The 72,089-nt window shown below is 45.3% G+C and overlaps 1 protein-coding gene across 1 annotated transcript; it reads right to left on the bottom strand.

The window, feature by feature from the left end:
• Positions 1-23,116: 23,116 nt before the first annotated feature.
• On the bottom strand, positions 23,117-54,838 carry PRSS23 (serine protease 23). The gene is made up of 2 exons (XM_032220096.1): positions 54,296-54,838; positions 23,117-27,138 (listed from the first exon to the last, which is right to left on the bottom strand). Exon 2 carries the CDS (start codon positions 27,123-27,125, stop codon positions 26,007-26,009), a length of 1,119 nt encoding a protein of 372 aa, XP_032075987.1. The 5' UTR covers positions 27,126-27,138; positions 54,296-54,838; the 3' UTR covers positions 23,117-26,006.
• Between the last annotated feature and the right edge of the window lie 17,251 nt (positions 54,839-72,089).

The raw sequence follows: 72,089 nt of genomic DNA, 5'->3' as shown, positions 1-72,089 counted from the left end.
ACGCTCCAAAGTATAAGACGCACCTAGATTTTGGGGAGGGGAAAAAAGGGAAAAATATCTGCCTCTGCCTCCCAGCAATTTGCCTCCTTGCAACAAACAGTACAGCAGTGGTGGGTTTCAAAAATTGTTCGAACCTACTCTGTGGGTGTGGCCTCCTTTGTGGGAGTGGCTTGCCACCCATGTGACAGGATATGAAGTTGTGGACGACACTTGTCAGAACCACCTTAAATTACCTCACACACAGCACTGGCATGCATAAGAATATGATGTAAACTTGTTTTTTAAAAGGCATCTTTGGTTTGCGTTAAAACAACTTCAACACACGGAATGTTTTGATTGTACCACAAACGCAGTAGTCATCCTTACCTTTCACAGAGGCACTGAGTTTTATAAATATGAGCATGATAGTGTAGAATAATCCTATCCAAGGACCAGTGGTGGGTTTCAAAAATTTTTGGAACCTCTTCTGTAGGTGTGGCCTGCTTTCCGGGTCCACTGGTGGAACCTCTTCTAACCGGTTCGGTAGATTTGATGGTTCTACCGAATAGGTGCGAAGTGGTAGGAACCCACCTCTGCAGTACAGACAATATACACTGTTTGTAGTGTTACATTTCAGACTATACTTGTACAAATGCTGTTAAAATTGATGTGCTTTCTGGAACTTCTCTGCTATTTAAAAGAATAGCACTGTTTTAAACGATAGCACTGGGCCTCTTCAGATCCAGCGTTTATTTAAAAAACCTTCTTCATTTTCTTAAGTTGTCTAGAATAATAATAAAGTAGCCTTTATTATTAAAATAAGTCTAATATAATTTAAACATTCTATAGGCATTTATAGTTGTTGACTTACCTCCTTGCAGCAAACAGCCTGATTAGCACAAGAGAAAAAATCTGCCTCCCAGCAATTTGTCACGTGGAGCAAGTTTCACTTTCAGTTTCTACCGATCATCAGCTGTTACAGGCTGCAGGGATTGCTATAGCTTATTGAAGCCTCCACAAACCCCCGTTTGCTGCAAAGAGGTAAATTGCTGGGAGGCAGAGGCCAAACGGTTGGGGCCGGTGAGAGGGTGGGGCTACATTCAGTCTATAAGACGTACCCAAATTTTCACCCTCTTTTGGGGGGGGAAGGTGCGTCTTATATGCTGAAAAATACTGCAATAACACATAAAGCATATATACAATACCCATGCTGGTTCTTCCAATGTGGTAGAGTGAAGAGATTGTAAGTAGGTACAAACACAGGCAGAGGAGAGAACAGTTTTAATTCAGAGCAGCATGCTACTTTAGAGCTCAGCACAGACTCAGAGCTACAGAGTTAAGCCACGCCCAGGCTCCAAACTGTTTCAGCTCCCATTGGCTGATCTTGTTACTAAGCCCTATTCCAGTTCATGAATATATCTACACTGACAAAATTGTGTTTTTCTTGTCCTTAGGGGAGAACACCGAATTACCAACTTTCTCAGCCACCGGAGGATTTCACTCAGTCCTGGAAGGGACGGTCTCGCCAGCCTTTAGTGCCACGGTGATCATTATCGTCACCGTGATAATTTCCGGAAGCGCCTACTTATGTTTTTTGAAGTACATCTGCACCGGATGTTGTAAATCCTTCCAGGTGGTGCCGTTAAGGAGGCCAGAAAGGAGCAAGTCTGAAGAACAAGTATGACTTGGTGGGCCATCAACATATGAGGATCCGGTCAAGAAGAATGGATACCTAGACAGTTGAAGAAAAAGAATGTCCTGAAGTTTGTTCCTGAAGGTGGGACTTGGAAACTTCTTGACTGAAACGTGGTTTTGCTCTTCAGTGGGAATTGGGAGAGTCTCCAAATGTGCAATATTTAGAAATGGTGGGGAGGCTTTCTCGGTCACCCTTGGAAGGTCAAAAGGGTGTGCATTTGGCTCTTTCAGTCTGCCAAGGACACATTGCTTTAATGACCAAGGAGAAGGAGAGGTAGGATTCAAAGTAGGGTTGAGGAATCCAAGCTCAAGGATGCTGGTGGAAGAAGAAAACCATTTCTGAAAACAGTCCAGTGGATTTAGAATGCTCTAGTCTCTAAATCCGAGTCTTTCACTCTCATGTCTTGTTTAGGTGGACTGTTGTCTTTGGTGGTATCTTGTCAACCTTAACATCAGTAAATAAACGTGCTTTCTGAGACCACAACTATGCTTTGCGCATGCAGTTGAGTGTAAATTGTTTTGCCCATGCGCAGAACATGAAAAAAATGATTAAAAACCAAGTCAGCAATGGCAGCGGCGACCGGGGAAACGGGGAAACGGTTCTGGGGCGTGGCCAGCCTGCTGTCCCTACCGGTTCAGTGACCCAGTCTTAATTTCCACTACTGGTTCTCCCAAACCGGTGCGAACCAGTAGCAACCCACCAGTGGTGGGTTTCAAAAATTGTTCGAACCTACCCTATGGGTGTGGCCTCCTTTGTGGGAGTGGCTTGCCACCCATGTGACCAGTGGGAGTGGCTTGCCACCCATGTGACCAGATATGAAGATGCCGACGACACTTGTCAGAACCACCTTAAATTACCTCACACGCAGCACTGGCATGCATAAGAATAGGATGTGAACTTGTTTTTCAAAAGGCATCTTTGGTTTGCGTTAAAACAACTTCAACACACGGAATGTTCTGATTGCACCACAAACGCAGTAGTCATCCTTACCTTTCACAGAGGCACTGAGTTTTAGAAATATGAGCATGATAGTGTAGAATAATCATATCCAAGGACCAGTGGTGAGTTTCAAAAAAATTTGGACCCTCTTCTGTAGATGTGGCCTGCTTTCCGGGTCCACTGGTGGAACCTCTTCTAACCGGTTTGGTAGATTTGACGAACCGGTTCTACCGAATAGGTGCGAACCGGTAGCAACCCACCTCTGTTTTGAATGGTCTAGATCCGTGAAGGCAAATTTATGGCAGGCGTACCGCAGGCGACAGGCAGAGCCTTCTCTGCAGGCACACGAGCCGTCGCTCCAGCTCAGCCCCACCACGCGTGTGCACGCCTCCCACCAGCAAGATGGTTTCTGGGTCTCTGTTGTGCACGCGTGGGGGGTGGGGCACATGCGGGAGAGGCATTTGCATGGACAGGGGGATGGGGGTGGGTTGTATGCACATGTGCATGCAGGCGTGGGGGTGCATGCGCGGGTCATGCACGCATGTGTGAGAGTGAGGGGAGCGCAGGGGCCCCACACATGCATGGGTGGAGGGTTGGGGAAGCCTGGGGGATCACGCACGCATGCACAGGGGGCGGGGCAGACACAGGGGGGTCATGCACACATGCACGTGGTGCAGGGTGCTCAGGTGGTCACACGGACATTGCATTATGAGTGTGTGTGCGCGCTTTTGGCCTGCAATGACAAAAAGGTTAGCCAACACTGGTCTAGATGCTTTCTTGGTGGGTTCAGATGCTATTAATGATGGAGAATTTTGCATTGACCTGTAAGCTCATTTCTTATTTAGGTGGACCATTGTCTTTGGTGGCATCTCACTATGTTCTTGTCATCTTTAGCATCAGTAAATAAACTTGCTTTCTGAGTTCACAAGTACATTTTGAATGGCCTGAATTCTTCTCTGACAGGTTCAGATCTTTTGTTCTGTTTTTAATTTTATCTGCACATTTCTCTTTGGGTTCCGATGTTATTAAGGATGCAGAATCTTGCATTGAAAATCTGCAACAGAGATTACGCCCAAATTTATGTGTACACCCCAGTGGTGGGTTCCGAATCCCGGCGCAACTGGCGCGGTGCAACAGAGCTAGGCGTGTACTACATGATCGCACGCAGAGCGCTTGCATATGCACACCGCACATGCCTACATACTTACCACCCGCGATCCTCCAGCTGCTCAGCAAAGCGTCACGCAGGTGCCATTCGCTCTGTGTGTATGAGCGCAGAAGGCCCCGAAAACCTCCAATACCGTTAAGGAGCATGGGCGGGCAGGTGGGCCCTCCGGAGCACTGTACCAGAACGGTACCTGGTGCTCCTGGCAGGCACCGGTACGCCTGTACTGGGGCGTACCATTCGTAACCCACCACTGGTACACACATACCATACTTGAAGGCTGACTCCCCACCCCTGTGATACCACATCCTTTTGAACAGACCTTTAACTAGTTCTAGAAGAGCTTTCCTCTTTCTTGGCTTAATGATTTTTCATCCAGTGTTCCCTTCCAGAGGGGTCATTGGCCATTATCACAGGTACTGCCAAGCTAACCAAATGTATCTTATAGGTAGTCCTTCACTTGCAACCACATTTGAGCCCAACATTTCAATGGCCAAGCCAGGCAATTGTTAAGTGTTGGAATTCATTGTTGGAATGTATTTCTATTCAACAACTATATAGTATTCAGCCAGTAGATGGCAGTATTTACAGGTTTGTAATGATGTGTTCTCTATGCTCTTTTGTTCTGAGTAGAGTTTTCTGTTTCAGTAATATAGTTGAGCAGTAAAACACATGGTGACTGTATTCTTTGCTTGCTCTATGTGGTGTTTCAGTCTCTTGTGATTGACTCAAAATCCCCCAGCTGGCTTTCATGCCTAAGGCAGGAGACTAGAATTCACAGTCTCCTGGTGATTGACTCAGAGTCCATCAACTGACTTTCATGCCTAAGGCAGCACTAGAACTCACAGTCTCCTGGTGATTGACTCAAAATTCCCCAGCTGGCTTTCATGCCTAAAGCAAGACTAGAACTCACAGTCCCCCCGGTGATTGACTTAGAGTCCCTCAACTGACTTTTATGCATAAGGCAGCACTAGAACACAGAGTCTCCTGGTTTCTAGCTTGGTGCCTTAACCACTGCATCAATGTTTAAATTGGAGGGCCAATTTAGAAAGAATATTGGCTGCCAAATTCCCTCCAATTTAAACATTGCCAAATCAATGTTTAAATTGGAGGGAAAATTTAGAAAGAATATTGGCTGCCAAAATTTGAAACAAATTATGAGTAGTCCTGTTGGGGCGGAAAAAAAAAACATTGTTGAGCAACTCATATATAATTTGCCGCTATTTTTATGATTCAAAGCCTTTTTAATCAAGATCAAAACATGAATACAAAACCCGACTAGCATTAGCTGTTCCAGATTAATGGAACTGGAGAATAATAATAGTGATTCACTCCATATTCCAGGTGAGCTGGCAGCTCTTTTTAAGTGCTTCATAAAAATTCATGAGCTTTTTCACTCACAAATGAGTAATTTAAAAATGACAACTTTTTGGAACGAGGTAAAATTATTCCAGGGGTTTAGCCATTCAAAGAAAAAAAAGCTTCCAATGACAAATTTTTCACATTTCAGATTTGTTCTCCTTGTATTACAGAAGCCTCTCCTCTCTACCTATCAACTAATTTCTCGCTGGCTGTCCTTCCAATCTTTAAATATTTTCTTTATTACATTGGTTGCATCTATAGTCTCATGTAATTATGTTAAAGTTCTGTGCCATTCATCCTGGTGACATCTCTCTGATGTCCCATAAACTTTTTGAGAACAAAATTACTTTGGGAAACTGAACAAGGAGAGATTCAACCTGGAAATAAGGAGGGATTTTCTGACAGTGAGAGCCATCAACCCATGGAGCAGAAATTGCCTTCAGAAGTTGTGGGAGCTTCATCCCTGGAGGCTTTCAAGAAGAGACTGGACTGCCATCTGTCTGAAATGGTGTAGGGTCTCCTGCTTGGGTGGAGGGTTGGACTAGATGACCTACAAGGTCCCTTCCAACTCTGAATCTGTAATCTGGACATAAGGAACCAAATCCATCTTTATTATTGAGTAATAGGCTGGAAAACCACTTTTGAGGTGTTCACAAAATAGAAACTCATTCCGTTATTCCTGCCTAAATATAGTTAATATTTAAGAACAAGATACATAAAGTGTAGCATCCTTAGGTGCCCTTTAAACAAGTCTAAGCCCGCTTCTTTCCTGTAAGTGAAATTACAGTAACCACCAGAGGGCAAACTAGAGATATAATAAATTTGTTATGGATCTTTCGGTAAATTTCTTTTGTACATTTGTCCTCCCCCTTCCTCTATTGTAATACTCAGGCGTTACAGAATCAACTGTCTAGCCATCTATTGGTATTCAAAAATTTCAGTATTCAGTGCAATCATCTCTAGTCTTATTTGGGAGAAATCCAATGCAGTCTCAGTTGAGCTTTTCACTGTTCAACCAGGAAGCGTAGAATAGCAATAGCAATAGCAGTTAGACTTATAGACCGCTTCATAGGGCTTTCAGCCCTCTCGAAACGGTTTACAGAGTCAGCATATGGCCCCCAACAATCCGGGTCCTCATTTTACCCACCTCGGAAGGATGGAAGGCTGAGTCAACCCTGAGCTGGTGAGATTTGAACAGCCGAACTGCCGAACTAGCAGTCAGCTGAAGTAGCCTGCAGTACTGCACTCTAACCACTGCACTACCTCGGCTCAATACAGTGGTGGGATTCAGCCAGTTCGCACCTATTCAGGAGAACCGGTTGGTAACTTTCTAAGCAGTGGGGAGAACCGGTTTTTGGAAGAAATCTTTTCTTTTTTCCCCACTTTACAGGGCTAATCCTGTAAGGAAGGCAGGTAGGAAACATTCTGGTGTTGTTTCTAGCCTAATCTTTATTGCCCTGCTTACAGAAACTGCCTCTCTGGTTAACCCTTATTACCATTGTAACAGCTAAGGCAAAACGCCCATCGACCTGAGTGACATTGACTTGGCCACGGCCACATGATCACATGACCACCGAGCCCCGCCTACCCAGCTGGACATTAGGGCAGAGAACTGGTTGGTAAATTATCTGAATCCCACCACTGGTAGAATAATAGGGTTGGAAGGGACCTTGGAGGTCTTCCAGTCCAACCCCTTGCTCAAGCAGGTGAACCCCATACCATTCTGTTGGCGGTTCATTTTACATTGTCTTCTTTCATGGTTTTTGTGATTCCCATTTTTTGGAAACTTCTCCATATTTGGGATGACTGAAATATCTAGGGCAGTGATGGCAAAGCTATGGCATGCATGCCAGAGGTGGCACATGGAGCCCTCTCTGTGAATAGAATAGACGACATGAGCCATTGTCCCAGCTCAGCTCCAATGTGCATTGTGCATTGCGCATGGACGTGCCTCCCACCAGCCAGCTGATTTTTGGGGAGACCTGCATGCATGTGTGTGTGTGTGGGGGGGTCATACATGCATGTGGGGGGGAATGCATACCCCCTGGCCTGTTTTTTGTCCCAAGGGGCTTCAGGGTGGACTGATAGGCTCAAAACAGGCTGCCGGGGGGGGGAGGGTGAACTCCCTGTGGTTAATTTCTGGTCCTAGGAGGCTGCAGGGAGGCTTGCTAGGCCCAAAACGGGATGGGGTGGGAGCATGTGCGCATGCACGGGGGGGGGGGAGTCATGTGTGCATTGCATTATGGGTGTGGGCACCCGAGGACAAAACGTTCAGCCATCACTAATCGAGGGATTGTTCTAAAACTAGTTGACGGACTGCCAACTTTAAATGTCGTCATGATGTCCTTCGCTATGTTCTTCTTTATGAAGCACCAATGTTTACGGTCTCCAGCTATGGCTATTTGAAACAGCGCCGTTACACTGAAAAGATACCAGCTAAGTTGGCGGTGAATCAGGAGATCCGTGAAGAGAGGAAGATAACAGTCAGCCTTCCGTGTTTGTGTGTTTCTGCGACCCTTGGCAGAACAGCCAAGATCCCCCGCTGAAATCTTCCCTTTGGGGAAAGCAAAAGAAGTGTTCCCATTCATTAAATGAGCGTTATTCATTACTACAGGTAGCAAGATTACGGCAGAAACTCAGAAGGGAGGGAGGGAGGTTTGCAAGGCCTGCCTAACAAAGATAAAAGAAAAGGGAGTGTGGACAAGTGAGGCCCCTTTCAGTATAGAAAACAAGGGTTCCACCACAAAACCGCGGTAGACAATTGCGCGCTCGACAAAAGCGCGTATGTGACATCATCACAGCGCAATGAAAACATCACGCTGTGAGTGGTAAATTTAAAAATAAAGCGAAAACCTTACCCTAACCCCCCCAAACCTAACCCTAAACCTAACCCTAAACCTAACCCTTAACCTAACCCTAAACCTAACCCTAAACGTAACCCTTAACCTAACGCTAAACCTAACGGTAACCCTTACCCTAACGCTAAACCTAACCCTAACACTTAACCTAACCCTAACCCTAACCCTAACCCTTACCTTTATGTGAATTGGCTTGCTTTAATTTTATTTTAATTTTAATTTTATTTATTTTTTAATTTTTTTCGTCGCGCTGCTGATGACGTCATGTACGCGCTTTCGTCGAGCGCGGTTTTGTCGAGCGCGGTTTTGACGGGTCATGGAAAACAAGACTGTCTGGCACAGCAATGCTTTGGTAAGGCCACACTTGGAATACGGCATCCAGTTTTGGTCGCCACGATGTAAAAACGTTGTGGAGACTCTGGAAAGAGTGCAGAGAAGAGCAACAAAGACGATTAGGGGACTGGAGACTAAAACATATGAAGAACGGTTGCAGGAACTGGGTATGTCTAGTTTGATGAAAAGAAGGACTAGGGGAGACATGAGAGCAGTCTTCCAATATCTCAGGGGTTGCCACAAAGAAGAGGGAGCCAAACTATTCTCCAAAGCACCTGAGGGCAGGACAAGAACCAATGGGTGGGAACTAATCAAGGAGAGAAGCAACCTAGAGCTAAGGAGAAATTTCCTGACAGTGAGAACAATTTATCAGTGGAACAACTTGCCTCCAGAAGTTGTAAATGCTCCAACACTGGAAGTTTTAAAGAAGAGATTAGACAACCATTTGTCTGAAATGGTATAAGGCAGTGATGGCTAACCTTTTTGCCATTACATGTTGAAAGTGCAAGTGTGCGTCAGCGCGTGCACATGGTCACACCCATAATGCAATGCACGCACACACACACACCCCGCTGCTCTGTTTGCGCATCGCCCCCCTCACCCATTTTTGACTTCCAGGTTGATTCAGGAGGCTTTCCAGGGCTAAAACGGGGCACGGGATGGCACTGCACTGCCCAAAATGCAATGTGATCACCCAGCACATGCGCCCCGCCTCCCGTGCATGCACGCATGCATCCCCCACATTCCCCCGTGCATGTGCGGCAGAGACCCAAAGACCAGTTGGCTGGCAGGAGGCAGACATGCATGTGCGGTGGAGCTGGGCTAGGGCTGGCTTGCCCGCAGAGAGGCCTCTGCATGCCACCTGTGGCACGTAAGCCATAGGTTCGCCATTACAGGTATAAGATTTCCTGCCTAAGCAGGGGGTTACAGTAGAAGACCTTCAAGGTCTCTTCCAATTCTATTCTATTCCATTCCACTCCATTCCATATTTTCTATTCCATTCCATTCCATAGTTTCTATTCTATTCCATTCCATTCCATATTTTCTATTCTATTCTATTCCATTCTATTCCATTCTATTCCATTCTATTCCATTCTATTCTATTCTATTCCATTCTATTCCATTCTATTCCATTCTATTCTATTCTATTCTATTCATAGTTTCATTTCTATTCTATTCCATTCCATTCCATTCCATTCCATAGTTTCTATTCTATTCTATTCCATTCCATATTTTCTATTCTATTCATAGTTTCTATTCTATTCCATTCCATTTCATAGTTTCTATTCTATTCTATTCCGTTCCATTCCATTCCATAATTTCTATTCCATTCCATATTTTCTATTCTATTCTATTCATAGTTTCTATTCTATTCTATTCCATTCCATTCCATAGTTTCTATTCTATTCTATTCTATTCCATAATTTCTATTCCATTCCATATTTTCTATTCTATTCTATTCATAGTTTCTATTCTATTCTATTCCATTCCATATTTTCTATTCTATTCTATTCATAGTTTCTATTCTATTCTATTCTATTCCATAGTTTCTATTCTATTCTATTCCATAGTTTCTATTCTATTCCATTCCATTCCATATTTTCTATTCTATTCTACTCTATTCTATTCTATTCTATTCTGCTAAAATAAGGAATGGGGCTAAGACAGAGCCAATAGCTAAAAGTCTTCTAGGATGCCTGTTAGTTAACTTTTAGAAATAGGGTTGGAGTAGAGCCAAGAGAACACTTGTTAGATCCTTTTTGAAGTTTTTACTAGTTAAGACTTAGAAATAGAGATGGCATGTAGCCAATAAATAATATCCAGAATTTGTTTATCTCACCTTGGAAACCTGCATAAAAGCTTGTGGAATCCTTTGTTCTGGGTCCCGGCATTTTGCTGCCTGGGCCCCCTTTTGCTGAAGCGTTTCAATAAGAGGGAACAGAACCTGCACCTCGCGTTTGGTGTTCTTCATCAGCTTTGGAAACAAGCTCTGACTCAAATTGGGGACAATACAAGCATCCATCCAGCAGCTGCTCAAAGCCACAACGGCACTTTAAAAAGTGACCCCTGATCGAACAGACCACCTTGGGCTTCCGTTTATAGCAGCACAGATCAGGGGTGGGTTTCAAAAAAGTTTATTACTAGTTCAGTGGGCGTGGCTAGGTGGAGAGCATGTGACTGAGTGGGTGTGGCCAACTTCAAAAAAGTTTACTACTAGTTTGGTGGGCATGGCTAGGTGAGGGGCATATGACTGAGTGGGTGTGGCCAACTTGACATCACTCACACACACTCAGTCACATGACACCCCCCCCCCACACCAAGTCATGCCCATCGAAACGATGGTGAAAAATTTTGACGTGGGGAGGGGGGGTCTCCGAAATGGCACTGGGGGTGAGCCGGGCAGCCTGCTCTTGAAGTGGTGGCTGTGGCTGATGGGCTTGGTCCTGGGCTCTTGCTCCATCTGCCCTGGATGCTCAGTTTGCTCTGTCTGCCCAGGAGACAGAGCCTGGGGAGAAAGGAAACTGCCATTTAGGTGGTCTTGGAGCTCCTGGAGTTCATGGTTGCGTCTCGCCCTAAAGAGCGACGGAGGCTGTTTTTCTTCTGCAGCTACAGCGGCTGGGCTGGGTTCAACAAACAACCCAAGAGAACGCAAGAGGAGCACTATGCCTGTCCGCTGACCTGCTCCAGAGCTCCTCTGGGTGAAGGGAAAGAAGAGGGAGAAGCGTAGGAGAGGGAGGAGACGACCAGAAAAGGGAGAGAGAGTGAGAGAGAAAGGCCAGGAGGAGGGAGGGAGGGCTGAAGGCAGAGGTGGGTTCCTACCAGTTTGCGCCTATTCGGTAGAACCGGTTCGTCAAATCTACCGAACTGGTTAGAAGAGGTTCCACCAGTGGAGTCAGAAAGCAGGCCACACCTACAGAAGAGGTTCCAAAATTTTTTGAAACCCACCACTGACACACACACACACACACACACACACACACACACACACAAACACTGACACAGAGAGAGAGAGAAAGAGAAAGAAAGGAAGAAATAAATAAAAAAAGAAAAAAGAAAGAAAAAGAGTGAGAGATGAAAGGAAAAAGAAAAAAGGGACAGAGAGACAAAAGAAAGGAGAGAGAGAGAGAAAAAAAAAAGAGAGAGAGAGAGAGAGAGAGAGAGAGGGAGAACACATGGCCGGCAAGCCACTCCCACCAGGTCACATGGCCGGCAAGCCACTCCCACAAAGGAGGCCACACCCACAGAGTAGGTTCGAAAAAATTTTGAAACCCACCACTGGTGTGGGGCTCATTTGTGAATATTAACACGGGTGCTCCAAGCAGAGACAGACAGCCCAGGGGAGCTGAAACAACTGCCCCTCTTCCCCCTGGTAAAATGACGTTGCAACAGCGGCGGCTTCAGGAGACACTGGCGGGTGGGGAGTGGGGGGCTAGGCTAGCACGAATGCTGCTTACCTGTGTGTGTAGGCACGAGGAGGCAGTTGTGTGAATGCACTTGGCGAAGACGAGGCAGGACGAGTGTCCAAGGGTACCGGTTCAGGGGCGTGGCCAGCCAGCCAGCCATCACTACCGGTTCGGCAACCCACGCCCAATTACCACTATCGATTCTCCCGAACCAGTCCAAACTGGGAGCAACCCACCTCTGGCACAGATTGATTGTTGGTCATGCTGCCTGAGGGTTGATGCTGTGCTATCGAGTTGTTTTCACTCCTACCAACTGCAAAGGTCGATTTTCTCCAGGACAATCTAACACTAAAATTAGTCTTTCTAATTCTAGCCACCTGATTTTATGACCTTTTCCTGTTGCGGTTCCTTAAGGGAATGCCGCAGTCAGAAAGCAAGTGCCATGGTCGTAATGCAAATGGCGTGGTCATTAAGCAAACCTTTTGTTTGCTGCATGATGTAAATTGAGACCTTCCTGTACTCAATTGCATTAAATGCCATTTCTCAGTTTGCAGAGTTCATCTCCGTGCAATCAGGACCATGAAATCAGGGATCAGTGGGGAGAGATCCATGCTTGAGCAGGGGGATGGATTAGAACAGCGGTCACCAAGTGGTGATCCGTGGACGACTTGGTGTTCTACAGAAAACTTATTTCCATTTTTTATATTGCACTAAATCAGGGGCCCTCAAACTACGGCCCCTGGGCTGGATACATGCAATGAACGCTTGTGTTTCTGCAGAGAGTCTCCCCCTTTGGGGTCTTTTTGTCTGGGTCGGAGCGGGACAGAAATTCCAATTCGGGATCTGGTTCAGCCTCCTGGTGCGGGGCTTTGGGTGAAGGCTGGAGGGAAGCACCACTGGTGGCGAAGAGCCAGAGGGCTTTGTTCCAGTGGGACTCCAGTGGCCTGGAACTAGCTGACTATTTCAGCCCACTGAACTTCCAGGCGCCGGTACCTGGCCCTGCACTCCCACAGCTCTTCCCTCTTCTTGGAAAGCCTATGCTCGTAGTCCTCATTGAAGTGCTTCTGCTGAGCCTCCCTCTCGGTCAGATCCAATTTGAACTGAGCCAGCTGTTTTGCCAACTCTTTCTCCTGGTGGCTGCTTAGCGCCAGCAACTGCTTCCTGTTGGGGCCCTAAGGAGCCCGGGCAGGGAGGCTGGGAGGGAAGGGGTGAGTGGAGGCCGGCGAGGCACCCCTGGACATGAGTGACATCAAGGTGCCGACCTAGTCACATGACCACCTAGCCACCCCCACCCAGCCAGTCATTAGGCAGATCATATTAGTGGTCCGCGGGATTTAAAATTATGAATTTAGTCATCCCTGAGATCCAAAAGGTTGGGGACCCCTGGACTAGAAGACCTCCAAGGTCCCTTCCCTTATTCTGTGTTCTGTGGAACATCTGCTTCAGATTTAGAAAGCTCTTGGCTGAACGCCTTGTGTTGTCCAACCGAGGTTGAGAAAACCCATGGGAAGGGGAGAAATGCTTGCTGGTCAACAGTTGGACCAGAGTCTGACTCTGATTACCACCAACTGGTTAAGTCCTTATTAAATAGTACCGTATTGATTCCAAGCAAGTTGGAAAGCAAAACAGCACAAATGCATATAATCCACAACAGTCCTTGGCATGCTGGCTTCCAGAACTGTTATTAACAGCTGAATGCAAAGGAAGATAAGTGTTTATGAAAACCAAAGATTTCAATAGATTTTAGATTACATCCTTTTCAACAAGAAATCCTATTGTGGAAAATGAGTTTATTGTGTTGACAGTATGTGGCAGGAAATGCAGGGAAATTAGTGTTTCCAACCAGCATTTCTCAACCACAGAGACTTTAAGAGGTGTGGACTTCAGGTCCCAGAAATTCCAAGAAATGAAATGCTGGCTGGGGAATGCTGGGAATGCTGCTGGAAGATGAAAGCCATTTCTCTTAAAGTTGCTGAGGTTGAGAGCCACTGCTTTAAATTATCAAAAATAAGGGAAGGAAGGATTGAAGGAAGGGAGAAAGAGAGAAAAGAGGGAGGGAAAAGGAGGGAGGGAAAGAAGGGTAGAGAGGGAGGGAGGAGGGAGGGTGGGAGGAAGGGAGGAGGGAGGGAAAGAAGGTGAGGGAAGGAAAGAAAGAGGGAGAAGGAAGGAAGGGAGAAGAGAGACTGGAAGACAGAAGGAAGGAAGGAAGGAAGGAAGGAAGAAGAGAGGGAGGGAAAGAAGGGGAGGAAAGGGAGGAAAAAGGGAGAGAGAAAGGAAGACAGAAGGAAGGAGAGAAAGGGAAAGAAGAGGGAGGGAAGGAAGGGAAGGAAAAAGGGAGAAAGAGAAACAGGAAAAGGGAAGGAAGGAGAGATGGAGGGAATGAAGGGGGAGGGAGGGAAGGAAGGAGGGGAAAGAAGAAAGGAAGAAGGGAGAAAGAGGGACAGGAAGACAGAAGGAAGGAAGGAAGGGAGGAGAGAGGGAGGAAAAGAAGGGGGAGGGAGGGAAGGAAGGAAGGGAAGGGAAAAAGAGAGAAAGGAAGATGGAATGAAGGGAGAGAGAGAGAGGGAAAGAAGGGAGAGGGAGGGAAGGAAGGAAGGGAAGGGAGAAAGAGAGAAAGGAAGATGGAATGAAGGGAGAGAGAGAGAGGGAAAGAAGGGAGAGGGAGGGAAGGAAGGGAAGGAAGGAAGGAAAAGGGGAGAAAGAGAGAAAAGAAAGGAGGAAGGAAGGGAAAAAAGGGAAGGAAGAAAAACATAAAAAAGAATGATCCTAATCATCAAAGGATGTTGAATGAGTGAAAACTAATGACCATTTAAAGTCATTGTGTTTAAATACATTACTATAAAATCCTTTCCTAACCAGACATCTTTATCAGGAGCTGATAAATGCTGAAGTGCCCCGAGAATAGAAGAGTTCAAAAGGATAGAGAAGCTTAAGATAAGATGAATACGGAAAGATTTCGGAGGTCAAGTGTTTTCCACCCACCCACCCACCCCTGCCTTTTATCTCGCCAACTGAAGAGCTTTGCTAAGAGGCCTTGGCACCAGATGGGGAATACCTTACAATCAAAAAGGAAAGGGAGTGTAGGACAATACAAAAAGAAATGTGAGCAAAAGTAAATTAAACAGTAAAACTCAACATTCACTCAGCATTCGGGAGGGGCGAAAGTAAACTTATCCCCAGGCCTGACGGGCTAGCCAGTTCTTGAGGGCTGTGCGGAAGGCCTGGACGGTGGTGAGGGTACGAATCTCCACGGGGAGATTGTTCCATAGTGTCGGAGCCGCAACAGAGAAGGCTCTCCTCCGAGTAGTCGCCAGTCGGCACTGACTGGCGGATGGAATACGGAGGAGGCCGACTCTATGCGATCTGATGGGACGCAGGGAGGTAATTGGCAGAAGGCGGTCTCTCAAGTAGCCAGATCCACTACCATGGAGCGCTTTATAGGTGGTGAGTAGGACCTTGAAGTGCACCCGGAGATCAACAGGTAGCCAGCGCAGCTCACGGAGGATCGGTGTTATGTGGGCGAACCGCGGTGCGCCCACGATCACTCGCGCGGCCGCATTCTGGACTAGCTGAAGTCTCCGGATGCTCTTCAAGGGCAGCCCCATGTAGAGCACATTACATTATTCCAGCCTAGAGATCACAAGGGCTCGAGTGACTGTTGTGAGGGCCTCCCGATTCAGGTAGGGCCGCAACTGGCGCACCAGGCGAACCTGGGCGAATGCCCCCCTGGTCACAGCTGAGAGATGGTGGTCAAAAGTCAACTGTGGATCCAGGAGGACTCCCAAGTTGCGGGCCCTTTCTGAGGGGTGTAAGTTTTGTCCCCCCAGCCTGAGTGATGGTATGTTGGTCAAATTTTTGGGAGGGAAACACAACAGCCACTCGGTCTTGTCTGGGTTGAGTATCAGCTTGTTTGCTCTCATCCAGTCTTTAACGGCTTCTAGACCCCGGTTCATCACGTCCACCGCTTCATTGAGTTGGCACGGGGCGGACAGATACAACTGTGTATCGTCCGCATATTGGTGGTATTTTATCCCGTGCCTTCGGATGATCTCGCCCAGCGGTTTCATGTAAATGTTAAATAGTAGGGGGGATAGGACCGACCCCTGAGGCACCCCATAAGTTAGGGGCCTCAGGGACGATCTCTGCCCCCCCACCAACACCGACTGCGACCTGTCCGAGAGATAGGAGGAGAACCACTGCAAAACAGTGCCGCCCACCCCTATCTCCCGCAGTCGTCGCAGAAGGATACCATGGTCGATGGTATCGAAAGCCGCTGAGAGGTCCAGGAGAACTAGGATGGAAGCATGGCCTCCATCCCTAGCTCTCCAGAGATCATCGGTCAATGCGACCAAAGCGGTTTCTGTGCTGTAACCGGGTCTGAAGCCAGACTGGAAGGGGTCAAGATAGTCAGGAGGGAGCGGGTTATCCTAAATAATGCAATGTGCGCACAACCTCCCCCCCCTGCATGCCTTGCCCCCCTGTGCATGTGTGTGTCACCCCCCCGCCCCCCGTGCTTGCACATGTGAACCCCTGCGCCCTGTTTTGGGCCTAGTAGGCCTCCCTGCAGCCTCCTGGGACCAAAAACAGGCCGCAGGCGCCATGTGACTTATGCATGCATGCGCATCTCCCACAGGCGCCCCGCACCTGCGCATGTGCGGCAGAAACTCCAGCATCACCCGCCAGTGGGAGGCTCTCTATCCCCATCTAGTGGCTGGTGGGACAAATATTCCTTAATATATGTGTCTTTATATACTGTTGTTGCTCCCTAGCCCCATCTGGTGGGTGGCGGGACAAATACCAAGTATATAACAAAATAAGATAATTGGAAGGGACCTTGGAGGTCTTCTAGTCCAACTCGCTGCCTAGGCAGGAAACCCTATACAGTTTCAGACAAATGGCTATCCAACATCTTCTTAAAGACTTCCAGTGATGGGGCATTCACAACTTCTGGAGGCAACGTTGTTCCACTGATTAATTGTTCTAACTGTGAAGAAATGTCTCCTTAGTTCTAAGTTGCTTCTCTCCTTGATTAGTTTCCACCCATTGCTTCTTTTTTTTTAATAATTTTTTTTTATTTTTTTGTTACATAAACAACACATGCCCACAACAGTAGGGGGGGAAAATCAAAACAAAAAAGAACAGAAAACATGACAGAGAAAAAAAAACAAAAAAGCCCACAAGTATATGTTATAAAAAAGTAATCAGCTGGTTACAACAAGTTTTTGTGCATCTCTTCCATTAATTCATATTAATTCAAATACCTTAACTCAAATGTTTACCATATTAACATCATCATACCTCCACTTTTAGTTGACTACAGTTGTTTAAACATCCTTCATCCTTAACTATGCCAAAGATTTAATCCATAACCACATGCTAGCATTTCATTTACTTGTTTATAAAATCCTCCATTAACATCAAATCCTCATATCCTGTTTTAGCTGAACATCCATAATATTTAATACCAAAAATTCCATCCTCCATGTATATAGTTTATTATCATTCTCCTTTCTTTATGTAATTATATCGTATATCATAGCATTTTCCCCATATTAGTTAAGATTTAACTGTATATAGTTTTATTTTATTTTTTTATAGTAATAATTATTGTGATTAATAACCTTTATATATAGTCCAAGAATATTTCTAACCTTCCCTTCTCATATCCAATTATTATTTATCATAGCAACTCAACATTATATACATTACTATCATTATCAATTATTATTCAACTATATCTATACAAATGAATTGCTTCTTGTTCCACCCTCAGGTGCTTTGGAGAATAGTTTGACTCCCTCTTCTTTGTGGCAGCCCCTGAGATATTGGAAGACTGCTATCCTGTCTCCCCTAGTCCTTCTTTTCATTAAACTAGACATACCCAGTTCCTGCAACCGTTCTTCATATGTTTTAGCCTCCAGTCCCCTAATCCTCTTTGTTGCTCTTCTCTGCACTCTTTCTAGAGTCTCTGCATCTTTTTTATATTGTGGCGACCAAAACTGGATGCCGTATTCCAAGTGTGGCCTTACCAAGGCATTATAAAATGGTATTAATACTTGACATGATCTTGATTCGCATGTTAGTTTGAAGCTGACCCCACCCCATTGCCCATCAGCCCTCACTCTCAAACCAAGCACATGCTGGGAAGCCGGACTCCATTTCTTCTAGCATTTGGAGAAGGCAGAAGCACAAAGAATAATCCATCTTAATCTTAACCTATCTTGTATTTGGTTTTCATCGCATGTATCCCTATTTCCCCCAGTTTCACCACATTTTGTTCTTTCAATGAAGCATTCACATCTATGCACGAGGTTTGTTTTATTGGAGGATACGTGGGTTTTGCTCCACGTTGAGCTGCATTCAGATGAACGTGTAGTGAGGACCAGTGGTGGGATTCTGCCGGTTCGCACCTATTTGGGAGAACCGGTTGTTAACTTTCTGAGCAGCTCAGAAAAACAGTTGTTGGAAGAAATCTCCTTTTGTTTTTTCCACTTTACAGGGCTAATCCTGTAAGGAAGGGAGGAAGGAAACATTCTGGTGTTGTTTCTAGCCTAATCTTTATTGCCCTGCTTACAGAAACTGCCTCTCCGGTTAACCCTTATTGCATTGTAACAGCTAAGGCGAAGTGCCCATCGAAGTGAGTGATGCTGAGTTGGCCACACCCACCCAGTCACATGACCACCGAGCCCCACCTACCCAGATGGTCATTAAGGCAGCGAACCGGTTGTTAAATTATTTGAATCCCACCACAAAAATGTGGGTTGTTGGCACTGAGTGCAAACTTCATTCCTGCTCAAACCATGAAAATGTAGTTCTCGTTTGAAAGTTGCACTTTTCCAAATTCCAGCGCAGTCTGCCATTTGATGATAGTCCTGTTTATGTAAAAGGGCATATGTTCTTGAAGATTATGCCTTGTATGCAAGGAAAGTGTTGGCAAAATTATAAAACACATTGGCATACATTTGGGGAAACGTGCGCCCAAATGCATATAATTAGAAAATTCAAGCTTGGCATTCCAGATTTCACAAATGTACAGTTATTGAGGAACTGAAGAACTGAACATGACAGGATCCCAACAATGAAAAAAAGGGCGAAATCAAAACTTGATACTTAAGTTGTAAATAAGATTGCAAATAAAAATGTGCATGTTTGGGAAATACAACCCAAAGCACATAGAAATCACCAGCATAACTTCCCAGCTCAACAAGTAGATTTGACAAAAGTGAGAAATAAACATAAAGGTCCCCCCCGCAATTGCATGCTAGTCGTTCCCGGCTCTAGGGGGCGGTGCTCATCTCCGTTTCAAAGCCAAAGAGCCAGCGCTGTCCAAAGACGTCTCAGTGGTCATGTGGCCGGCATGACTAAATGCCGAAGGAGCACAGAACGCTGTTACCTTCCCACCAAAGGTGGTTCCTATTTTTTTATTTGCAGTTTTTTATGTGCTTTCGAATTGCTAGGTTGGCAGAAGCTGGGACAAGTCATGGGAGCTCACGTCATTACACGACACTAGGGATTCGAACTGCCGACCTTCTGATCGACAAGCTCAGCATCTTAGCCACTGAGCCACTGTGTCCCTTAAAAAGTGAGAAATAACAAATCCCATATGGCGTTCCTCATCATCCCCATCAACAAAGGTTCCAAATGACTACATGTGAAATGGCCAGACCACACACACTCACACACACACTCTCTCACACACACTATGAACAACAACACCCAATTTGATCGGGATGGAAATTATAGCAACTTTACGATCTGTGGACTTCAACTCCCAGAATTCTTGAGGCAGCCATGTTCAGGAAGCCAGAGATTTGGGGAGTTGAAGTCCATAGGTCCATGATGGAGAACCCATGGGACGCATGCCACAGGTGGCACGCGGAGCCTTCTCTGCGGGCATGCCAGCCATCACCCCAGCTCAGCTACACCACGCATATGCACGCGCCTCCCGTCAGTCAGCTAATTTTCGGGTCTCTGCTATGCATGTGTGGGGGTCATGCGTGCATGCACAGAGGGGGGCATTTTTGCTCCCAAGAGGCTGAAGAGAGGCCTACTGAGTCCAAAACATGGCGCTGGGGTGAGGGGTGCAATGTTCCTCCCCCCCTGTGCACGGCCCGTTTTGCTCCCAGGAGGCTGCAGGGAGGCGTACTAGCGTCAAAAGTAGATGTGCATGCACATGTACAGGGGGGGGAGTCACATGCGCAGGGGGCAGGGGAGCCCAGGGAGTGCACGTGTGCATGCACAGGGTGGCGGGGTGCAGGGGTGTGTGTGTCGTACAAGAGCCGAGGTGGTGCAGTGGTTAGGATGCAGTACAGCAGGCCACTTCAGCTGACTGTTATCTGCAGTTCAGCGGTTCTAATCTCACCGGCTCAAGGTTGACTCAGCCTTCCATCCTCCCAAGGTGGGTGAAATGAGGACCCAGACTGTGGGGGCGATATGCTGACTCTGTAAACCGCTTAGAGAGGGCTGAAAGCCCTATGAAGCGGTGTATAAGTCTAACTGCTATTGCTATTATGCTTTCAGCACGCAATGACAAAAAGGTTAATCATCACTGTCATAGGTCATAAAGTTGTCGTGGTTCTCCGCTGCTGAGTTAGATGAAGACTGTATGTTGTTCCTAGTCATTCTTCTTTGTGACACAAAACCTCGGATTTTCCTTCAGGCTCTACGGAAATGTCAACCTCATCCTTGTGCCGATTGCCTTGCTGTCAGTCTTCCTTATGTTTCCCCACTCCTCAAATGCTTCCCTCCTCGAGGACAGCCTGAGCGGTTTTTAATGCCTCTCCATCAAGGGATGCCATACAAAAGGCAACGGCAGGGAAGGAATTTCGAGTAGGACGTGTTTGCCAGCCAGAGAAATGCAAGCTGGACAATTTCCAAGGACCTCTGGAGCAATAAATAGAGGCATTATGCATTCATGTTATTATAATAAGAGGATTGGAGGTGGGGAATTTCTGATCGTACAACTGATGGCCCATCCTTCTCTTGGCAGAACACGCTCTTTTTGGGAAGGACAATCTCAAAAGCCAACTAATAGAGGTGAAAAGTTCACGGAAAGGTGCAAAAGAAAAAAGAATTAGAGAGCTTAGGTTCTTTTTTAGGGAAAAACAGTGAATGGTGGGAAACGAATGGAGCCGTATAAAATTAGATGCAGCCTGGGGAAAGTGGGCAAGGAGAAAGTTTTCATTTCCCCAAACACTAGAACCAGTGAATCTGACTAAAATTTAATGTTGAGAAGATTAGACAACCTATGTCCCATCAGATCATCATTTCACAAGGATTTCCTTGCCTAAACAGAGAAGCAAAATGACCCAAAAGCAATAGGATTAGAAGCGATATCTGATTTCCTGCTGGCTTCCCCATTGACTTTCCTTGTGGGAATATAGTAGAAAGCATCAGGAAACTAACTTACTAACCTATCAATTTACTAACTTATTTACATACCTCCTCCCTCCCTCCCTTTTTCCCCTCTCCTTCCATTCTCTTCCCAAGTGGTTGCTGCTGGGTGGGGAAGGAGCAAGGGATTGTGAGATTGGCTGGGAAACTGTCACAGAACATTGAAAATGGAGATCATAAGCAGCCACAATAATCACCGAAGCAGCCATAATTCCCCAAGTCAGGGATCCCCAATTTTTTACACCTCCTATAGGTTAGACCACTTCAGGTACCTTGGTTCAAAACCTATTGCTTTTTGATGTACCATTTCGCCCAGTTAAAGGTCACCAACAAATTGGCAGCATATAAATAAAAGGAGGCATTTCTTCGCCCAATGCATCACTCACTCAACTGTGTCATGCCTTCCCACGAGATCTGGTGATGGCTACTAATTTGGTTGCCTTTGAAAGGATTTTGGACAAATGAAGGCAAAGTGATAGAGCAGGGATTCCCAACCCCTGGTGCACAGATCAGTACTGGTCCATAGCCTGTTGGGAACCAGTTATGCAAGTATTTCCTGCCAAGGCTTCCCAAGATCATGAAGCAGACTCCTTGTCCCGATAAAACCTCTTTTATTTAGATTAAAGTGGATTCCTCTCCAGCAAATTCCTTGCAAACAGTCTTTCATGAGATTTCACAACTACAGACCTTTATCAGGCTTGGAGAGCTGCCAAACGCCACTCTGTAGCAGCAATTACTTGGCAAGAAGTCAGGAACAGAGCTTCACCCTAATGAATTGAACGAATGGTCTCCTGCAAACTCCACTCCCCTTTCGCCCCTCTTTATTCCCTATGGGAGGGGCCATTCACCGTCCATCTGTGCCTTTCCTCCCAAGTTGGCCCTTGTTCCTTAGCGGTTCCCTTTTCCTGGCAGCTCTGCACATGTGCACATTGGGAAGAGACTCCAGCTGTCCGTCTGCCTCACTGATGTCTGACTCTGAAGGCAGCTGATAACTGTCAGATGGCCCTGGCCCCATCTCTGCCTCCTATGCAGAGCTCTCATCAGAGCCTTCCCCAGACTCCAGGACTGGCCCATGTTCCTTCCCGGTTCCACCACAAAATCGCATTCGACTAAAGTGCGCTCGACAAAACCGCGTAGCTGACATCATCACCCTTAACCTAACCCTAAACCTAACCCTAAACCTAACCCTTAACCTAACGCTAAACCTAATCCTAACCCTTAACCTAACCCTAAACCTAACCCTAACCCTTAACCTAACCCTAAACCTAACCCTAAACCTAACCCTTAACCTAACCCTAACCCTAACCCTAACCCTAACCCTTAACCTAACCCTAAACCTAATCCTAACCCTTAACCTAACCCTAACCCTTAACCTAACCCTAACCCTAACCCTAACCCTTAACCTAACCCTAACCCTAACCCTAACCCTAACCCTAAACCTAACCCTAAACCTAACCCTAAACCTAACCCTTACCTTAAGTTGAATCAGCTTGCTTTCAAAGCGCTATTTAAAGCGCCCTTCTTTCTCCGCGCTCGCTGTTGTCGCCCTGTTGATGACGTCAGCGACGCGGTTTAATCGGGTGCACTTTAGTCGAGCGCGGTTTTGTCATGCCACGTTCCTTCACAACCTCCTCACTCTCTGAATCTGCCACTAGCTCCGCTGGCCACTGGTGAGCCACAACCGCAAGTGGCAAGTGAGCACACAAAGCTTTGCTTGTGCATGTCTGAGATGGGGTTGTGTGTACAAAACCATCCCTTTCTCCCTCCTCCGACAGCTGCCACCGTTGCCCATGGCTGCCTTCACTGCAAGTTTACAGAGCTGGGAAGATTGGGGACCATTGTTATAGAGGGCTACCTACCTTGAAGACCCTAGATTGGTCTTGCTTTGATGTAGCCGGGTTCTTCTTATCTTCTTAACAGCCTGCACTTTTCTCACAAGGAGGAAATGAGGAAATGAACCAAGAAACACAACAAGAGACACACAAGGTGTTAAACACGTGCTGTATTTGAACATCCTTACAAAATAAGTAGAATTACAATGCAAGTTTCCATTTCTAGCCAAGGGCTTATAAATATTTACAAGATCCTCATGTTGGCCAAGTTGTCTCTGACCCTCTGTGACACCTTCAGGAAGGCTTCAGGGAAGAGCTCAATACATTTCTAAATGCTTAGGAATAAAGGAAAAAGATTTCATTGAATACAGAGAGGCTTCCTGTGAGTATTCATGTGTTCCATTCTAAGGGTATTAAAGAGTGTTCCGTTCTCATGCTTGACTTACATCATGTTTATTTAGTGACTGTTCGGCGTCACAACGGCACTGAAAATAGTGACTTATGGCTGTTTTTCACACTTACAACCATTGCAGAATCCCCAGAGTCCAGTGATTAAATATGTGTTTGTATACCGTACTGGACTTATTGCTAACATGACCCTTAAGAGAAAGCTAAGGCACATTTGGATCTCATATTTTGATAGACCCTTAAAAAAGAAAGCAGAGAAAGTAATGGCATTCTACCTTAAAACACCCTGTTTCCCCAAAAATAAGACCTAACCACAAAATAAGCCCTAATCCATCTTTTGGAGCAAAAAATATAATATAAGACCCAGTCTTATTTTCAGGGAAAGGTTCATATTTTGTTGACCACTTTTCTTTTAGATACTAGCTGAAGTTCCTCTTGTCTTTTGCTTTTCAAGCACTTCTGGTGTCTCATTTCTACCTCTCATTGATTCTTATTGGGAATTGAAGAATGGGATAGGGGAGGAGGAGGAGGAATGTGGGAAATCACCAACCACAGAGGGAGGAGGAGGAGGAGGAGAAGGGAAAGGAGAAGCACCACTGTGAAAAATCTCCAACCACAGAGGAAGGGGGAATGGTGAAAGGAGGAGGAGGAGGAGGAGGAGAAGGAGGAGCACCACTGTGAAAAATCTCCAACCACAGAGGAAGGGGGAATAGTGAAAGGAGGAGGAGGAGGAGGAGGAGGAGGAACACTGTGAAAAATCTCCAACCACAGAGGAAGGGGGAATAGTGAAAGGAGGAGGAGGAGGACGACGACGACGACGACGACCACTGTGAAAAATCTCCAACCACAGAGGAAGGGGGAATAGTGAAAGGAGGAGGAGGAGGAGGAGGAGGAGGAACACTGTGAAAAATCTCCAACCACAGAGGAAGGGGGAATGGTGAAAGGAGGAGGAGGAGGAGCACCACTGTGAAAAATCTCCAACCACAGAGGAAGGGGGAATAGTGAAAGGAGGAGGAGGAGGAGGAGGAGGAGGAACACTGTGAAAAATCTCCAACCACAGAGGAAGGGGGAATGGTGAAAGGAGGAGGAGGAGGAGCACCACTGTGAAAAATCTCCAACCACAGAGGAAGGGGGAATAGTGAAAGGAGGAGGAGGAGGAGGAGGAGGAGGAACACTGTGAAAAATCTCCAACCACAGAGGAAGGGGGAATGGTGAAAGGAGGAGGAGGAGGAGCACCACTGTGAAAAATCTCCAACCACAGAGGAAGGGGGAATAGTGAAAGGAGGAGGAGGAGGAGGAGGAGGAGGAACACTGTGAAAAATCTCCAACCACAGAGGAAGGGGGAATAGTGAAAGGAGGAGGAGGAGGAGGAGGAGGAGGAGGAGGAACACTGTGAAAAATCTCCAACCACAGAGGAAGGGGGAATGGTGAAAGGAGGAGGACGACGACGACGACGACGACCACTGTGAAAAATCTCCAACCACAGAGGAAGGGGGAATAGTGAAAGGAGGAGGAGGAGGAGGAGGAGGAGGAACACTGTGAAAAATCTCCAACCACAGAGGAAGGGGGAATGGTGAAAGGAGGAGGAGGAGGAGCACCACTGTGAAAAATCTCCAACCACAGAGGAAGGGGGAATAGTGAAAGGAGGAGGAGGAGGAGGACGACGACGACGACGACCACTGTGAAAAATCTCCAACCACAGAGGAAGGGGGAATGGTGAAAGGAGGAGGAGGAGGAGGAGGAGGAGGAGGAGGAGGAGGAGGAGGAGGAGGAGGAGGAGGAGGAAAAGAAGAAGCACCACTGTGAAAAATCTCCAACCACAGGGGAAGGGGGAATAGTGAAAGGAGGAGAAGGAGGAGAAGGAGAAGGAGATGGAGAGAGAGAAGGAGGAGAAGGAGAAGAAGCACCACTGTGAAAAATCTCCAACCACAGGGGAAGGGGGAATGGTGAAAGGAGGAGGAAGAGGAGGAGGAGGAGGAGGAGGAGGAGGAGAAGTAGATGGAGAGAGAGAAGGAAGAGAAGGAGAAGAAGCACCACTGTTGGAAAATCTCCAATCACAGAGGAAGGGGGAATGGTGAAAAGTGTGTCATGACATCCCAAAGTAAATTAATGCCTTATATACTAATAACTGATGATACACACATCCAGAAGCACAGAGCTCGCACTGTGATGTCACAATCTACTATTTGCTTTTTTGGCGTCACTGGATTTAAGAACAGATGCCTGTGTCTCTGTCCAGTTATCCTCCTATCAGGCCTAGCCAATCCTGTGCTACATGAATTATGTAAGAGCCAGACAATCAGCATCCCCATTGGTGAACGATGGCCCATCCTATAAGAGGGTGCAGAAGAGAGACGCAGATACTTTGCTTCAGCCTCAAACCTTGTATATCTCACCTATTGCTTACCCTAAGGCGAAAACTATGCAAAGGTCCAGGATCTGTGTCATGGCATGGACACTGTGCTTATTGCAAACACTAACCTGGTTGAACTCTTGGTCAATTTCTGCCGCCTGGCATTTCTAAAAAGAGAACTGTGCCCACAGAGCAGTTAAGCGTACACTTTCCACCATGCCTCCCCCTTTTTCCTGCCCCCTCCCCAGCAAGCCGCCGAAGCCTCTTTGGGACCTCAATTGGCTCTATCCATCTCTACACTGTTGGTAGTTCCCCGTGATCCAGAAGCAAATCTGTGCATATTTGAGGGGTGTGATACGAACGGCCACGTTGAAGTCCTGGGGGGATCCATTGTTGTCCACCCACTGGTGGCCAGAGAATATCCCTATAATTTTACGCTCCCATTTGTGATTCTGTTTCTTCCACATCCTCACGTAGACTCCGGAACCGCTGGCTCCTGGCTGGGCATCGCACTGCTGATACAAGAGATCGTAGGTTTCGTCTTTGACGTCACAGAACCGGTAAACCAAATTCCCAGGCCGATCGTTGTCGTAGCCCGAGAAGTGAATCCTTCCTTTGGGCAGCTGGCGTGCTGTTGGGCTCACTCCGATCTTCATGAACTTCCGCTTGTGGGGTTTCTTGAGCTCCAGCAGGGCATAGTCATAATCCATGCCAATGTCGTTAGCGTTCCCTTTGATCCATCCTTTAGGAACGTGTGTCCGTTTCACCCGAATCCACTGGAACTTCATTTTCTCGGGCTCGGGGGCGCTACTGTTGTTGGTCCTTTTGACGCCATCTTTCGGCTTGGGCCTCAGGAACCCAACCCGTAGCTTCTTGGCTCCCTTGACGTAACTCTTCCCATCGTGGATACAATGAGCAGCCGTCAAGACGTGTTTTTCCGCCACTAACGTTCCGGTGCACCCCGTGGACAACTTCACGGAAGTAGAAAATGGGTAATTCAGCAAGAATTCCTTGCCAAAAATACTAAACCTGGTGTCGTAGCTATAGATTTGTCTCTTTGTCCGCGATCGGCTCTGCCCCCCTGTGCTGGTCCTGCTAACAATGTAGATGCCAACCTCGGTTTCGGTGCGGGATCCGTTGGAGTACAGCGTCTCATAAGACAAATAATCTTTCACTTCTTCGTACGTTGGGAGTGGGGAACGCTTGTGGCAAGAGGGGCCACAAGGGGAGACCACTTCCAGCTGGGCTTTGGCGTCAAAGTGCGGCTTGTCCAAAGGGATGGTTAATTGGGGTAGAATGACGGGCACCTTGTAGGTTGGCCAAGTTGGCTTCCCATGAGGATGCGAGGGCACAACTCCTTTTACTATCCATAGGAGTAGGAGAAAGCCTGGCAAGGCGACCATGATGAGCAAGGATCTGGAGAGAAAGAAGAAGAGCGTTACAATTAACGAGTAAAGAATTAACAACTATTCCACTTCAGTCCTGAAGAAATAAAGTTTTGGTTGACCAGCAACAGAATAGATCCGTACTTGCTTCCCACTTCACTTATTACAACCTGGAGCTGGGACTTAATGAAGGTAGAGACTTTAAATTCAAGGGCCCGAGAATGAGGGACTCAAACTCATAATGGATAATCGCTTAAATAGGAGACAGCAGTGTGCTGCTCTGTCAAAGAAGCCAATGCAGTCTCAGGCTGCATCAGCAGAGGGATAGTCAACAATGGATTCGCTTAATGATTACACTGCCTGCTTAACAACCAAAGTGTTCACTTTATGACCAGAGTCTTCACTTAACCACTATTAAGTGAAGGTATGTGAAGACCTGCTTGTTAGGAATATAATCTAATGGTTGGGTTGGCAATATATAAATCATGTAACAATGTTGTACCTGTTTCTTTAAATCATACTGTAAAATGTGATTGGTTGCTGTTTTCCTCAATTGGCCATAAGAGGGAGCCAGAACGACTGTTAGCTCTCTGTTTGTTAGATGCTGGGCAGATCTGATCTGAGTGTTTTGGAAGCGGGCTGTTAGAAAGTGCCGTGAGCTATTGTAAGTTTTGCAACTGCTAGCAAACTTTGAGTACCAGACTGTTTGTATGATTATGGACTAAGTTATTTGGATTATCCCTTAACTGAAAGACATTGATGACTGACTGAATTATCCGTGCATGACTTGGACTGTTTAATGGACTCTGATACCTCTATTTCCACGAAAGTAAAAGTCTATTTAAACTGCAGTGTCTCTGTATGCTCTGTTTGTGTGTTTTCCAACACAACTCTCACAATGCTTCGCTGAACGTACTCACTCTCCCAATGGGGAGCTTACCTAACACTGCTTAACAACACTCACAACTTGCAACTGAAACTGTGAACTCAAGTATGCTCGTTAGCTGAGACCACCTGTAACGTGTACCAGCCTTCCAGAAGTACAGCTACTGCTAAAAGAATCAGAAACCATTCGAAATCCTCCTCTGAAAATTCATGTGTAGCTTGCACTCTGTTTCAGTGGATCAGGGCATACATCGCACATTCCAGCTCCACCCCACACAGACAAACACACACTCACATATACCTCCCCAGCCACAAAATATTTTGCTTTAAACACAGCAAAATTCAAAACTGTGAACATTCTGGACACAGCAGGGTATTTCGGCAGATAAACGTAAACATTTCATAAAATTCACAGATAGAAGCTCATCTGAAAGTAACCCTCTGTAGCTTGGTAATAATCCGAGAATCCAGCTGTGGGCTGATTTTCACAGAATTCATGTTTCTCTTGTTTCACTATCTTTTCTACTGGTATCATTATTGTGATTATGATTATTTTGATATTATGATTATTATTGCCTTGTTTTCCACGTACACTGAGAGTTTCTGAACCAGAGACAAATTCTAGGTGTCTAATCACACATATTGTATTGTATTGTATTGTATTGTATTGTATTGTATTGTATTGTATTGTATTGTATTGTATTGTATTGTATTGTAATGTATTGCATTGTATTGCATTGCATTGCATTGCATTGCGTTCCAGGTTTTGGGTTTGGCTAGTCTAAAGAAAAGAAAGACTAGGGGTGACATGAGAGCAGTATTCCAATATTTGAGGGGCTGCCCCAAAGAAGAGGGAGTCAAGCTATTCTCCAAAGTGGCAGAAGGCGGGACAAGAAATAATGGTTGAAAACCAATCAAAGAGAGAAGCAGCCTGGAATTAGGAGAAACTTTCTAACAGTAAAGACGATTGCCTCCAGAAATTGTGGATGTTCCATCATTAGAGGTTTTTAAGAAGAGATTGGATAAAACATTTGTCTGAAATGGTATAGGATCTCCTGCTTGAGCAGAGGGCTGGACTAGAAGACCTCCAAGATTCCCTCCAACTCTTATCTATTCTATTCTATTTTATGCTATTCTATTCTCTAGTCTAGTCTAGTTTATTCTCTATTCTATTCTATATTCTATCTATTCTATTCTATTCTTTATTCTATTCTGTATTCTATTCTATTCTCTACTCTATTCTCTTCTCCTATTCTATTCTCTATCCTACCCATTCTATTCTATTCTATTCTGTTCTATTCTCTATTGTACCCATTCTATTCTATTCTATTCTCTATTCTACCCATTCTATTCTATTCTAATCTATTCTAATCTATTCTATTCTCTATTTTACCTAATCTATTCTATTCTCTATTCTACCCATTCTATTCTATTCTATTCTCTATTGTTTGTTTGTTTGTTTGTTTAACTTTATTTGTATGCCGCCCTTTTCCCTGGGGGGACTCAGGGCGGCTCACAGTTCAAAAGGGGTGGGGGAAGAACAAACAATTTACAACATAAACTATTCTATCCATTCTATTCTATTCTATATTCTATATTCTATATTCTATATTCTATATTCTATATTCTATATTCTGTATTCTGTATTCTATTCTATTCTATTCTATTCTGGTCTAGTCTAATCTCTATTCTATTCCAGCCTCATATTTTATTCTAGTCTATTCTTTAATCTATTTCTTATTCTATTCTATTCTCTATTCTCTTCTCCTATTTTATTCTATTATCTCTTCTATTCTATTCTATTCTCTATTCTACCTATTCTATTCTCTATTCTACCTATTCTGTTCTATTCTTTATTCTATTCTGTATTCTATTCTATTCTATTCTAGTCTATCCTCTATCTCTTCTCCTATTCTATTCTATTTTATTCTATTCTCTATTCTACCTATTCTATTCTCTATTCTACCCATTCTATTCTATTCTATTCTATTCTTTATTCTATTCTGTATTCTGTTCTATTCTATTCTATTCTAGTCTAGTCTAGTCTAGTCTAGTCTATTCTGTATTTTCTTCTCTTCTCCTCTTCTCTTCTCTTCTATTCTTTTGAAAACGGAGCAGTAAATTATTAATAATCAGACGTCCGAAATGCCGCATGATGCTCAAGGCAATGTTTAGACTTTTTTTTTGCAACCCACCCAGTCCCACCCTTTTAAATTGCCCGCAACCCCCCCCCCCGGAGGCGTCTCAAGCCACAATTTGAGAACCTCCACACGATTGGGTTGCCCATTTCCAAGAGGCTGCCCAAACATCGTGAAATTCAAAACCGCTACCCACATTTCTACTCATCATGGAGCGGTGTGTGTGTGTGTGTGTGTGTGTGTGTGTGTGTGTGTGTGTGTGTGTAATCAATGCCACATGAGTCAAAGCATTGTGAATACCCAAGAGGAAAGACAACTGCTCAGTAGCAATGAAGAAAAAAAGCATGAAAACAGCAGGATTGAGAGAGAGGAGTGGGGAATGAAAATTTAATTTGAAAATTTAAACCAGCTGGAGTTAAATCAATAATAGTTGGAGCGGCTTAGCTTAATTCTTGAAATGCCGCAAATGAATGGAACATACAGAAATGGTCCCTGGCACTAGGGGAAGAACGAAAAAAAAATCATTGGAATGTGGTAAGGTATATAATGCATCACTACATATTACAAATGAACAGAGTTGGAAGGGACCTTGTAGGTCATCTAGTCCAACCCCCCACCCAAGCTGGCGACCCTACACCATTTCTGACAGTCTCTTCTTGAAAGCTTCCATTGTAAAGCTCCCACAACTTCCGAAAGCAACTTCTGTTCCATTGGTTGATTGCTCTCACTGTCAGAAAATTCCTCCTTATTTCCAGGTTGAATCTCTCCTTGTTCAGTTTCTATCCATTGTTCCTTGTCCTGCCTTCAGGTGCCCTGGAAAATAGCTTGACCCCCTCCTCTCTGTGGCAGCCCCTCAAATATTGGAAGATGCTATCCTGTCTCCCCTGGTCATTCTCTTCACTAGACTAGCCATGCCCAGTTCCTGCAACAGTTCATTGTATGTTTTAGTCTCCAGTCTCCTAATCAGGGAACGTAGAATAATAGGGTGGGAAGGCACCTTGGAGGTCTTCTAGCCCAACCCCTGCTCAAGCAAGAGAGCCTAAACCTCCATTGATGGAGCGCCCACAGCTTCTGGAGGCAACCCATTCCAGATTAATTGTCCTCACTGTCAGGAAATTTCTCCTTAGTTCTAGACTGGAAATCTCTTTGATATGATGCAGGATATAATCAAATAAAGGAGGGATAATGATAACAACTTATATATATGTATGGGTACAATATAAGGAAATGAGATGTAAATTGTAAACAGTGATTTGGAAAGAAGGATAGAAAACTTTGTTATTAAATATTATGGATGTTTAGCTAGAGTAGGATATAAGGATTTAGTGTCATTGGAGGAGTTTAGAAGTAGTAAATGAAATGCCAGTATGTGGTTATGTATTAAATCTTGGTATATTTTATGATGAAGGACGTTTAAATAATTATAGTCAAATGAAAATGGAGGTATGATGATGGTAACATGTATAAATATCTGAGTTAAAATACTTGAGTTAATATGAATTATGGTTGATGACTGTGGAAGAGATGCACGAACAACTTTTGTAACCAACTGATACACTTTCTACATTATGTGAAAAAGGAAGATTTTATGTGTTGTGTTTGTTTTGAAAATTAAAAATAAAAAAAACTTTAAAAAAAAGATGAACAGGTAACTTAAGTTCAGTAAACAGGAGGAAAATAAGCACATGACATCTTCAACCTACAAACAATGAGTTTAGGGACTGTTCAAACTTACAACATCACTTGAAAAAGTGATTTGTGATCGTTTTCCACATTTACGACCATCACAGCATCCCCATGGTCATATAATCAAAATTTGGACACCTGGCAACTGGCTCAAATTTATGAGGGTTTCAGTGCCCCAGAGTCATGTGATCCCCTTTTGTGACCGTCTGAGAATTAAAGTCAACGGGGAAGCCAGATTTACTTAACAAGGATTTGTTAAGGATTTGTTTACTTAACAAGGATTTGTTAACAAGGATCTAGTAATCTAGATACACCCATATTACACCTATCCTCCGTGAGCTGCACTGGCTTCCTATTGGTCTCCGGACGTGCTTCAAGGTGCTAGTCATTACTTTTAAAGCCCTTCATGGTTTAGGACCAGGGGAGAGACCGCCTCCTGCCACTTACCTCCCAACGACAACAAGATGGCACAGATTGGGCCTCCTCCGGGTACCGTCAGCCGGACAATGCCGGCTGGCGACTCCCCAGGGGAGGGCCTTCTCTGTTGCTGTGCCAGTCCTGTGGAACGATCTGCCTGCAGAGATCCCAGACCCTTACTACTCTCCCGGCCTTCCGTAAAGCCATCAAGACCTGGCTGTTCCAGCAGGCCTGGGGCTGTTGATAGATAGCCAGCCCCGTTTAGATGGAATGGGTGATGTGAATTTTAATGCTGTATTTTTATTTTATCTCTATTTTTAAAATCATATGTTTTTTGTCTGTTGTGAGCCGCCCAGAGTCCCTATGGGAGTGGGCGGCATACAAATCCTAATAAACTTGAAACTTAACAACCTTGTTACTAACTTAACAATGGCAGTGATTCGCAGACGTCTGAAAAAGTCTGTAGAGATTCTCAGTCATCCAGTAATATTGAAACTGTCACTAAATGGCACCTTCCACCCATGAGAATTGCCAAAACGTTTAAAACCTCAGCGCCAAATTGTTGGAAATGTAACCACGAATCAGGCACATACTACCACATGTGGTGGTTGTGCCAAAAAACCTTTATTTATTTATTTAGTTAGTTTGTTTGTTTGTATGCCGCCCACTCTCAAAGAGACTCAGGGAGGCTTACAAGTAAAAAAGGGAGGGGGGGACATACAAAAAATAAAAAAACAACATTAAAAGTTCAACAACATTCATAACTTAGGATGGGGCGGATACATCAACAGCCCCAGGCCTGCCGGAACAGCCAGGTCTTGGTCGCTTTACGGAAGGCCGGAAGGGTAGTAAGGGTCCGGATCTCAATGGGAATATCGTTCCATAGGGCCGGAGCAGCTACAGAGAAGGCCTCCCCCGGGGAGTCGCCAGTCAACATTGACTGGCAGATGGAATCCGGAGGAGGCCTAGTCTGTGCAATCTTATAGGTCTCTGGGAGGTAACTGGCAGGAGGCTGTCTCTCAGGTAGCCAGGTCCGATACCATGTAGGGCTTTAAAAGTAACGACTAGCACCTTGAAGCGTGTCCCGAGGCCAATGGGAAGCCAGTGCAGCTCGCGGAGGATAGGTGTGACGTGGGTGTATCTAGGTACGCCCACTATCGCTCGCACGGCTGCATTCTGGACTAACTGAAGTCTTCGAACACTCTTCAGGGGCAGCCCCTTGTAGAGCGTGTTACAGTAATCCAGTCTTGAACAAAAAAATATTGGCAGCAAATCCAAAAGTGGCTGATAGGAGATAACCAAAGAGGAAACAGAATTCACATTGGAACTATTTCTTTTGGGAGTTATAAATAATAAATATAACAAGGGTGTGTGATTTACTTAACAATACATATTATTACGGCAGCAAGAATAGTCTTTGCCCAAAACTGGGAAAACAGGGAAACTCCACAAGAAGGGGAAATAATTAGGAAAATTCTGACCTGTGCTGAAATGGATAAACTGACATGGGAATTGAAGAAAAAAGATGAATCAGAATATTATCACATCTGGGATAAATTTTATCGATGATTGGGGCAATAAAGGAAAGACCCAAAATAGGCAATGGCTAAGATTCATCAAATGGAGACTAGAATTATGTATGAAACTATAATAGAGAAAATGCATAAGATAAAACACAAAGCCACATGGTTGGAAATATGATATTTCTATATTTGTAAACACGGAATAGATCAAATGTTTAAAAGCCGGGTGGTTACAATGTATAACTTTATATCCTAGCGCGTATGGCATAGATTTCGCCAGGACGGTTACACAGCGTCCAATGTTTTAATTTGTATTCAAAAGAAAAACTCTTTTTAAAAAAGAAACTGTCACTAAATGTTGTAAGTCGAGGACTACCGATATGTTTTATGCAATGCCGTAGCTTTCATTGTGATGTGATTTTTGGGGGGGATACTGCTGTAAAATGTGTGGCTTGCCGCAGAGCGAATTCCCAGCAGTGTTCCAAATGATGACAGCATCCTCCCTTTGTGATGTAAGGTCTGCACACTTTCTATAGGCCTGACATGCTCCATGTACTAAAGAGTTGAATTTGCATAAGAAAGGCACCGTGTTGCTTTATTCATTGGCCTCCCCTTGACCTTATCTGTGGTTTTGCTTCAATACTTCCCGAAGTTATGATAAAAGTTCTTATGATTATTTCTGCATTGCCCCAGGCATCTATTGCCTTGACGGAGAACGCAATTTACAGAATGAATAATATCAAATGGATGTTTTTCCAATTCAGCAAAAAAAAAAAAGAAGTACATTTTCATTCTTAAACCCACCATTATTTTCAGCCAGCTAATGTTGGATAAGTGCCCAAAACAATGTAAGGTTTTAAATCTTCTTTTCCCCCATCCCCGCCCAGGCAGGGATGGGGGATTGAGTATATATTTTGATCAGAAGAAAATTAGCACTCTCCAGCTTCTCTTCATATCATCGCTTATTATTATCACTTCTGAAGTTTAGCTGTGGGTGTCACACAGTGGTGGGTTTCAAAAAAATTTGGAACCTACTCTGTGGGCGTGGCCTCCTTTGTGGGAGTGGCTTGTCGGCCATGTGACCTGGTGGGAGTGGCTTGCCAGCCATGTGTTTTCTTTCTTTGTTTCTCCCTCTCTCTCACTCACTCTCTCTCTCTTTCCTTCTTTTTGTCTCTTTGTTCTTTTTTCTTTTTTTCTTTCATCTCTCTCTCACTCTTTTTCTTTCTTTTTTCTTTTTTTCATTTATTTCTTCCTTTCTTTCTCTTTTTCTCTCTGTGTCAGTCTTTCTGTCTGTCTGTATGTCTGTCTGTCTGTCTCTCTCTCTCTCTGTGGCAGTGGTGGGTTTCAAAAAAATTTGGAACCTCTTCTGTAGGTGTGGCCTGCTTTCCGGGTTCACTGGTGGAACCTCTTCTAACCGGTTCGGTAGATTTGACGAACCGGTTCTACTGAATAGGTGCGAACTGGTAGGAACCCACCTCTGGTGTCAAGGCTTAGGAGTAGACAAAACGGAAAGACCTGCAGTCCAGGGAGGGATCTATCAGCATATGTCAGAACCCACCAGGTCCAAGCATAAGTTCCCAACTGTGGGTCAGGAGCATCCCAGAGTGAAAAGCTCATACAATCAATAAGGCCTATGTTAATTAATTTGTTATTTGGGGGTTATGACACAGCTGTGATGGCAAACCTATGGCATGTATACCCAAAGTGGCATGCAGAGCCATGTTGCCAGGCATACATGGCATTTCTTGTTCCTTTTCCAAGTTTCTGGTGTACATGCGTGCGCAACGATCAGCTGTCTTTGTGCATGCGGCCGTGCCAGAAACTGGAAGAGCTGGTCTTCCGTTTTCCATTGTGAGAGTGCGTGCCAGCCAGCTGATCATCCCGCCAGTAACTGGAAGATAGCTGGCTAGCGGGCATGCATACGCCAGAAACCAGAAATTCATTTTCCGGCACGCGCGTGTGCCCTGGGCAGCTCCTCTTCTGGGTTGCGGCCCTGATGAACACGCGGCTGCTCCCTTTTCCGCACTTGGTGCCGAAAAGGTTCGCTATCACTGTGGTATAACCAGCATTGATAACCCACTGTGGCGGAATGTAGTGTGGATTCCTAGGAGGGAGGGAGGGAGGGAGGGAGGGCCTTCTGGAGGAGCAAGAGACAATGCAACTTAAATATCCTGTGTGGGAGAAAGAGAGTGAAGATCAGTGGCGGGTTGCAGGCAGTAGGTCCCGGTACGGGCATACCAGTACCTGCCAGGAGCACCGGGTACTGTTCCTGTACGGTGCTCCGGAGGGCCCGCCCGCCCACCCTCCTTACCTGTATTTGAGCTCTTCAGCGCTTCAGCGCATGGAGTGTATGGTGCCTGCGCAACGCTCCGTCAAGCAGCTGGAGCATCGCGGAAGCATTGCAGGAGGTAAGGAGGCACACACATGCTACACACATTCATGTGGTGGGTGCCAGACTCCGTTGCACCGTACTAGTTGCAACAGGATCTGGAACCCACCACTGGTGAAGATGGTTCCTCCCTAATAGTTCCAAGAGTATATGTTAAAGGATGAAGGAAGTTCTACTTTAGTTTAGCAAGATCTCTGTCTATAGGTGAGGAACAGTAACGGAAACTGCTTAGAAGAATTTCAACAACTCCTTTTGGTTTTCCAGAGCCTGACACCCTAAAATACCCTAAAAACAGGACCTCGCTACAAGTCAGTGAAGGCACAAAGGAAGAATTCAAAAGATGGGTGGATACAATGGAACTGTGTTTTGTGAAAGGCATCTCTCTCTCTCTCTCTCTCTCTCTCTCTCTCTCTCTCTCTCTCTTATCGATCTATCTATCATCTCTCTCTATTTATCTATCTATCATCTATCTCTATCTATCTATCTATCATCTATCTATCTATCATCTATCTATCTATATCTCTATCAATAAATCGATTGATCGATCTCTATCTATCTATCTCTATCATTATCTATCATCTATCTATCCATATCATCTATCATTTATCTTGATATCTGTCATATATTTATCTCTATCATCTATCCTACCTATCCAATCTATCAATCTATCTATCTATCTATCTATCTATCTATCTATCTATCTATCTATCTATCTATCTATCTATCTATCTATCTGTCATTATCTATCTATCATCATCATCTCTCTCTCTCTCATATTCATCTGTCTGTCTGTCTGTCTGTCTGTCTATGTATCTACCTACATCAATCATTCCATGAATCACTTTTCAACAAGGGACAGCATGTTGTGCGTCCTGTTTTCTTTCTTTTTAAGCCATTATTTAGGAGGTCCTTTTCCAAACCCTGGATAGAATTCCTAAGAGGGCAACGAGTCTGAAAGCCATAATCTCCATTACAGCTCGCAACTGAAGCAGTTTTTCCATGGAAGACAGTAGATGGTAGAGGGAAATGGATCATGATGGGGATGAGAAAGAGATTCCTAAAACCAATGGTAGAGTGTAAACCAGGGGTGGATTCTTGCCAGTTCTAACCTCTTCTATAGAAGAGATTCCACATATCTACAGTGCTGTTTAGCACTGGTTCCACCTTCCTCCCCCTGCCCGTCCTCACATCATCAAGATGAAAAGCGAAACGAGGAATTCTGGGAGTTGAAGTCCACAAGTCTTAAAGCTGTCAAGTTTGAACACCCCTGGGTTTTTTTTCTAAAGGGTTAGGGGTGCAAGGGTCTTGTAACTTGACAGCTTTAAGACTTGCGTGCTTCAAATGCCAGAGTTTCTGAGCCAACATTTTGGTTGCTAAGCAAGAGTGTTGCTAAGTGAGTTTCACCACATTTTACAAGTTGGCCACGCCCACCCAGTCACATGGCTGCCAAGCTGGTCCCGCCTGGTCACATGGCCAGCAAGCCACTCCCACCCAGTCACATGGCTAGCAAGCCACTCCCACAAAGCAGGCCACACCTACAGAAATGATTCTAAAACAATTTGAAACCCACCACTGGTGTAAACCAATCCCCAACTCTCTTCTACCTTTGCCAAGTGAAGCAAACCTTTTCTGCGGCTAGTTAAGGGTGCAACCAAGGGAGCCAAATTCCCCTTTCTAAAACCTAGGAGTACGGGGGATTTTTAAAAACATAAGCTATATCAATTACAACCGATCCATGGGAATGTTTCTAAAAAGCTGCAGCTGGCTCACGGATCCCTTTTACCCCAAAGCTCGACTGCTTTGAGGGTTACGAGAGGAGATGTGCCAGGGGGCAAAACACCCAAAGCTGTCTGGAAGCGTATGGGCTGTGTGCCAGCAAATACAGTAGTTGCACATCAGATATATGGGGCTCAACTGCAAACACACACCCCACACACAAACATAATAGGATTGTGATATTATTGGGTTAGCAGCTGGCAGGGCAAGTCGAATGACTTAGTCTGGCTTGATTCCCCCCCCCCCCTTCCTTCTCTTTGAAAAAAGAGCTTGCATATGGGCTGGAAAAGAATTGGATATAATATAGAAGCTGGAAACATTTAACAATGAAGAAACCAACCTTCACATCTTATGAGATGGATGACAGTGATGTCTGCTTGTCAACTGTAATACATCTCCTACCAGATGCTGGGATTGAATCGAAGTGGAGAATGTTCTCCAGCATCCTCTGGGTGGATATACCGTATTTTTTGGAGTATAAAATGCACCATGATTTTGAAGAGGCAAATTTAAAAAAAAGGTTTTGCACTCTGCAGACCTCCCAAAAATAGCCCGTTTTTTTTTGGAAAATGGGCCCGTTTTTTGTAAAAAAAAAGGGGGGGTGCATGCATAGCCTTTAGGAAGCTTGTAGAGTGCTCCTGGGGGTTGGGGGGCAAAAACGAGCAAAAGGCGGCCCATTTTCCACTCATTTTTGCCCTCCCCAGCCCCCAGAAGCACTCTGGAAGCCTCCTAAAGGCTATCCAGTGCCATTTTTGCAAAGGGGGTGGGGTTTCGGGAGGCCAAAAATGCTTCTATTCAGTGTATAAGATGCACCCAGATTTTCATCCTCTTTTTTGGGGGGTAAAAGGTGCGTCTTATACTCTGAAAAATACGGCACATGCCCCAAACTCGTCAACTTAACAGAATAACAGAATAGCAGAGTTGGAAGGGACCTTGGAGGTCTTCTAGTTCAAGCCCCTTGTTAAGTGAACGTTGGCCCATTTTATGACCTTTCTCGCCACGGTGGTTAAGTGAATCACGGCAGTTGTTACGTTAGTAACGCAGGTTGTTAAGTGAATCTGGCTTCCCCATTGACTTTGGTTGTCAGAAAGTCGCAAAATGGGATCACACGACTTCAGGGACGTTGCAATCGACATAAATAGGAGCCAGCTGCCAACGGTCTGAATTTTGATCCTGAAACCAAGGGGATGTTGCAAAGGTCATAAGTGTGAAAAGCAGCCATTACACTTTCCCCAGTGCTGTTGTAACTTTGAACAGTCGCAAAATGAACTGTTGCAAGTCAAGGATCTGTATTATGATGATGATAATCAGTATTATACTATTGCTTTTCCTGTACACTGAGAGTTTCTGCACTGGAGACAAATTCCTTGTCTAGTCACATTTAGCCAAATAAAGTCTTCTCTTCTCTCCTGGATTTTTTCTGTATTGCGTTCTATTCTGTTCTCCATTCTCTATATTCTATATTCTATATTCTATATTCTATATTCTATATTCTATATTCTATATTCTATATTCTATATTCTATATTCTATATTCTATATTCTATATTCTATATTCTATATTCTATATTCTATTCTATATTCTATGTTCTGTTCTGTTCTATATTCTATTCTACTATTCTATTCTATTCCTTATTCTATTCTGTTCTATATTCTATTTTCTTTTCCTTATTTTATTTTATTTTATTTTATTCTATTCTATTCCTTATTCTATTCCGTTCTATATTCTATTTTGTTCTGTTCTGTTCCTTATTCTATATTCTATATTCTATATTCTATATTCTATATTCTATATTCTATATTCTATATTCTATATTCTATATTCTATATTCTATATTCTGTTCTGTTCTATATTCTATTCTATTTCATTCTATTCCTTATTCTATTCTGTTCTATATTCTATTCTATTCCTTATTCTATTCCGTTCTATATTCTATTTTGTTCTGTTCTATATTCTATTTTATTCTATTCCTTATTCTATTCTGTTCTATATTCTATTCTATTCTGTTCTGTTCCTTATTCTATTCCTTATTCTATTCTATTTCTTTTCTATTCTATATTCTATATTCTATTCTGTTCCTTATTCTATTCTATTCTATTCTATATTCTATATTCTGTTCTGTTCTATATTCTATTTTATTCTATTCCTTATTCTATTCTGTTCTATATTCTATTCTATTCTGTTCTGTTCCTTATTCTATTCCTTATTCTATTCTATTTCTTATTTTCTATTCTATATTCTATATTCTATTCTGTTCCTTATTTTATTTTATTCTATTCTATTCTGTTCTATATTCTATTCTATTCTGTTCCTTATTCTATTCTATTCTATTCCTTATTCTATTCTGTTCTATATTCTATTTTGTTCTGTTCTGTTCCTTATTTTATTCTATTCTATTCCTTATTCTATTCTGTTCTATATTCTATTTTGTTCTGTTCTGTTCCTTATTCTATTCTATTCTATTCTAATCTAGCCCTCTTCTGTCCCATCCCATCCCATTCCTCCTTTCCCACTCAGATTTAAGTACATAGTTTGTTATCTCATTCAAAGACCAATTTTTACCTCTTGACATTTGTTCCTCATCTCTTATCTAACCTAGAAACAAGGAGAATTTTTTTCCGACAGCGAGCACAATTAATCAGTGGAACAGCTTGCCTCCTGCAGTCGTGGGTCCTCCATCATTGGAGGTTTTCAAAAGTAGATTGGACAACCATTTGACTGGGAATGGTATTAGATTCCTGCCTTGAGCAGGAGGTTCGACTAGAAGACCTTTGAGGTCCCTTCCAGCCCTATGATTCTATCACCTGAACCGGTCTGAACTGGCTGAATACCACCTCTGATTAGAAGACTAAAACATATGAAGAATGATTGCAGAAATTGGGTATGCCTAGTTTAGTGAAAAGGAAATTTAGGGGTGACAGATAGCAGTGTTCCAATATCTAAGAGTCTGCCCCCCAAAAGAGGTGTGTGTGTGTGTGTGTGTGTTAAACTATTCTTTAAAGCACCTGAAGGCAAGACAAGATGTAATGGATGGAAATTAATCAAGGAGAGAAGTGACCTAGAACTAAGGAAAAGGTTTGAATTTTTTGAATTTGAATTTTGAATTTAAAGTTTATTTATATGCCGCCCTTTTCCCTGGGGTTCCTGATTGTTAGAGAAATTAATCAGTGCAATGACTTGCCTCCAGAAGTTGTTGGAGCAGCCAACACTGGAGGTTTTTAAGGAGAGATTGGACAACCATTTGTCTGAAATGCTATAGAGTTTCCTACTTAAGCAGGGGGTTGGACTAGAAGACCTCCAAGGCCCCTTCTAACTCTGTTACTCTGTCATGTTCTATTGCTTCAGCATACCTCAGTCAGCAATCAAAAAGAAGGAAAAAATGCTATTTGCCAAACCAAAAAGGCTTTTGGGGGAGAATGGATTGGAGAACGAATTTGGGTCTGTTTACAGTCTTTCAGATAAGAAGTTAAACATTAATTTTTCTCCAAAGGTACCATTTTATGTAACGCTCTGGAAATATCTAAATGAAAAACAGACCCAGCAAAATTAGACCTATAAACCAAGTTCCACCCTCAAATTCTCAAACCACAAGGATATATTTCCCACCGACACCAAATGCAGCCCTGCCAAAGAAATGTTCACATTTATAACCAAAGACCAAACTGATTCGATCACATATCTAGTGTATACCTTGGAAGCTTGGGCCACATTTGAATGAATACGGTTGTAAAATTGTTGTTTTGGAGCAGTGGTGGTAGTTACATCGCGAACTACTTCGGTGCCCAGTAGGAAAAGAAAAATCACTCGGCAGATATTTGGCACGTCAGAAAGACCAGGCAAAAATCCAAGCCTGTTAACAATGGACCGATTCCCACAACCACCCTGCCACGAGGGTTTAACCATGAGTTATGTAAGCCACAAATGCCTGGGTCTGCATATTGCTCTAAGCCAGGGGTCAGCAACCGGTGGCTCTGGAGCTGCATGTGGCTCTTTCATCCCTCTGCTGTGGCTCCATGTCGCCAGTCAGTGCCACAGTTTTGAGAGAAGCCACTTTTGTTCTTTTGGAGGCCTTTAGGGCCAAATGGGCATCGTAAGCCTCACAACCACTTCACTTTTGGAACACACAACACACCCAAACCTTCCTACCCTGCCAGATTTTGGAGTGCAATCTTTTTGGCCTGCAGAACTCCACATCCTTGAGGTAAGGCTTGCAAAAATGTATACAGGTAGTCCTGGACATGACCGCAATTGAGCCTTTCTGACACCAGTGAAAGAGGTGAGGACCTCCTACTTACTGGCAACCCCAGGATCTGGAGCCGCATGTGGCTCTTTCATCCCTCTGCTGCGGCTCCCTGTCGACGGTTTGATCGGCACCACAATATTGAGAAGAGCTTCTGTTTGGGAGTAAGGGGAAGCACAGCACACCAGGAGGAGACTCTATGGTCATCTCCACAATTGATAGGGCTTTCAGTTAGGACAGGTAGAGGAAAAAGGATGCTGCGCCAGGAGGAGACTCTATGGTGGGGGAACCGAACCTCCAGTTGGCAGGGGGGAAAGGACACCGTGCTAGGAGGAGACTCTATGGTGGGGGGACCGAACCTCCAGTTGGCAGGGGGGAAAGGACACCGTGCTAGGAGGAGACTCTATGGTGGGGGGACCGAACCTCCAGTTGGCAGGGGGGAAAGGACACCGTGCTAGGAGGAGACTCTATGGTGGGGGAACCGAACCTCCAGTTGGCAGGGGGGAAAGGACACCGTGCTAGGAGGAGACTCTATGGTGGGGGGACCGAACCTCCAGTTGGCAGGGGGGAAAGGACACCGTGCTAGGAGGAGACTCTATGGTGGGGGGACCGAACCTCCAGTTGGCAGGGGGGAAAGGACACCGTGCTAGGAGGAGACTCTATGGTGGGGGAACCGAACCTCCAGTTGGCAGGGGGGAAAGGACACCGTGCTAGGAGGAGACTCTATGGTGGGGGGACCGAACCTCCAGTTGGCAGGGGGGAAAGGACACCGTGCTAGGAGGAGACTCTATGGTGGGGGGACCGAACCTCCAGTTGGCAGGGGGGAAAGGACACCGTGCTAGGAGGAGACTATGGTGGGGGAACCGAACCTCCAGTTGGCAGGGGGGAAAGGACACCGTGCTGGGAGGAGACTCTATGGTGGGGGAACCGAACCTCCAGTTGGCAGGGGAGAAAGGACACCGTGCTAGGAGGAGACTCTATGGTGGGGGGACCGAACCTCCGGTTGGCAGGGGGGAAAGGACATTGTGCTAGGAGGAGACTTTATAGTGGGGCAACCAGACTTCCAGTTGGCTCCAGAACTGAACAGGGGGCTTCCAGTTAGGACCTTTGTGGCTCTTTCAGTCTTTAAGGTTGCCGACCCCTCATCTAAGCCATAATTTACAAACGACAAGAGTTGCGTTGAGGAGCATCAGCAATGAGCTATAATCTCATCAAAATGATGAGATTGCACTATGACATTGTGACACAACCGTCCTTTACGAAGAGGCAGTCCAGGGCTTACAACCGCAACCGAGCCCAAAATTTCTGTTGCTAAACAAAATGGTGCTTAAGTGAGCTTTTGCCACATTTTAATGACCTTTCTTGCCACAGTGGTTAAACGAATCACTGCAGGGATTAAGTTAGTAACACGGTTGTTGAGTAAATCTGGTTTCCACACTGACTTTGCTTGTCCGAAGGTCGCAAAAGGAAACCACATGACCCTGGGACACTGTAATTGTCATAAATATGAGTCAGTTGCCAAAGGTCCACGTTTTTATCGTATGACCGTGGAGATGCTGCAATGGTCATAAGTGTGAAAAGCAGTCATAAGTTACTTTTTTAGTGCCACTGGAATTTCAGACAATCACTAAATGAATGGCTATAAGTTAAGGACTAGTTGTGTTATTATTATATTGTCTATTCTTCCAAGGAGTATCACAATTTTTAGAGTGGATGTTTTCTAATGGTTTGGCCTCTAACCCAGGACACTGCAACCGTCATAAATATGAATCAGCTGCCAAGCGTCTGAATTTTGATCACATGACCAGGGGGATGCTATGCGAAAAACAGCCCCAAGTCATTTTTAAAAAAATTGCCATTCTCACTTCAAATGGTCACTAAATGAACTGTTTTAAGTTAAGGACTATGTGCATACGCATGCAATGTTTGCCACAAGGCCATTGTTGTGAGCAGAGTTGGCAACAAAGCACATCAACCAGGTTTCACTCTTTCCCCCTCCTTTGGGCTCTTCTGCAGACCCAAAAAATTGAGTTGACAAAATCCACTTAGGCAAAAATCAAGCATATCATATATTATGGATAAGTGTGATGTATGATCTCAGGCAGTTAGTTTAGGTGAAGGGAATGATTGATAGGAAGGAGTAAGGAAAGGTTTTTTCTGCAGCCTGTTTTCTAAGCCAGTGGTCGCCAAGCCCCGATCCGTGGATCGGTGTGATTATCTGGGATAAGACTTGAAGGTAGGAGTGAAATTCAGCAGGTTCTGGAGAACCGGTAGCAGAAATTTTGAGTAGTTTGGAGAACTGGCAAATACTACCTCTGGCTGGCCCCAGAGTGAGGTGGGAGTGGAGATTTTGCAGTATCCTTCCCCTGGATTGTGGTGGAAATGCAGATTTTGCAGTATCCTCCCCCTCCCCGGAGTGAGAAGGCAATGGGGATTTTGCAGTATCCTTCCCGTGCCACGCCCACCAAGCCACGCCCACAGAACTGGTAGTAAAAAAATTTAATTGCACCACTGCATGAAAGTCACACAGCCAGCTGAGAGTTCAAACTCCCCTTTAATGCTCCAAATTTCCCCTCAAACGCTCCCAGACAAGTCCCAGAACAAAGCATGGGCGCACACCAGGGATGGGTTCCTGCCAGTTCTAACCTCTTCTAGAGAAGAGGTTCCACAAATCTACCGTGCCGTTTAGAACCGGTTCCAGCTCCCTCCCCCTGCCCATCCGCACATCATCAAGATGAAGAGTGAGAGGAGGGATTCTGGGAGTTGAAGTCCACAAGTCTTAAAGCTGTCAAGTTTGAACACCCCTGGGTTTTTTTTCTAAAGGGTTAGGGGTGCAAGGGTCTTGTAACTTGACAGCATTAAGACTTGCATGCTTCAAATGCCAGAGTTTCTGAGCCAACATTTTGGTTGCTAAGCAAGAGTGTTGTTAAGTGAGTTTCACCACATTTTACAAGTTGGCCACGCTCACCAAGTCACATGGCTGGCAAGCCACTCCCACCTGGTCACATGGCTGGCAAGCCACTCCCACCCGGTCACATGGCCAGCAAGCCACTCCCGCAAAGCAGGCCATACCTACAGAAGAGGTTCTAAAATTTTTTGAAACCCACCACTGGTGCACACACATACACAACGCCCAGTAAATGAACAGGGAAATGAGTCCACCAAAGAAGGAACAAATAATGAGTCCACGAAGGAAGGAACAAGGCACTGATTCCACAAAATCAGGAAGAATCAAGCAGCTCTACAAACTCCAAATGTCTTTATCGGCACCCCAAACTCTTACCAATTCAGCATTTGTTCCCAACAAACGCCCTTCCCCACAGAATGTCCTTAAATCTCAGTCCCCAGGTGTGCCTTATAAAGAGGGGTGGGGCGCTCTCCTCCTGAGTCGTCGGCTCAGCCTGTGCTGTTTCTGCCTTCTCTTCACCCTCTGTGCTCTTGGATCAGGAGACGGCAGTCCTTGCTCATCGCCTGAGCTCCGTTGCATCTCATGTCCACTGCTTTCCCTCTTTCGGTCATCCTGCCCCCGTTCCTCCCTGAGGGGCCATTGCCTGCCTCATCTCAAGCTGTCCCAATCCTGAGGGGGCCTGGGCTGCCTTGGCCTGTTCCTCCCCACGTTCCTCTGAAGCCAAGAATTCTGCCCCCCTCGATCTCCATCGGCTCCAGCTCCCGCTCGTCCTCCTTTGCAGATTCAGGCTCTGATGGGGGCATGACAACTGGGGTACCCGTCCACGGGAACAAGCGAAGCTCCATCCATGGGATGCAAGCACCATGCAAAGCCATGCCCCCTCCGGTCCAGGGTTAAAAAAACCTTTCTCCATGGAAACGGTCCCTGAGGCCCAAAAGGTTTGGGGGGGCTGCTGTTTTAATCTGCTAAACATTGAAAAATTAGTCCCAAAGGTGCTTTTTCCAGAAAGATTTTTCTGGAAGTCTTTCCGAAAAATCATTTTTGGGACAACCATGACCTGGATGACTGAGAATCATTGTTCTAAACCAGTGTTTCTCAACCTTGGCAACTTGAAGATGTCTGGACTTCAACTCCCAGAATTCCCCAGCATTCGCTGGCTGGGGAATTCTGGGACTTGAAGTCCAGACATCTTCAAGTTGCCAAGGTTGAGAAACACTGTTCTAGACCATGGTGGCTAAGAAGGGGAGAGACAGACTCTAAAAGTTAAAATCCACACCTCTTTTTAAAAAAATATTTTTTATTCAACTTATTTAAACATTGAAAACAAAACACAAATTTCCACTCATGACAGCGATCCTGTATTGGCACCCTTAATATCATTCATGTTTACATAAGCTCTATAGCAGTGTTTCTCAACCTTGGAGCTGGCTGGGGGATTCTGGGAGTTGAAGTCCAAAGGACTGAAAGTTGCCAGGGTTGAGAAACACTGCTCTATAGAATGCAATTATATGAAATCCAAACCTCTTAAGAGTTGCCATGTTTGCCAAACACTGCTTTGGACATTGTTCTAGTGAAAATCAGGATTAAAAAGTTGCTTCCCGCAACATTGTGGGAAGCACAGAGGAAGCTTAACCAGCCCTTGGGTTGCCTGCCCCTTCACATCTCTTGCTTGATCCCCAATGGAACACCTGGATATGTTTGAGCACCCCAGACCCTCCAGGTACCGTATTTTTCGGAGTATAAGGCGCACCGGAGAATAAGACGCACCAAGGTTTTGAAGAGGCAAATTTAAAAAAAAAGTTTTTGCACTCTGCAGAACTCCCAAATACGGCCCATTTTTTTGCAAAAACGGGCCCATTTTGTTTTTTTGTTTTTTAAAAGGCATGCATAAGCCTTTAGGAGGCTTGTAGAGTGATCCTGGGGGCTGGGGGGGCAAAAATTGGGCAAAAAACAGGCCTTTTTTTCGCTCATTTCTGCCCTCCCCAGCCCCCAGGAGCTCTCTGAAAGCCTCCTACAGGCTCTGCACAGCCATTTTGGTGAAGGGGGCGGGGTTTCAGGGGTCAAAAAATGCTGTATTCAGTGTATAAGACGCACCCAGATTTTCACCCTCTTTTTTGAGGGGAAAAAGGTGCGTCTTATACTCTGAAAAATATGGTAGTCCTCGATTTACAAACTTTCATTTAGTGACCATTCAAAGTTCCAACAGCACTGGAAAAAAGGGATTGATCATTGTTGTTTTTCCACTCACGACGTCTGTGACGTTTCCATGCTCAAGTGATCAAAATTCAAAAGCTTGGCAACTGACTTATATTTATGACGGTTACAGAGTCCATGGAATCGGTCACCCTTTGCGACCGTCTGGCACACAAATTTCAACAGGGGAGCCACTTTACAGTCAGGTTACTAAGTTAACAGCTGCATGGGATTCATTTAACAGGAAGGTTGTCAAATGGGGCAAAACTCACTTAACAACTATCTCACATTCGAAACAAAAAACTTTGGTTTCAATTGTGGATGTAAGTCAAGGACTACCTATAATGCAACCAGTAAGAAAGTCTCCCCTGTAATTATCTAAAACTGTAATTACAGAATTGGAAGAATATATCCGGGGTGAGAGGATTCAATGTTTCTTTGGTACAAAAATCCAAATGAAAGCATGTCTAACCAGATGAACATCCAACCTCTACTTGAATACATCCAATCCAGGGATCAGCAACCTTAAAGACTCAAAGGGCCACAAAAGTCCTAATCGGAAGCCCCCCGTTCAATTCTGGAGCCCACCGGAAGTCCGGTTTCCCCACCATAGAGTCTCCTCCTAGCGCAGTGTCCTTTTTCCTCTACCTCTCCTAACTGAAAGCCCTATCAATTGTGGAGCTGACCAGAAAACCTGCCTCTTGCCATAGAGTCTCCTCCTGGCAAGCCCTGTTTCCCCACTCCTCAAACCGAAAGGTCCTCTCAATATTGTGGTGCCGACCGGCGGTTCCACCACAAATGCGCGCACAACAAAAGCGCGCCTGACTAAACCGCGGTGTCTAAAGCGCGGTGACAAAACCGCGCGACGAATGAGCGACTAATTAACCCTAAAGCGCGCTGACAAAAGCGCGCCGACAGAAGCGCGCTGTAAAGTAACCCTAAACCTAACCCTAAACCTAACCCTAAACCTAACCCTAAACCTAACTGTAAATCTTACCTTAAATGAAATCGCGCTTCTGTCGGCGCGCTTTTGAAATCGCGGTTTTAGCGGTGCGGTGTTGTCGGCACGCTTATGACGTTCGCGCTTTTGACGGGTCACGCCGACCGGCCACAGGGAGCTGCAGCAGAGGGATGAAAAAGCCACATGCGGCTCCATAGCTCCGGGTTGCTGACCCGATCCAGTAAGTAGGAAGTCCTCACCTCTTTCACTGGTGTCAGACAGGTGCAATTGTGGTTGTAAGTCCAGGACTACCTGTATACATTTTTTCAGGCCTTACCTCAAGGGTGTGGAATTCTGCTGGCCAAAAAGATTGAACTCCAAAATCTGTCAGGGCTGAGAGGTTTGGGTGTGTTTTGTGTACCAAGGGTGAAGTGGGTACCTTAAGTGGTTGTGAGGCTTAAAATGCCCATTTGGCCCTAAAGGCCTTGAAAAGAACAAAAGTGGATTAAATGTGATGCCCCACCCATTCTAGAATTTCCATCCCAAGCACAAAGTCCAGAAGTGATTTCCAAGTAGAAATAAAAGTCTTTGTTTTTTCTTTGATCAAAGCCATCTATTCTATTCTATTCTATTCTATTCTAGTCCACTCCCTTCTCCTTTGCCTTCAGTCTTTCCCAACATCAGGGTCTTTTCTAAGGAGTCATTAAAAACATATGTGTATTAAAAGTTAAAACATTACAATTAACAACCACAACTGGATAAAAGAGACCAATAGTTAAATGGGAAGAAGGTGGGATCTACCAACCATCACTATGTAGATTCTATCTGCTCCACTACCAAGGAACTGGCTGCAGCTGATATTTTAAGGCCCTTCTCCAGCCAAAGGAGATAAGCGGGATGAAACCTAAAGACTATTTGAATGGGAGAACTTGAAGGATTCTCAGGGCTTTAGACTAGCCTGAGAAGTTGGGAAAATCCCCTGGAAGGAAGAAATATTCCATGTTGTCATAGAACAAAGAGTGATAGGGCCGGAAGGAACTTCAGAAGTCTTCCAGTCCAACTTCCTGCTCAAGTCAGGTGTTTCTTACCCAATCAAATGGTTGTCCAGCAGAGGTGGTATTCAGCGGGTTCTGACCAGTTCTGGAGAACCAGTAGCAGAAATTTTGAGTAGTTCGGAGAACTGTAAACACCACCTGTGACTGGCCCCGCCCCCATCAATTCTCTGCCTCCCGAGTCCCAGCTGATCGGGAGGGAATGGGGATTTTGCAAGATCCTTCCCCTGGTACGCCACAAAGCCACGCCCTCACCACTCTTCAGGTTTTCCATAAAGCCGTTAAGACCTGGCTGTTCCGGCAGGCCTGGGGCTGTTGAGTTCCATCCCCACTCGAATTGGTGTGGTTGTTGAGACCTTTTAAACTGGTTTTGTACTGTTGTCTGTCTTTGTTTTCTTTTTCCTTTTGTATTGTTCCCTTCCCTTCCGGTTTGTTAGCCGCCCTAAGTCCTTCGGGAATAGGGCGGCATACAAGTTGAATAAAACCTCAAACCTAACCCTTTGGAAAAGAAAACCCCAGGGGTGTTCAAACTTGACAGCTTTAAGACTTGTGGACTTCAACTCCCAGAATTCCTCCACTCGCTCTTCATCTTGATGATGTGCAGACAGGCGGGGGGAGGGAGCTGGAACCGGTTCTAAATGGCCCTGGAGATTTGTGGAACCTCTTCTATAGAAGAGGTTAGAACTGGCAGGAATCCACCCCTGTTTCCAACCCTCTTGATCTGATCCTTCTCTTTGATAGACTAGATATACCTAGTTCCATCAACTGTTCCTCATACAATTTAATCTCCAGACTACCATCCTTATTGTTCATGAAGTCGCAAGAACTCCACTTCAACTGGAAGGAGACTTTACTTACTCTTGAAGTACCTCTTCTCAAACCTGTATTTTGAGAACTTCAGCAAAACACCAAGTAGAGAGAGAGAGGGAGAACGATTTCCTGGGCAAACAGTCACCATGCTTCAGCCAAAAGGGCTCATTTAATTAATTGCCTTGGGAACTTGCCAGATTGGAAAAGCAGGGTGTAAATCAAATTAGGAAACAAACAGATAATAACTCAAAACCGGTGGGTCAAACAGGACATGCCTCCTTAAGTGGAAATAAACTCAAAATCGGGGGAAATATTAAGGCCAGTCTGCATGGAAACTAATAGACACTCCTTCAAAGAAATAAGAAAAATTGCACGTCAGCTGTAAAACGTGCCCGTTTTTCCTTGAGAAGTGTGCGTGTGTGTGTGTGTGTGTGCGTGCGTGCGTGTGTTGTGTTGTGTTATGTTGTGTTTTAGTCTTGGCTTAGTATAATTAAACTAAAATAAGTACAAAAAACGTTCACATAAAGAACGTATGTTTCCGGAGAAAGCCCTTATCTCTAGGAAAGAAAAATATGCTGTTGTACCTCATTAAAAACACATTTAAAACAAGCATTCCCAAATAAGCCAAAATTTTCTAGACATATTCTGATTTAAGAATCCGAAGCCTCAGCCAAGGTCAAAGAAACCGCATGATTTAATGTGAGCGGTAAGAGCATGAATTAGACAATTGTTTCAAATGCTCTTGTCTGAAAAATTGCCAGTTAGTCATCTTGGTCTAATAACATTCGTTGCAATGTTGCGCTATTGTGCTGGCCTACTCTACAGGGCTGTTGGAGAAGAGCAAATTCCAGAGATACTACCAAATAGCAAGCAATCAGCTGCCAAGATAAGGGATGCATGTCTGGCAAGAGGTGCCTTATTTTGTGCCAGTTTTTAAAAGCATGAAAGAATGCTTGTTCATGATTTAGCAATCATAAGAAGCATTCCTAATTTTAATGCCACGCTTCTTAATTTCATTTCCGGTGTACCTACTAAGTCTTGCTAGGTGAATCACTGGGCACGCACAGAACAACGTAGCTTTCTCACAGAGAGAAGGAGGGTAACCAAGAGCAAAATCCAGATTTTGCCTGCAAAAATTTTCCCCCTGAATACGTGTCCTGCCCAAAAGACAATGAAAGAATATTAGAGAGACACAAACTTTGATCTTACAGAAGTAGCTTTTTAAATTCCTTAGCAAATTCAAAGAACAATAAGGGGGGGAAAAATGCAAATTCCTACAAATCGGGTCCCTGAACTTTAGGTAAGTGGAAAGAGAAGGACGTGATCCAAGATGAAATATGTCTCTGCAGATTTCTCCGCTCCAATACCGTCTAAACATCGCAGCCTCCAGAATTCCCAGCCCTGCTAATGAGGAATTCTGGGAATGCTTGCCTTAATCAGACGGGGGAGGCTAAAGGCTGTGTTATGAGATTAACTGCTTTTAACTTTGGCAGCCACATATAGGGATAATTCAAGATGTATACAGAACGTAAGTTCAGACAGGCAGAAAAAAGCACAAGTGGTTCTCAACTTACAAACATTTTTTTTTAGTGACTGTTCGTGTAACATAGGATAATAGAGTTGGAAAGGAACTTAGAGGTCTTCTAGTCCAACCCACTGCTCAAGCAGGAGACCCTATACAATTTCAGACAAATGGTTGTCCCATCTCTTCTTAAAAGCCTCCAGTGATGGAGGAGCATCATAATTTCTGAAGGCCAGCTGAAGACTCTCACCGTTAGGAAATTCCTCCTTATCTCTCTAGGTCGCTCTTCTCCTTGATAAGTTTCCATCCATCATTTCTCATCTTGCTTTGGAAGATAATCTGATGCTCCCCCATCTTTGTGACACCTCCTCAAATATTGGAACACTGCTAACCTGTCATCCCTAGCCCTTCTTTTCATTAGACTAGACATAGCTAATTCCTGCAACCGTTCTTCCTATGTTTTTGCCTCTAGCTCTCTAATCACACTTGTTGCTCTTCTCTGCTCTCTTTCCAGAGTCTCCACATCTTTTTTATACTGTGGTGATCAGTATTACTAAAGCTTTATAATGCAGTTATGTGATCTTCATTCGATCCCTCTGTTAATAAAGCCTAGGACTGCGTTGGCTTTTTTTGGCTGATGCCAAAAAGTTTGTTCAAAAGTTTGTTCCAAGTTACATCAATTGAAAAAATGACATGATCATTTTTCACACCATTGTAGCATCTATGTCTATATCATCTAGCTATCTTCATCATTATCATCCCTTTCATCTATATCTTTATATATCCATCCATCCATCCATCCATCCATATCTATCTCTCTATCTCTATCTCTCTATCTCTCTATCTCTCTATCTCTCTACGATATCTATCTATCTACGATATCTATCTATCTATCTATCTACGATATCTATCTATCTATCTATCTATTCATCTACAATCAATCTATCCATCTATCTACAATCTATCTATCTACAATATCTATCTATCTATCGTCTGTCTGTCTGTCTGTCTGTCTGTCTATATATCTATCTATCTATCTACAATATCTACGATATCTATCTATCTACGATATCTATCTATCTATCTATCTATCTATCTATCTATCTATCCATCCATCTACAATCAATCCATCTATCTACAATCAATCTATCTATCTATCTATCTATCTATCTATCTATCTATCTATCTATCATCTATCTATCTATCTATCATCTACAATCTATCTATGTACATTCTATCTATCTATCTATCTATCTATCCATCCATCCATCCATCCATCCATCCATCCATCCATCCATCCATCTACCTATCAATCATCTATCATCTTATTTATCACATCTCTATCTATCTATCTATCTATCTATCTATCTATCTATCTATCTATCTACAATCTATCTATCTATCTATCTATCTATCTATCTATCTACATTATATCTATCTATCTATCCATCCATCCATCCATTCATCCATCCACCCACCCACCCACCCACCCACCCAGTTCACCAAAAGGGACTCTGGGCAGTGCACAACTATGAGATAAAACAACTTTGTTGTTGTTTCTAGTCATTTTCACCCTGTTAATTTCAGTCCAACCTACTGAAAACTTTCGAAGTGCCCTTTCTGTTTTCTAGAGCATTAGCTGTGCCATCAAATTTGACCCCATCTAGTTCCTTGGATTCGTTGGTCACCTTTCATTGATACCACCAAATAGCCGTCTTTCCAATTACCGAATATGGCCACTTCGGGGAAAGCGAAGTTTGTTTCAGCCAGAAGTCTCACCGGCAACCATCAATGGTAGCGGCCGAAAGCGAGGACCGCCTTCGATCGGGGTATTTTGCCCTCAAATGCAGCCCCTGGAAATTCCTCCTTGTTGGCGGCTTCCAGCTGCTTTTTCAATGCAAAGAGGGATCTTCCAGTGGGAAGTCTCAGGGCGCCTTGAGGGGCTTCGATGCAAAACCCAAATTGGGGGGGGGGAGGGTGTTGCAGTTGTGGTTCAGGCTGCGGGGGCGAGAGAGGCTCTTTTCATAGCGGTTGGACCCTACCTCCCATTATCCCTGATCACTGGCCATATCGCCCGGGAGCCTCGCGGGATGGGACTTTCCAGGGCCTCAGCTGCGGGTAGGGGGGGGGCGCCGTTCCCCACTGCCCACCCTGCTCGCTCTGTGTGTGTGTGTGTGTGTGTGTGTGTGTCCCTCCCTCCCTCCCTCTCCCTCCCTCTCTCCCTTCTCTTTCTTTCATCCTCCCTCCCTCTCCCCCTCTCTCTGCCTCCCTCTCTCTTTTTCTCCCTCTCTCCCTCTCACCCTCCCTCTCTCCCTTGTTTCACCCCCTCTCTCCCTCCCTCTCTCCCTTATTTCACCCTCCCTCTCTCCTTCCCTCTCACCCCTCTCTCCCTCTCCTTTCACCGTCCCTCCCTCTCCCTCTCTTTCATCCTCCCTCTCTCACCCTCCCTCCCTCCCTCTCCCTTCTTTCACCCACCCTCTCTCCCCTTCCCTCTCCCCTTCCCTCTCACCTCCTCTCCCTTCTTTCACCGTCCCTCCCTCTCTTTCATCCTCCCTCTCCCCCTCCCTCCCTCTCCCCCTCCCTCTCTCCATCTCCCTCCCTCTCCCTTCCCTTTCATCCTCTTTCTCTCCCTCCCTCCCTCTCCCTCTCTCTTTCACCCTCCCTCCCTCCTTCCCTATGCCTCTCTCTTTCTCTCCTTCGGCCACTTACCTCCGCCGCAGCTTTTAAGGGCGCCGAAAGTTTTCTGGGCTTCTGAAAGCAAAGTTTGGTCTGGGTTGAAAAAGTGACGATATCAACGAATCAGGCAGGTGGGCGCGGAAAGCCCATCCCGCGCGGGGTTTCCCCGCACTGCTGCCCCCTCCCCAAAATAAATTTTCAAAAAAAACCGGAGGGTTTTTTTTTCCGGAGGGGTTTCTCCCCCAGGAGCGCAGGGAGAGCCCCTTCCCCACGCGCGAGGGAGTCCGCGGGGGATGGGCGAGCGCCTTTCTCCCGCGGGGGGTCTTCTTTTTTCTGGGTGGGAGGAAGGGAGGGGAGCGCCGGAGGAAGAGCAGGAGGAGGTAAGAAGGGAGCGCGATCGGCGGAGGTGAGAGCTGGGAGCCCCGCCGCGCTCCTTCTGCGAGCTCCGGGCTGAGACCCGCTTGCCAAGGGGAAGGAGGCGGAGGCGCTGGGCAGGCGGAGGAAAAGTTGGGGACGGCTCGGCAGCCGGCAGCCTGGCGCAGGCGCCTTGTGACCTAACCCAGCCTTTTTGTCACGGTTTTCCTCCCCCCACCTTCTCCCCTCCCCATCTGGGTGCACCCCGCCCGCCCCTCCCTGCGCATCCCGAGGCGGATTCGGAGTCGCCGCTTGTCTCGGGTCCCCCAAACTAATCCAGGCGTGCCTGGGGTGGCAGCATGAAAGGAATGGAGGAAAGGACTCTGGTCCCTCGTTCAAAGGCCAGGAAAGCCCCCCTCCCCGTCTCCGACCACTTTCTCCCACTTTCTCCTCTCCCTCCCTCCATCCCAGCCCTCCGCCGTTTCACTTTCTCCAGCCTGCTTCACCTCCCGCCGCTCCATGGACAGCCCGGGCTGCCTTAAAAGAGCGCGCGACGTTTGGGGAGGCTTCCCTGCTCCGTCTCGACCCCAGGAGGGTCGCCGTAGGGAGGGATGAGAGAGAAAGAGGGAGGGAGGGAGGGAGAGGAATAGAGAGAAGGACAGAGGGAGGGAGGGAGGGAGGGAAGGAGAGAGAGAGAGGGAGGGGGAAAGGAAAAGAGAAGGGGGGAGAGGGAGAGAGTGAATAAGTGAGAGAGAGAGAGAGAGAGAGGGAGGAAGAGGAATAGAGAGAAGGACAGAGGGAGAGAGGGTATGAGAGGGAGGGAGGGAAAAAGGAAAAGAGAAGGATGGAGAGGTAGTGAATTAGTGAGAGAGAGGGGGAGGGAGGGAGAGAATGACAGAGAGAGAGGGAGAGAGAGAAATGAAAAGAGAAGGATGGAGAGGGAGAGAGTGAATGAGTGAGAGAGAGGGGGAGAGAGAGAGAGAGAGAGAGAGACAAAAGGGCAGAGGGAGGGAGAGAGAGTGGGGGAGAAGGACAGATGGAGGGAGGAAAAGAGAAAGGAAAGGAGAGAAGGACACAGAGAGGGAGTGAATGAGAGAGAGAGGGAGGGATAGAGAGAGAAAGGAAAAGAGAAGGACAGGGAGATGGAGGGAGTGAATGAGGGAGAAAGAGAGAAAGGAAAGAAGGACAGGGATAGGGAGGGAGAGAAAGAGAAAGGAAAGGAGAGAAGGACAGACGAAGGGAGTGAATGAGTGGGAGAAGGAGGGAGGGAGGGAGAGAGGTGGTCAGTAAGTAGCCTCTTGCTGTCTGTTTCTGTTTTAAGGATTGTGGAAAGGGACATTCAACCAGGAGCAGCGGGTGTGTGTGTGTGTCAAGGAGGGAAAGGAATGAATGGCGCTTGGAATGCCATTCGGGTCTCTTTCCTTCCCCAAGGAGGGCACCAGGGTCCCCAGCAGCCTGCCAGCGGGTTTGCTGGGAAATAAGTCCCATGGAAACGGAGTGGGGTGGGGAGCACCACTAATGGAAAGACACACACTCTTAATCAACGACTAGGTCAATGGATCAACGGCCCAGCTGGGGAAAGAGAGGAGGAGGGAGGGAGGGAGGGAGGGAGAAAAGGACAGGAAAAGAGAGGGAGGGAGGAAAAGAGAGAGAGGGAAGGAGGGAGGGAGAGAGAGAGAAAAGGACAGGGAAAGAGAAGGAGGGAGGAAAAGAGAGAAAGAGAGGGAGGAAAAGAGAGAAAGAGAGGGAGGGAAAGAGAGAGAGAGAGGACAGGGAGAGGGAGAGGGAATTACAGAGGGAGGTAGAGAAAGAGAAAGAGGGAGGGAGTCCTTGGGACACAGCAACCACCATAAATACGAGACAGTTGCCAAGCTTCTGGATTTTGATCATATGATCGTGGGGATTCTGCAAAGGTCATAACTGTGAGAAATGGTCATAAGTCACATTTTTCAGTGCCATTGTAACCTTGAACACTCACTAAAGGAACTGTTGTAAGTTGAGGAGGGCCTATATGGCCAGCGGTGGAAAGATTTGAAATTACTGAAAAAAAAGGAACAGTGGATGGAGCTGGCTGAGAAAGAACTCCATCATATTTTACAGAGGTGATACTTACGGCCATAAAGAGGCATGCCTGGTTTTTTCTTATCGTACTCACATATTTATTGCCTGTTTTGCAATGGGAAGTTTCTTGGAGCAGGTCATTGAACTAATCCAACTCCAGAAACATTGGAATGACCCCATTTTGCTCCAGAAGTGAAAGAAGACGTGGAAAAAGTAAAGTTGTACATTTAGGCAAGAAAAACGAAATGCACAGGTACAGTATAGGTGGTACCTTGCTCAATAGTAGTAACTGTGAGAGGGATCTTGGAGTCCTAGTGGACAACCATTTAAATAGGAGCCAGCCATGTGCAGCAGCTGCCAAAAAAGCCAACACAGTTCTAGGCTGCATAAACAGAGGGATAGAATCAAGATCACGTGAAGGGTTAATACCACTTTATAATGCCTTGGTGAGGCCACACTTGGAATACAGCATCCAGTTTTGGTCGCCACAATATAAAAAAGATGTGCAGACTCTAGAAAGAGTGCAGAGAAGAGCAACAAAAATGATTAGGAGAGTGGAGGCTAAAACATATGAAGAACGGTTGCAGGAACTGGGTATGTCTACTTTAATGAAAAGAGGGATTAAGGGAGACATGATAGCAGTCTTCCAATATCTCAGGGGTTGCCACAAAGAAGAGGGAGTCAAGCTATTCTCCAAGACACCTGTGGGCAGAACAAGAAGCAATGGGTGGAAACTCATCAAGGAGAGAAGCAACTTAGCACTAAGGAGAAATTTCCTGACAGTGAGAACAATTAACCAGTGGAACAACTCGCCTCCAGAAGTTGTGAATGCCCCAACACTGGAAGTTTTTAAGAAAAGGTTGGATAACCATTTCTCTGAAATGGTATAGGATGTCCTGCCTGAGCAGAGGGTTGGACTAGAAGACCTCCAAGGTCCCTTCCAACTCTGTTGTTCTATTCTAAAGTGGTTTCCAAAGATCCAGGTAAAATCAGGAACTCAAGTAAGACTTCAAAAGAATTTTTTTGCACGCAGAACTTTGAAAGCCAAACCAAGTCAAAGTATTGGCACAAAATCCCATCTTTGCCACCTGGAACGGAATGTGGCAATGACGAAGGTTTTAAAAACCCCATGGTTAGCTAACGTCTATTTCAAGGAAATGAACATGCCAGGGATTGCTATGTTCCTGGGGTACCAGCTGCAGCACGTTGAATCACCAAGATAGCAGAGAAATCTAACTTGCCAAATAACATTTGGTTCAGCACAGCAAAATGTCAAAACCGCAATTTTTCACTTCTGTTGTAACTCGAACGGTTGCTGAAACAAATGGTTGTATGTTGAACGCTACCTGTTTAAGAACTGAGCACTGAGTACATATTGCTCAGTGGTGAAATTCATTTTTTTTTACTACCGGTTCTGTGGGCATGGCTTAGTGGCCATGGTGTGGCTTGGTAGGTGTGGCAGGGGAAGAATACCGCAAAATCTCCATTCCCACCCCACTCTGGGGCCAGCCAGAGGTAACATTTGCTGGTTCTCCGAACTACTCAAAATTTCTGCTACTGGTTTTCCAGAACCTGCTGAATTTCACCCCTGATATTGCTCCATCTTACTGGCCTCTGAATACCCAGAGCAATATTTGCCAAGCAAACACCTTCTTGGTGTTATAGATTGCAGGACCGATAAATACCAAACAATAAAAACCATTCTGAAAGGGAATTATTGGATGATAACATTGGATGATATGAGCCATGGTGGCGCAGTGGTTAGAGTGCAGTACTGCGGGCCACTTCTGCTGACTGCCAGCTGCCTGCAATTTAGCAGTTCGAATCTCACCAGGCTCCAAGTTGACTCAGCCTTCCATCCTTCCGAAGTTGGTAAAGTGAGGACCCAAATTGTTGGGAGCAATAGGCTGACTCTGTAAACCGCTTAGAGAGGGCTGTAAAGCACTATAAAGTGGTATATAAGTCTAAGTGCTATTGCTATTGCTCAGAATGGAGAAATTGACTGAAAGATTATATTATAGGTTTTTCAGAGCTGATATACTGGCCATAGTCTGAGATCAGAAAATTCAAGTCTCTGGAGAAAATCTATTTATGTGATTGCTAGGTGTCAAATATGACTTAACAGCACATAATTGAGAGCCCGATTAGTCTAGTGGTTAAGGCACCAGACTAGAAACCAGGAGGCTATGAGTTCTAGTCCTGCCTTAGTCATGAAAACCAGCTGGTAACTTTTGGCCGATCACCAGGAGATGGTGAATTCTAGTTCCACCCTAGGCATGAAAGCTGGCTGGGTGACTTTGAGCCAATCACTAGGAGACTGTGAGTTCTAGTCCTGCCTTAGGCATAAATGTCAGCTGGGTGACTTGGGCCAGTTATTCTCTCTCTGCCCCAACCCACCTCACAGAGTTGCTGTTGCAAGGAAAATAAAAGAAGGGAATACGTCTGCCTGCTGTTTTTAGTTATTTGATAAAGGCAGGATACCAACAAACAAAATCAATTAATTAATCAATCAATACAACAAAAGGATTTCTGTCCATGGCCCCCAAATCTTTATTGTAGATATCAGGGCTGAGTTCCTGCCAGTTCTAGAAGAGGTTCCACAAAACTACAGTGCCATTTAGAACCGGTTCCAGCTCCCTCCCCCCGCCCGTCCGCACATCATCCAGATGAAGAGCGAGAGGAGGAATTCTGGGAGTTGAAGTCCACAAGTCTTAAAGCTGTCAACTTTGAACACCTCTGAGGGTTTTTCCCCTAAAGGGTTAGGGGTTCAAGGGTCTTGTAACTTGACAGCTTTAAGACTTGCGTGCTTCAAATGCCAGAGTTCCTGAGCCAACATGATTGGAGGAGGAATTCTGGGAGTTGAAGTCCAGAAGTCTTAAAGCTGTCAACTTTGAACACCTCTGAGGGTTTTTTCCCCTAAAGGGTTAGGGGTGCAAGGGTCTTGTAACTTGGTAGCTTTAAGACTTGCGTGCTTCAAATGCCAGAGTTTCTGAGCCAACATTTTGGTTGCTAAGCAAGAGCGCTGTTAAGTGAGTTTCACCACATTTTACAAGTTGGCCATGCCCACCCAGTCACATGGCTGGCAAGCCACTCCCACAAAGCAGGCCACACCTACAGAAGAAGGTCTAAAAAAAATTGAAACCCACCACTGGTAGATATCATCGGAGCTTTACTCTGTCCATATGTTCTAAAAAACGGTATGTTTGCCTACTATTTACAGTCGAAAACACGTAAAGACTGAAAATTTTCCCAGTACTTGAGATTGGAAACACACAAAGACTGAAAAAATAAGCTAGACTTAAAGTGTTTTTGTTGAATACTTTAAACACACACTCCAAACAATAATAACAAATACAAATCACATTGCTATATCCACTGCAGCCTTGACTTCCTAAAAATATGAGTTCTACTACCAGCTGCCCATCAAAAACTTATCTGACTTCTAATATATTCCTGTTTATACAATCCATGTTTGTATCATTTTCGTTATTTAATCATTAACTCTGAATTGGTCCCACTTACTTATTTAAGCATTTTAATCTGCATATCTGTAAATTCATTGAAAGCAGAAATGGTTTGAAATCATTGCATCAAAGATAACAGAATAACCATTAAAAGCTAATGTCCCATAAAATGGAGTTAAAATACAAGGCACACATATTTTACACATGCCCAAGTTAAATTGAAAAGTTGCTCAATCAATCTCAGAATTTACCGGGAATCTATCCCCATAAAATCTACTTTTAAACATTATTTTTAAAGCGGACTACTTCAGATTTTGAAGAATTGTGGGTCCCCACCCCCACAATGAACATGCAGAGTTTCTGAAATAGCTTCTGAAGAATTAAGAAGATTTTCAGAGGTTTCCAAAATATTTTATTCAGGAATGTGAGTTTTGCTGTGGTTAGTAAAGTTAACTGTTAACTTCAAACCAGTTTATTCAATTGTCTGTCTGAAAGAATACAGTAATATTTTTTTTACGAATTCATGGACACTGGATCTTATGATTTCCATCAGTTGAGTTTAAAAAGCAGGCGTAAACCTCTCTCATGAACACAGACAAACGGAGAGCATGGGTCTTTTGTGGACTTTAGCCTAATCTTAAAACCCTTGAGCAAACAATAAGATTCGATGCCTGGAAAGAGCACACTCTCTTCCCACGTAGAAACCGTCGGAGAAAGGACAGAAAAAGAAAGAAAATTAAGAGCAATGTGATTGTGGGGATGCTGAAATGGTTTTAGGAATGAAGACCAGTCGCAAATCATTTTAATAGATTACATTTTTAACAGATTTAACAGAGTTGGAAAGGACCTTGGAGGTGAACTAGTCCAATTCCCCACCCAGCAAAGGAGACCCTACACATTTCTGACAGATGGCAGTCCAGTCTCTTCTTGAAAGACTCAAGTGATGAAGCTCCCACAACTTCTGAAGGCAACTTCTGTTCCATTGGTTGGTTGCTCTCACTATCAGAGAATTCCTCCCTCCTTATTTCCAGGTTGAATCTCTCCTTGATCAGTTTCCATTTGTTATTCCTTGTCTGACCTTCGGATGCTTTGGAAAATACCTTGACCCCTTCCTCTCTGTGGCAGCCCCACAAATATTGGAATACTGCTATCATGTCTCCCCTGGTCCTTCTCTTCACTAGACTAGCCATGCCCAGTTCCTGCAACTGTTCATTGTATGTTTCAGCCTCCAGCCCCCTAATCATCTTGGTTGCTCTTCTCTGCACTCTTTCTGGAGTCTCCACATCTTTTTTTATGGTGTGGTGACCAAAACTGGATGCAGTATTCTAGGTGTGGTCTTAGTAAGGCTTTATTGAGGGGTATTAATACCTCACTTGATCTTGATTGTATCGCTCTGTTAATGCAATTTAGGATTGCATTGGCTTTTTTGGCTGCCGCCGCACACTAATAACTCATATTTAAGGCTCTAAGATCCCTCTCACAGTTATTGCTAAGCCTGGTTTTACCCAGATTATAAATCACTTGTTTTACTGCTGTTGTAATTTTGGATGGTCCCTAACCAAACAGTTGCAACCCAAAAAAGGACCATGTTGAAAAGAAAGAACCAGACAGATAGTATAGAACTGTGGGAAGTTATCATCCAGCCCTCTCCCAGAAAAATGAAATATCCTAGCATGTTTTAAAAGACAGAATAATTGCCTGTAGCTTCCTGCCCACCCCCACTTTGTCAATAGGCCTATTAAGACTAGCCAGGCTAGTCCACTTTACATAATAAAGACTTCAGCAGCAGCTACAGAAAGGCATGATAATATTGGCCTTTTACTCAACTCTCCATATGGCATCTGAGAACTCATACCTGGATTCAAAACAGCCTAGAGAGTAGCCCCCTGCATGGCACCATGGGAATCTGACAACCAATCAGAATGCATTTCTTACACAGGGACAGGAAACAGAGAGGTGGGACTGAACAGGGTATAAAAAGCCTAGCAAGCCCCTTCCTCAGCCTTTTCTCTTCTTCTCCACCAACATTGAAGCACGTGATCACCTTTTCTGTTCAGGGCCCAAGCCATGTGGCCCTGTCCAACAATAAACCATCTTTCCAAGCATCCTCCATGTCTCCAGTGTCTTTTTCCCCACTTGGAGCCGAACCCAGAAGGATATTTCTTCCAACAGAACAATAGAGTAAGTTTTGGAGTGTGAAATAGCACAGCAACAGCACTTAGACTTACCGTATATACCCTTTCATAGTGCTTTTACAGCCTCTCTAAGTGGTTTACAGAGTCAGCATATCGCCCCCACGGTCTGGGTCCTCATTTCACCGACCTTGGAAGGACAGAAGACTGAGTCAACCTGGAGCCAGTGACATTGGAACTGCTGAACTGCTGCTAGCAGAGGTGAAATGAGCAGAGATTGACTAAGGATAATAATAATAAAAAAAGAGCTTGTTCAGCTGGTGATGTTCACAATAAAAGAAGAATCATTACCCTATCCAAGTCAGATGACATCTGAGAGCTCTGAATGAACTTGTTAATGTTCGCAATGAATTTTTACGAGGTATCTCGATATATCTTTGAGAACAAGGGAAATACTTTGCAGAGACACGTGGGAGTTTTGGTGAGGGGTGTGTGCAAATAATGCAACTAAAAAAGATAAAAGGGATACAGAAGAGAAAGCGCTATACATACAGACACAAATTAAAAAAAGAGAAATAAGACTTCAACAGAGTGGGATAAAAGGCAGATTTTTTAAAAAAAATCACCTAAAAATGGGATGCTTAAAAGAGTAAGAGATGATGGATAATTAGGAATTGTCAATAGAAGAGAGGCACAATAATAGGGTAAATATTAGTAGATATATATATAATAAAGAGAACAGATGAAACAATAAATGTTTAGAGAAAGGCATACCATATTTTTCAGACTATAAGACACATTAAGATTTTGAAGAGGTAAGTAAGTTTAAAAGTTTTTGTCCTCCCCTGCCCCCAGGAGCACTCTGCAGGCTTCAACAGGACTGGGGGAAAGCCAAAACGCCCAAATTTTTGCAAAAAATGGGCAGAAAATGGTTTTGGTTTGGGGTTTTTTTGCAAAAATTGAGATGTTTTTCCTTCCCCCAACCCCCAGTAGTACTCTGCAGGCTTTAGCAGGGCTGGGGAAAAGGCAAAAACACCTCCATTTTTGCCAAAAATGTTCCATTTTTCGCCCATTTTTCACAAAAATGGGGGCATTTTTTCCTCCCTCCACCCCTGCTGAAGCCTGCAGAGTGCTTTTGGGGCCTGGGGGAAGGCAAAAACACCTCAATTTTTGCCAAAAATGTTCCATTTTTCGCCCATTTTTCACAAAAATGGGGGCATTTTTTCCTCCCTCCACCCCTGCTGAAGCCCGTGACCCGTCAAAACTGCGGAGGACAAAATCGCACTCGACAAAAGCGCGCATTTGACGTCATCACAGCGCGACGAAAAAAATTAAAAATTGAAATAAAATTAAAATTAAAGCAAGCCGATTCACATAAAGGTAAGGGTTAGGTTTAGGGTTAGGGTTAGGTTAAGGGTTAGGGTTAGGGTTAGGTTTAGAGCGTTAGGGTTACGTTTAGCGTTAGGTTAAGGGTTAGCGTTAGGTTTAGCGTTAGGTTAAGGGTTACATTTAGGGTTAGATTTAGGGTTAGGTTAAGGATTAGGGTTAGGGTTAGGGTTAGGTTTGGGGGGGTTAGGGTAAGGTTTTCGCTTTATTTTTACATTTTTCGATCACAGCGCGATGTTTTCGTCGCGCTGTGATGACATCAAATGCACGCTTTTGTCGAGCGCGATTTTGTCCTCCGCGGTTTTGTGGTGGAACCGCTGAAGCCTGCAGAGTGCTTTTGGGGCCTGGGGGAAGGCAAAAACACCTCAATTTTTGCCAAAAATGTTCCATTTTTCGCCCATTTTTCACAAAAATGGGGGCATTTTTTCCTCCCTCCACCCCTGCTGAAGCCTGCAGAGTGTTTTGGGGGCTGGGGGAAGGCAAAAACATCTCCATTTTTTTTTTTTTTTTTTTTTTTTTTGAAAAAATGGGATGTGGGAGGGGGGCTTTGGGAGGCCAAAAATGGCTGTATTTGGAGGATAAGACGCACCAACATTTCCACTCTCTTTTAGGGGGGAAAAGGTGCATCTTATGCTCTGAAAAATACGGTATATCTCAGTCTTCAAAAAGGGAGCTACAGAAGATGCAGAGAACAACAAACTGGCCCTTTTGACATAAGAGGGGAGTTTTTACATCTTCTGCTTTTTTTTAGAAAGCAGAAGGTAGCATGGATTTGTCAAGGAAATTTTTTTTCGCTCAATTGACTGAATCTCCATTTTCGATCGGGTCACGTCCTGAGTGTGTTTGCAAATGCTTCAGACCTAAGATCAAGGGATTTTAGTAAAGAGCACCGCCTTTAGCTAATTAAATAAGCGTGGACTGGGTAGGTTGAAAAATTAAGTGGATACATCGCAGGCTTAAAAATTACACTCATCGCTGGTCCTTCATCAGTCTGGAATGATTTGTCAAGTGGAGCGCCAGAGACCGGGTCTGGTTTTACTAATGACTTCAATGAAGAAATGGAAGAATGCTTCACAAATTTGCAGATGACCTCAAATTTGATGAGATTGCTAATACCCTTGAAGGCACAAAATTAAAAACAATCTTTATGGATTAGAAATGTCAGTTGAACGTAACTCCCTTTTTCTGACCCTTAAATCAGGGTAGAGTTGGGGCGACTGGATGGAGCTGGGCTTTTCCTGGCCAGATGCCCTTCCTGACACCACATGGAGTTTGCAGCAGGGTTTTTTTTTTTGTGCCCCACGAGAGAAACGTCTGCCGCAGAGGCAGAATTCAGCGGGTTCTGACCAGTTCTTGAGAACTGGTAATGGAAATTTTGAGTAGTTCAGAGAACCGGTAAATACCGCCTCTAACTGCCCCTGCCCCCATCTATTCTCTGCCTCCTGAGTCCCAGCTGATCAGGAGGGAATGGAGATTTTGCAGTATCCTTCCCGTGGAGTGGGATGGGAATGGAGATCTTACAGTATCCTTCCCCTGCCACACCCACCAAGCCACGCCCATAGAACCGGTAGTAAAAATGTTTGAATCCCACCACTGCTGTAATCCCTTAATTTGGGGTAAAGTTGAGGTGACTGGATGGAGCTCAGCATTTACCAGCCAGATGCCCTTCCTGACACCACATGGAGTCAGCAGCAGGAGATACGGTATATTTTTTTTCTTTGTGCTCTACGAAAGAAATACCTGCCACAACCTAGGATTGAATCTCAACCTTCCAAATGGGAGGTGAGCATCTTCACCAATGATGAAATTCAAATTTTTGTATTACCGGTTCTGTGGGCATGGCTTGGTGGGTGTGGCAAGGGAAGGATACTGCAAAACCTCCATTCCCTCCCCGCTCCAGGTGAAGGATACTGCAAAATCTCCATTTCCTCTCTGCTCCAGGGGAGGGATACTGTAAAATCTCCATTCCCATCACATTTCAGGGGAAGGATACTATAAAATCTCCATTCCCATCCCACTCCAGGGGAAGGATACTGTAAAATCTCCATTCCTTCTCCACTCCAGGGGAAGGATACTGCAAAATCTCCATTCCCTCCCCATTCCAGGGGAAAGATACTGCAAAATCTCCATTCCCTTTGGATATTGCAAAATCTCCATTCCCTCTCTGCTCCAGGGGAGGGATACTGTAAAATCTCCATTCCCATCCCACTTCAGGGGAAGGATACTATAAAATCTCCATTCCCTCCCCATTCCAGGGGAAGGATACTGTAAAATCTCCATTCCTTCTCCACTCCAGGGGAAGGATACTGCAAAATCTCCATTCCCTCCATATTCCAGTGGAAAGATACTGCAAAATCTCCATTCCCTTTGGATATTGCAAAATCTCCATTCCCTCTCCGCTCCAGGGGAGGGATACTGTTAAATCTCCATTCCCATCCCACTCAAGTGGAAGGATACTGCAAAATCTCCATTCCCATACCACTCCAGGGGAAGGATACTGTAAAATCTCCATTCCTTCTCCACTCCAGGGGAAGGATACTGCAAAATTTCCATTCCCTCCCCATTCCAGGGGAAGGATACTGCAAAATCTCCATTCCCTCTCCGCTCCAGGGGAAGGATACTGCAAAATCTCCATTCCCATCCCACTCCTGGGGGAAGGATACTGCAAAATCTCCATTCCCTCCCCACTCCTGGGGGAAGGATACTGTAAAATGTCCAGTCCCTCTCCACTCTTGGGGGAAGGATACTGTAAAATCTCCATTCCTTCTCCACTTCAGGGGAAGGATAATGCAAGATCCCCATTCCCTCCCCACTCCTGGGGGAAGGATATTGCAAATTCTCCATACCACCACACACTGGGGCCGCCAGTTTGACAGACCTGCCCTATACCATTTAGGATGAATACTTTCATCTGGATTTCTCTCACTGAGCGTGAACTTGGATTGGATGGAGGGATCAGTTCCTTTCAATTCTATAATTCCAAATTTGAGGCGGTGATTTTGAGAACCAGAAGAACAAGCCAGGAAGCAGAGCCAGGAAGTAAAGTCAAGGACTACGGAAAGCCAAGCGAAAGAGCCAAAGAAACCTCAATGCGTCCCAGCAAATTTCCAAATTTCAACATAAACCCTCCCTCTCCTTTTCCATGAAAGAGACGAATGGCCAGATCGGGCAGAGGATATTTTCCCAGGATGGGAGCACCTGCATAGCTCAAAGCAGCCTTTCTCCAAGCTGGTGTTCCCCAGATGTTTTGGACAATGTGTAATCCTCAGGATAAGCCAGATCGCCTGGAGGCTACGGGGAGTTTTGAAGTTTAATATACATCTGGAGAGCAGCAAGTTGAAAATTCTGCCGTAAGGAGAATCTGGGTTGCAGATCTGAGGTGGCCTTAGTGGTGGAGAAATTTCCTGGAGACAACGCTGAATCTATTCATTGTCATAAAGAAGATCGAAGTTATTGTGAGGTCATCTCTTCGGTCAACGTGACATCTTCCCAAGAAGCAGTTGCCCAAACGCCAAATGCTTTTGAAAGACCAAGCACATATACAGGCGGTTCTGGACGTACGACCACAATTGAGGCCCAAATTTCTGCCGCTGAATGAGGCAGTTGTTAAGTGAGCTATGGCCCAGTTTGCAACCTTTCTTGCCACAGGTGTTAAGTGAATTGCTGCAATTGTTAAGTTACTACAGGTAGCCCTCCACTTACGACCCACAACTGAGCCCAGAACCTATGTTGCTAAGTGAGAAAATTTGTGAAGTGAGTTTTGCCCCCCCATTTTATGATTTTTCATGCCGCATTTGTTAAGTGAACCGCTGCAGTTGCTAAATTAATAACCCCATTGTGAACGAATCTGACTTTGCTTGTGAGAAGATCACAAAAGGGGATTGCGTGATCCCTGGGATTCTGCAACCGTCAAAAATATGAATCAGTTGTCAAGCATCTGAATATGACGGTCATGAGTGTAAACCGTTTTTTCAGTGCTGCTCTAACTTTGAACAGTCACTGTTGTGGCACAGCAGGAGCTGTTGGAGCTGCCACCAGACTCCGACAACGAGGGGCCCTCTGAGTCAGCTCTGGAGGATGTGGAGGACTCTGGACAGGGTTCCGACTCCGAGCAGGGCGCAGAGGCTGGTTGGCCACCAGGAGGCACCTGAGCCTTGGACCAGTGGGGAGGAGACAAGGGAGAGTGAGCCAGAGGCCAGTAGTGAGTTGTTCCTGGATGCATGCCATCGAAGCGCTACTAGGCGTCAGGAACAATTACGCAATTACAGGAGGTAATTGTGCTCAGCTGGTGGTCATTAGGCTCCTCTCCAGACTATAAAAAGCTACTTGTGCATATGCCCCTCTTTGCAGAAGTCAACGCAGGATTGAATGTCGGAGGACATTACTGTGAGCTTGGCAGGCTGGATTGCTGCCAAGCCTTATCTTTGTTTATTGCTGCCTGAGTTTGTCTGAGTTGCTGCCAAGGTCCTTATCTGTTTGTTATGCTTGGCTTTCAGCCACCAAGGTTTTGGTTTCTTGTTATTAAAGTACATTCCAGTTAAGCTTGTCTCAGCAGTTGTTACTGGATGGAGGAGGGGGTCAGAACAAGTCACTAAATGAACTGTTGTAAGTCGAGGACTCCCTGTAACCTGGTTGTTAAGCAGTGGTGGGTTCCGGATCCTGTTCCAACTGGTATGGTTGGAACGGGCCCGGCGGTGTCCACATGGACGCGTGCAGCACGCATGCGTCTTAGCGCCACCGTGAGCCTCCGCGACACTCCAGCTGCTCAGCGGAGCATCACTCAGGTGCTGTATGCGCCATTTGTGTGCACGGAAGCACAGAAGCCTTAAAACACCGGTAAGGAGCTCAAGCAGGCGGGTGGGCCGTCCGGAGCACCGTACTGGAACGGTATCCGGTGCTCCGGGCTGGCTCCGGTACGCCTATACCGGGGCGCACCGCCTACAACCCACCACTGTTGTTAAGTGAATCTGGCTTCTCCATTGACTTTGCTTGTCAGAAGGCCGCAAAAGGTGATCACATGACCCCGAGACACTGCAACCGTCATTAATAAGAGTCAGTTACCAAGCATCTAAATCTTGGTCACATGACCATGGGGATGCTGTAATGGTCATAAACAGGGGTGGCCTGCTGGAGGTTTGCAGGGGTTCAGGAGTGCCTCTAGCTAAGATTCTGTGCAGTTTGGAGAATCCACAAATGCCACTCCTGGCTGGCCCCGCCCACCCCTCCCCTTCCCTCCCAGGAGTCCCCATGCCAGAGGTAGTTTCCTACCAGTTCAGACCGGTTCAGCCGAAGCCTGTTATGCCCCTGAACTGGTTCTCCTTTGGGACCACCATTTTGATTTTTGGTTCTGCTCACACTCAGGACAATTGCGATTGCATAAATTTATTTTTTTCCATTTTTTAAAATGTTTTGTGCATGCACAGCCCTATTTTTGTGCAGGTGCTGTGCATGCGAGCAAAGCGTGCACATGCTGAACCAGCAGTAATGCCGGGAGCAACCCACTCCTGTCCCACGCGGCCCACTTTGGATGCAGATAGCAATAGCAGTTAGACTTATATACCGCTTCATAGAGCTTTCAGCCCTCTCTAAGCGGTTTACAGAGTCAGCATATTGCCCCCAACAACAATCCGGGTCCTCATTTTACCCACCTCGGAAGGATGGAAGGCTGAGTCAACCCTGAGCCGGTGAGATTTGAACAGCCGAACTGCAGAACTGCAGTCAGCTGAAGTAGCCTGCAGTGCTGCATTTAACCACAGCGCCACCTTGGCTCTAGATAAATGCAGGGCACACACAGAGGCCTGGGGAGGGCGAAAAATGGGCCTATCAGAAGTTTGGGAAGGCTGGAAATGGGTCCCAGAGAGCCCTGGGGAGCCCGCTTTTGCCCTCCCGAAGGCTCAAGGAAAGCCTCTGGAGCCCAGGGAGGACAAAAATGTTCCCTTCCCCACCGTGGTGCAGGAGGCTGAGTAGGCCATGCCCACCCAGCAACCAGGCAGGGAACCCCTTTGCTAAAAATTTTGAAGCCAAGCCCACCCCTGGTTGTAAGTGTGAAAAATGGTCATAAGTCACTTTTTCTCGGTGGTGCTGCAACTTTGAATGGACACTAAATGAAGTGTTGTGAGTCGGGAACCCCCTGTGGTACGACTTAGATTTTCTCAAAGTTCACCTATTCACGTGGACTTTACACCACGAAGTAAAGTGCCACCGTATGTTTCCCAGATCTTTCTGGGACTGCTAGATTTGTCATTTTTGGTAACGTAAATTCCTTAATTATCAGAATCGTCAAGCATTTGCGGTCAGCATCGGTGCGGAGCCGAGGTGGCGCAGTGGTTAAATGCAGCACTGCAGGCTACTTCAGCTGACTGTTATCTCCAGTTCAGCGGTTCAAATCTCACCGGCTCAAGGTTGACTCAGCCTTCCATCCTTCCGAGGTGGGTGAAATGAGGACCCAGACTGTGGGGGCGATATGCTGACTCTGTAAACCGTTTAGAGAGGGCTGAAAGCCCTATGAAGCAGTATATAAGTCTAACTGCTATTGCTATTGCTATTGCTTTCCCCATTTTTCTTCATTCTGATTATATATTCTATCAACACATTTATAAAATTTGCCTGCCTTTATGCTTGGATCGCTAGAAGCCCGGACTGGCTCTGTTGATATAAACAGCTCATTATTCTAAATAAATGAAGTTTACCTGCTTATGTCAAAGCACTCAAGTTCCTTCATTGGCTGCCAGTTAGAAGTGAGGGTTTCAAGGAGATTCCTGATTAATCTCTCACAAATTTTCCGAGGCTGCTGCCAAATGAGTTATGCGGAATTCCCCCACCTAAGTCTGTCTGGAACGAAAACAACCAGAATATTGGAACAAGCGTTTCTTTCTTCTTCTTTTTTTTGTTGAAAATTTTATTAATTTCATATATACATTCACAATTATATGATCTCAAAACTGTTATTAATAATATGTATTTATAACAATTTTTCCCCTACAGTTGACAATATACTTGAGATTACTTTCTTACCATCCCATAATTCCATCTTATCTTACAACATTCCTAGTTCTTCTTCCTTCCTTCCCTCCTTCCTTCCCTCCTTTCGTCTCTCCTACTCTCCTTCCTTCCCTCCTTCCTTCCCTCCCTCCTTCCCCCTTCCCTCCTTCCCTCCCCCCTTTCTTCTCTCCTTCTCTCCTTCCCTCCTCCTTCCCTGCTTCCTTCCCTGCTTCCTTCCCTCCTTTCTTCTCTCCTCCTCTCCTTCCTTTCCCCCTTCCTTTCCTCCTACCTTCCCCCTTCCTTCTCTCCTTCCTTCCCTCAATATGCGGACGATATGCAGCTGTATCTGTCCGCCCCGTGCCAACTCAATGAAGCGGTGGACGTGATGAGCCAGGGTCTTGAGGCCGTTAAGGACTGGATGAGGGCTAACAAACTGGTACTCAACCTGGAAAAGACCGAGTGGCTGTTGTGTTTCCCTCCCAATAATTTGGTTAGCGTTCCATCGCTCAGGCTGGGGGGCCAAATTTTACACCCCTCAGACAGGGTTCGCAACTTGGGAGTCCTCCTGGATCCACAGCTGACCTTTGATTACCACCTGTCGGCTGTGACCAGGGGGGCATTTGCCCAGGTTCGCCTGGTGCGCCAGTTGCGACCCTACCTGAATCGGGAGGCCCTCACAACAGTCACTTGCGCCCTCGTGACCTCTAGGCTGGAATACTGCAACGTGCTCTACATGGGGCTGCCCTTGAAGAGCATCCGGCGACTTCAGCTAGTCCAGAATGCGGCCGCGCGAGTGATTGTGGGTACACCTCGGTTCACCCACATAACACCTATCCTCCGCGAGCTGCGCTGGCTACCTGTTGATCTCCGTGTGCGCTTCAAGGTGCTTCTTACCACCTATAAAGCCCTTCATGGTAGTGGATCTGGGTACTTGAGAGACCGCCTCCTGCCAATTACCTCCTCGAGACCGATTAGATCTCATAGATTAGGCCTCCTCCGAGTGCCATCTGCCAGCCAGTGCCGGCTGGCTACTACGCGGAGGAGAGCCTTTTCAGTAGCAGCTCCAACCCTCTGGAACGATCTCCCCGTGGAGATTTGTACCCTCACCACCCTTCAGACCTTCCGCGCAGCCCTTAAGAACTGGCTATCCCGTCAGGCCTGGGGGTAAAGATTGATTCGCCCCCACCCGAATGCTGAATGAATGTTGTTTATTTTTTAATTATGTGTTATGTTATATGTTACTGTTTGTATCCCCTCCCTATAAGTTGTTAGCCGCCCTGAGTCCCCTCAGGGAAAAGGGCGGCCTATAAATAAACTTATTCCTATTCCTATTCCTATTCCCTCCTTCCTTCCGTCCTTTCTTCTCTCCTTCTCTCCATCCTTCCCTCCTTTCTTCTCTCCTTCTCTCCTTCCTTCCCTCCTTCCTTCCCTCCTTGCTTCCCTCCCTCC

The sequence above is a fragment of the Thamnophis elegans genome, chromosome 6 (assembly GCF_009769535.1).
Source record: "Thamnophis elegans isolate rThaEle1 chromosome 6, rThaEle1.pri, whole genome shotgun sequence".
NCBI classification, from domain to species: domain Eukaryota; kingdom Metazoa; phylum Chordata; class Lepidosauria; order Squamata; family Colubridae; genus Thamnophis; species Thamnophis elegans.
This window is presented reverse-complemented; position numbering and strand designations above follow the sequence as displayed.

Coding starts and splice junctions, on each gene's coding strand:
- PRSS23 (XM_032220096.1), bottom strand. CDS start 27,125: ATGGTCGCCTTGCCAGGCTTTCTCCTACTCCTATGGATAGTAAAAGGA.